At 44.6% G+C, this 60,948-nt stretch overlaps 1 protein-coding gene across 2 annotated transcripts; it reads right to left on the bottom strand.

The window, feature by feature from the left end:
* Positions 1 to 1,371: 1,371 nt before the first annotated feature.
* dhx33 (DEAH (Asp-Glu-Ala-His) box polypeptide 33) lies at positions 1,372 to 52,306 on the bottom strand. Of its 2 annotated transcripts, XM_072242797.1 has the most exons (12): positions 52,087 to 52,306; positions 43,749 to 43,909; positions 40,064 to 40,291; positions 39,155 to 39,325; positions 24,485 to 24,670; positions 17,631 to 17,742; positions 16,435 to 16,594; positions 16,182 to 16,270; positions 11,688 to 11,815; positions 10,244 to 10,447; positions 8,394 to 8,480; positions 1,372 to 2,149 (listed from the first exon to the last, which is right to left on the bottom strand). In XM_072242797.1, exons 1-12 carry the CDS (start codon positions 52,262 to 52,264, stop codon positions 1,841 to 1,843), a joined length of 2,013 nt encoding a protein of 670 aa, XP_072098898.1. In that variant the 5' UTR covers positions 52,265 to 52,306; the 3' UTR covers positions 1,372 to 1,840. The 2 variants fall into 2 exon arrangements, with proteins under 2 accessions (XP_072098898.1, XP_072098899.1); XM_072242798.1 differs by lacking the exon at positions 43,749 to 43,909 and having other exon boundaries at positions 52,087 to 52,176.
* Positions 52,307 to 60,948: the final 8,642 nt, after the last annotated feature.

The raw sequence follows: 60,948 nt of genomic DNA, 5'->3' as shown, positions 1-60,948 counted from the left end.
TGGACACTCAGATAAGGAATTAAAGCCCAGTTCACCAGCCAGTGCCGGAGCAGTTGGTCACTGTTGGACGTAGAGTGACAAGATACGAGAACCAGCTTCTCTGATTTATTACAAAATTGGATTCTGACAAAGGTTCTTTAACCTGAAACGTTAACTGTTTCTCTCTCCATAGACACTGCCTAAGCTGCTGAGTGTTTTCCGGTCTTTGTTTCAGTTATCGATGAATATCTCCCTGCACTGAACAACCCTGCCAATTAAATGTGTTTGTTGCATTTGGGAGTGAGGTGAATAACCCTGTTTACTGAGTAAAATGGGATCTTCTGAAGGCAGTAGGTGCAGTCAGTGTTATTACATCAACATGTTATGACCCAAACAAAATCTAAACTGCGTGTACAGACGTTCAAAGCCAAAGGTGTGAAAAATCTATGTGAACTAACTTGTATATAAATAATGAACCAACAGAAAAACAACTAAAAAAGCCCTAAGAAAGCAGAGTGGGAATAAAGGGAGCCGTGGCTAGTGGTGCTCCCCAGGGCCTACTGTTTTTAAGCTATATGCCAGTGATTTGGATAATGCTTCATGACCAAGTTTGGGGTGGAGTGGCAGATAGTGTCAAGGCCACAGACTCCATTTAGAACAGTAACGAGCAGGCAGTTTTTTAGCCAAAGGGTAGTGAATCTACAATTTTGTTTCCCCTCCCCTTGTACTCTCCCTACCTACATTTTTGCAACTTTATCATAGTATAATGAACAGCCTTTAAATGAACCCATGAAACATTTCTCTCTCCACAGATGCCACCTGGCCCTCGAATACTCAGTTCTTATTTAAGATATCCAGCACCGAACTGGACGGCAAGGTGGGTGGGAACCCATTCATCAGGGCAGAGTGTGGAGACCTTTTATGCATTATTTAATTGTTCACATTCTCAAACTATTTCATTAACAATTAATTGAAAGATTAATTTCTGAGTTGAAGAGAATCCCTTTGCCAGATACATAGGGTACTTCAAAGTGGACAATTCAGAATCTTGGGCCTTCAACCCAGAACCACAAATTCAAATCCCATTTCAAATCAAATGAGATTAGGGATTACGGAAAATCCAACAAAGCTACTACCATTAAGACCCACCAGGTTCACAAATGTCCTTTACAGAAAGAAACCTGCCAACCTGCCCAGTTCCGGTGTGTATCAACTTGCACACCTCCCAGCACCTCACTGGGACAGCCTGCACTCAGCCACACTCAATCCTCTTGCATCAAAACTCTGCTCCCTTTCCCTAATCCCATAGTAAAACTGCTCCAGTCTGACCTCAGAATTAAACAAGTAGATGAAAACATAATAATAATAAATGATAAAGAATCAAAGAGTAAGTTCATTCAAGAAGTGAGCATTTAATTTTCCTCCTCTAGGCCACTGAGTTCAGCATGAAAGTCTCAGACACACAGGAATGACGATGCAATACACACACACTTCCCTGAGACAAAACAATTCAAGGAAAAAGATGATGAAACGTTACAGCTGTTAACATTGCTTCCAGCTGTACTCAAAGTGGTTCTGGTGTGCAGGCTCCACTCCACATCTCCACGAACGAGCAAACAACTGCAGGCACCATAGATGGCAGGGAAAAACACACCTTCTTTCTGATATCATTTCAGTTCTGTTTTGCTGTCATTATGGAAAGCTGCATTAGAAAAGCCCAATGCAGCAAACTGTATTGGTTCACTCTGCAAAATGTATAAAATTGATTAAAAACAGGCTGGTTGTTCAGCTTAAACTGGTGGGTATCAGTCCTCCAGAAATCCACAATGCTCATTCCAACTGCATTCGGAACCAAGATCCATTAGGTTTTTGCTCCTTTCAGCTTTCTCCTGAAGTATTCTGGAGCTGCCTCATACAGCCAGTCGGGATCCACCACACACAGATCTCGCATGTAGCACTTGGAGGTGTGCAGCAGCTCATTGTACAGGACGTAGGAAGGTTTGAAGTGGAAGAGGACAGAGGAGGGATGGATAGCCACTTGATGCCGACAATCAAGGGTTAAGTAGGTCCCATCCAGCTGAAGCTCTGCTGCATTCAGAAATAGACTATGAGCCAAACACCGCCGGATATTGCTTGTGTCCGAACGGGAAGACTCCAAGCGAACTCCGAACTGAAAGAGAAAACAACCACAAATTAGGTCACAACAACTTTCTGCTCGTTTTTTGAAGCAAGCATCCTGACGAGGCAAAGCTTCCATAAAGCTCCTGGGTCACAACCAGATCGCCCAGGCTCAGCACTGCTCAGTCAGTACCGTCTGGAGACATCCAGCTCCAGCTGGGGATGATGCTCACTATTCCTGAACAGCCACACATCCCTCACTACACTTACGCATGAAAAATCGGTGCCTGAAGTGACTCCTAATACATGAACATCAGCAGGTTTGTTGACAATTTGACCACTTACACCTGTTGTTTATGCACTTCGAAAAAACTATCACAGGATAGAGTCAGGATAATCCAGCACAGAAAAAGCTGCTCAACACAACTGGTCCATACCCACCACAGCATCGCCTTGCTAGTCCCAGTTGCCTTCATTCGGCCTCTAACCCCTCCAAGAACTTATCCAATTGCATCTTATATCTCCTCTCTTACCTTACACTACAGGACACAGATACAAGAGTTCGATTTTGGGGAGAAGACTATGACCATCCATCATAGACTTTATCTATCATACCTTTCATGATTTTATGAGTCACCTCTGTCTCTTACGCTCCAACGAATAAGATCAAATGTGGCCAAGCACACCCTCTGGTCCAGCCAGCATTGTTGTAAATCTCTTCTGCACCCCCTCCGTCTGGACAATGTCTTTCCCATAACAAGGTGAACAAAACTGTACACAATTCTCCAAGATCAGTCTAAACAACTTGTATAACGTCCCTACTCCTAGACTTAAGGCAGGTAGACTTTGACATCCTGTTAACTTGCATTCCACAACACTCATCAATGCCGTCATTCACCGGACAGGTCTGTACCAGATAAATCCCATGGGACAGCCCAGCATGGCTATAAAATTGACCAAAGGACATCCCCTTCCAGCATTTCAAAGGAACCCTTCCCTTTCTACCCCAACGAGCAATCCACATCACATTTTCTTTTCACAACGTGGTTACCTCCGTGTTGCAGCAATTGAGCACTGTGATCTACCATCTTACTTCACCTCCCCACTCTGACCTGCATCCTACAACAGGAGTTGCGGTTGTACAGTAGAGAATGGACCCTTTAGTCCATCACCTACATGCCCATCTATATACACCAAGTCCATGCCTTCATCAGCACGGTTCCCTTCTACACAACGTCAGCAAAGTGTTTCTTACACTAGTACTTTCTCCAGTGCAATCACATTCTCTACAGATGCTGAGCAGATCTGTACGCATACTCACCCAGTGTGGACCACCAGTGTGTTGAAAAGCTCAAGAAACAATACCCTACCTTCTGTCTGGGCACAATGCAGCCTTCTAGGCTCATTTATCAAGTTCTGCAACTTCCAGTAACTCATCTCTGCTGCAGGTCATGCATTCACACCATTCATACGTCACACTTCATGACCCCAACACACACAACCTGTGCACGTCCCACAGCTCTGTACGTCACACTTCATGACCCCAACACACACAACCTGTGCACGTCCCACAGCTCTGTACGTCACACTTCATGACCCCAACACACACAACCTGTGCACGTCCCACAGCTCTGTGCGTCACACTTCATGACCCCAACACACACAACCTGTGCACGTCCCACAGCTCTGTACGTCACACTTCATGACCCCAACACACACAACCTGTGCACGTCCCACAGCTCTGTGCGTCACACTTCATGACCCCAACACACACAACCTGTGCACGTCCCACAGCTCTGTACGTCACACTTCATGACCCCAACACACACAACCTGTGCACGTCCCACAGCTCTGTACGTCACACTTCATGACCCCAACACACACAACCTGTGCACGTCCCACAGCTCTGTACGTCACACTTCATGACCCCAACACACACAACCTGTGCACGTCCCACAGCTCTGTACGTCACACTTCATGACCCCAACACACACAACCTGTGCACGTCCCACAGCTCTGTGCGTCACACTTCATGACCCCAACACACACAACCTGCTGTGCACGTCCCACAGCTCTGTACGTCACACTTCATGACCCCAACACACACAACCTGCTGTGCACGTCCCACAGCTCTGTGCGTCACACTTCATGACCCCAACACACACAACCTGCTGTGCACGTCCCACAGCTCTGTACGTCACACTTCACGACCCCAACACACACAACCTGCTGTGCACGTCCCACAGCTCTGTACGTCACACTTCATGACCCCAACACACACAACCTGTGCACGTCCCACAGCTCTGTGCGTCACACTTCATGACCCCAACACACACAACCTGCTGTGCACGTCCCACAGCTCTGTACGTCACACTTCATGACCCCAACACACACAACCTGCTGTGCACGTCCCACAGCTCTGTACGTCACACTTCATGACCCCAACACACACAACCTGTGCACGTCCCACAGCTCCGTGCGTCACACTTCATGACCCCAACACACACAACCTGTGCACGTCCCACAGCTCTGTACGTCACACTTCATGACCCCAACACACACAACCTGTGCACGTCCCACAGCTCTGTGCGTCACACTTCATGACCCCAACACACACAACCTGCTGTGCACGTCCCACAGCTCTGTACGTCACACTTCATGACCCCAACACACACAACCTGTGCACGTCCCACAGCTCTGTGCGTCACACTTCATGACCCCAACACACACAACCTGCTGTGCACGTCCCACAGCTCTGTACGTCACACTTCATGACCCCAACACACACAACCTGTGCACGTCCCACAGCTCTGTACGTCACGTTTGTCTATATCCTCACAACCTAACTGCCCTCATCTCATCGCTTTTGTTCCATTTATTTCTGCTCTAATTGCCCCATTAACTATTGACCAGGATTACTCTCACGGCAACTCTGGCCTCACCCTACCACAGACATTCCCTTTATCCATTCCTTCCCCATCTTCTCTCCATCTTAACCCAACTTTTCTCACTTTCCTGCTTGTTAACTCAGAATGTTAACCTTCTTTTTCTCCACGGATGCTTCCTGATCTGCTGTCTCCAGCATTTTCTGTTTTCCTCCTGCATGTATTTACAGCCATAGAGCCATACAAAAGTACAGCACAGAAACAGGCCCTTTGGCCCATCTAATCCATACTGAAACTGTTTAAACTGCCTACTCCCATTGACCTGCACCCAGACAATAATCCTCCATACCCCTACCATCCATGTATCTATCCAAACTTGGCTTAAGTGTTGAAACAGAGCTCCCATACACCACGTGCTGGCAGATATTCAACACTCCCACGACACTGAATGAAGTTTCCCATGTTTCCCTTAAACTTTCTACCTTTCACCCTTAACCATGACCTGTGGTTGGAATTTCACCCAGCCTCAGGGTAAATGCAAGCAGGCTTTTTCCACTATCTGTACCCCTCATAACTTTGTATACCTCTATCAAATCTCCTCTCAATTGCTACATTCCAAGGAATAAAATCTGAACCTATTCAATCTTTCCTTATAACTTGGGTCCTCCAGTCCTGGCAACATCCTTGCATTTTTTTTTCCGGAACTCTTTCAACCTTATTTACATCTTTCCTGTAGGTAGGTGACCAAAACTGCACACAATACTCCAAATTGGGCTCACTAATGTCTTATACAATTTCAACGTAACATCCCATCTCCTGTACTCAGTTCTTTGATTTACGAAGGCCAATGTGCCAAGAGCTTTCTTTATGACCCTATCTACCTGTGATGCCACATTCAATGAATTATGGACCTGTATTCCCGGATCCCTTTCGTCTACCACACTCCTCAGTGCTTTACTGTTCACTGTGCAAGACCTACTGTGGTTGGTCCTACCAAAGTGCAACACCTTGTACACTCTGCATCCAATTCCATCTGCCATTTTTCAGCCCATTTTTCCAGCTGATCCAGATCCCTCTGCATGCCATGAGACTTCCTTCACTGTCCACTATAGCCCCAAATCTTGGTGTCATCCATAAATTCGATCCAATCAACCACATTTTGATCTAGATCATTGATATAGATGACAAACAACAACGGACCCAGTACCGATCCCTGTGGCACACCACTAGTCACAGTCCTCCAGTCAGAGGGACAACTATCTACTACCACTCTCTGGCTTCTCCCACAAAGCTAATGCCTAATCCAATTTACTACCTCAACTTGAATGCCAAGCAACTGAACCTTCTTGACCAGCCTCCCATGTGCGACCTTGTCAAATGCCTTTCTAAAATCCATGTAAACAACATCTACTTTCCTGGTAACCTCCTCAAAAAACTCTAAGATTGGTTAGACATGACCTACAATGCACGAAGCCATGTTAACTATCATCAACCAGTCCATTTCTAACCAAATACTCACATATACCTTTTATTCTGACAGGCACATACAAGCTTTGTACCCTCAAAATTTCACTTTTGAAGGACTCACACTCCTTTGCCAGAAAACAGCCTGACCCAATTCCACATTTGCCAAATCCTTTCTGATACCATCAAAGTTGGCCTTTCTCCAATTTAGAATCACAACCCGTGGACCAGGCTGATCTTTTTACTTATTTACTTTGAAACTAATGGCATTGTGAACAGTAGATGCAAAGTGTGTTCCCCTACACAAACCTCTGTCACCTGTCCTGGTTCATTCCCTAATATCAGATCAAGTATCACACACTCTCTCATTGGGACTTCTACTTACTGAGTAAGGAAACTTTCCTGAACACATTTGACAAATTCCATCCCATCTAGTCCTTTTACAGTATGGAAGTCCTAGTCAATATGTGGAAAATTGAAATAACCTACAACAACCTTGTTTCTTGCAAAAGTCTGTGATTTTTCTACAAATTTGTTCCTCTAAATCTCTCAGACCGTTGGGTGGTCTGTAATGTAGCCCCATTAATGTGATCATACCTTTCTTATTTCTCAGTTCCAACCTAACGCCTCACCAGACAAGTTCTCCAGTCTGTCCTGACTAAGCACTGCTGTGATATTTTCCCTAATAATGCCACCCATCCCTCCTTTAATCCCTTCCACTCTGTCACGTCTTAAACAACAGAACCCTGGAATATTTGGCTCCAGGTCCTGTCCTCCTGCAACCAAATCTCACTAATGGCTACAATATCATAATTCCAGGTGCTGTTCCGTGCCCTGAGCTTATTTACCTTTCCTACAATACTTCTTGCATTGAGATATACTCAGTTCAGGACACTAGTCGCCCCATGGTCAACCTTTTGATTCCTGACTTTTTCCTGAGGTCTTACAAACATCTGCCTCCACAATCTCTCCACTAACTGTTCTGGCACTCTGGTTTGCATCCCCTGCAACTCTAGTTTAAACCCCACTGTGCAGCATTAACAAACCTTCCCGCTTGGATGTTAGACCCCTTCCAGTTCAGGTGCAACACGTCTCCAGTACAGGTGCAACCTTCTCCTTTAGAGAGCCCAATGATCCAAAGATCTCATACCCTCCCTCCCACACCAATTCTTTAGCCATATGTTAAACTGTGTAACCTTCCTAGTTCTGACCTCACTAGCATGCGGCATGGGTAGCAATCCTGAGATCAGGACCCTTCCATTGGTATCTACATGGATCACGACCTCTGGCTGTTCACCCTCCCACTTCAGAATGCTGAGGACCCGATCAGACATGTATTTAATTCTTAAGCAAGTACAGCCAGTGGGGCTCAGTTTGATGTACTTTACTTACTCAGGACTTTGATTAGTGACAAAACCCAGAAATGTAAAAAACAGTGAAGAGGATGGTTACAGACTTCAGCCACATAGCATGGAGAAGTGGGCAACGACATGGCAGATGAAATTAAACAATTGTGAAATGTTAAATTTGGTTAATTTTGAAGTGAAGCCCATTCCTCAAAAGTCAAGAGAAATTGATTCATTCACCTGCCCGCTTCAGTTCTCTGTCAGGGGCTGTCAAAGGCTCAACCATGGACACCAATGCAACCACTGTGTGCAAGGGAGAAGAGGAGAACGTTTTCCTGACAGACAGTGTGACAGCCAGGTGGGCTGCTCTGTTTTGTCTAGTCACAAATCTCCAAAACCTACCACCTCACTATTTTGAAATCAGTTAGCTATTTAACAAACAAGATGGTTACAGACTCAAACTGACTGACAGTCCAACAGACCAGGCACATCCTAACGGACAGCCATATCTTGTTTCTTCATGCCAGAAGGAAACAGGCATGGACATTGCCTTAATCAGCAGCGACAGGGAGTAGGGAAGTGGGTGGGAAATGTGCTTTACCTTCACACAGATGTCCCGCAGTTGGTGTCTAACCTCTGCCACCATCATCATGTTCCGGCTATTCACAAAGTTCTCTCTGCACCATTCCTGAACACCAGATGTTGCACAAAATAGAAATGTAACATTAGAAATACACGGTGGACACAGGTCAGATATTCAGTAATGTACACCTACCGGCTATTCCACTTCTCCCTCCTTCAGCTGAACACTTGCACTGAGCTACAATTCCCAGAAGCAGCAAGTGACTGTTCTCTCCAAACCTTCTCTAGAGAGGCTTTTCTACTGTTGGCAAACTCGCTTCAGGCAGTTCCTCTGATCAAGTGATAGACCCAATTAGCAGAGCATGAACTCACAGACCCAACTGACACTGTCACACTTGCTCAATAACTTTTTTGTATTAGATCTCAACAAATAGTAAATCTGAAGTGTGTCTGAAGGGTTTCACTGAGTTAAGTCACACGAGCACACACATCACTTTCAGCACATTTACAACAGCTCTGGAAACTGTCAGATTCAAGATGTGGTACCTGAAGAAGCTTGAAAAGGAGAAAACTCAAGCACAAACCTTACAGAAATCTCTATATTTTCATGGGAGCCTCAACCAGGCAATGGTTGATGTTGATCTATTTCTAAAAGCAAGCACTTAAAGCATCTAGGAAACTACAGCAGTTAGGAATGGGACAATGGGAAGCTTTATTTAAGTTTGGTATTAGGAAGTAATTGAGTTGAAAGAGAAGAACGAAACAATTTGGTGTACAATCATGGGAGGATGTTTTACCAATCTAATTTGTTCATAATGGAAGTGTAACTTTTGAGTAGAATTTCACAATAGATCTCGAATGGGGCCAGATGATTACATATTGATTCTATAGGAAATGCCTGTATTATTCGTAGAAATGTGGGTCAGGCATTAAATGGCCATCCCTGATCTCCTTGAAAATGAGACCTTGTTAGTGCATTTCAGAAAATGGCTGAGTCAAACTTATTTCTGTTGTGTACATCACAGATCTCTCTTCATAAAGGACTTGGTGAAACAGTAAGTTTTTCTTTCAATCTGGTTTTCTATACAGAGTTCTGAGAATTACCACTGGGACACTGAGGGGGAGCCCTGACACGTTTTGCATTTGGGTCACTGTGCCTCTCCTTGGCTCCTGCAAATGTCTACAGAACTAACGGAAAGGTCCCCACTCATTGTACCCCAGCTCAACCACTCCATGGCCAGAAGAAGCTCTTCCTGGACACACTGATCACTCTCCAAGAGGAACGGGTGTGGCATCACAAGCTGGAAAACCCTCTGAAATGGTTCCTGCAGCTGTCACCTCACCATTCAACAGGAAACAAAGAAACAGGGGCACTAACGACTGGTTAATAGATAGAAAAGTGAGCAAGTCAATGGATGGGAACTTGGGAGAAAAGATGACAGATGATGCCATTCTTGACTTTGAAGGGACAAATGAAGGTCATCCTTGGAAATAATACTTCAGAGAGCAATCAATCTTTGAAACAGGTTTCCTGTAATATAAAATACTCAGGCAAAAATCACATACTTTACTGGAAGACAATAATACCTTAGATAGTGTACAAGTAACCCAAGATATCATAGTGGATCTGGTGTGTTTGGTAGGAACAGATAGCTCAGGATGTATGCTTACAGAGTTTTTCACTGCTGGAATTTTCCTTGTGACTATGACGTGATGTAGACTGATTGACATTGTTGTGATGAGATAATATCCCTATTGCTGTTTCGCTCAATTACAGAACAGCAGAGGGTGAATTAGGTGGACCTTAATCTTACTTCAACTAAAGTTTATGTTTCTAGCCCTTAAAGGGTAAAGAAGAATTGTCCTTGCCTTCTGCCCTTGCACATTTTTAAAGGCACGATATATATTCAGCAAGGTCATGTGATCACCCTCACTGGAGATGAACTTCCGCCTGGCAGAAAGTACTTCATCCTGCTGTGCTCGGGGGTTGTACAAGACACTTTCCACAGACAGCAACGAAACAATAGTCAGGATTTCTTCAGTACAGTGAAATTCTGGGGACACCAAGAGAGTCTGTTAAAGAGAAAGATGATAATTATAATGGCTTTTCAGGTTTCGCTGGCACAATACAGCATAATACATGGGCATCTGGCTATCTGTGCTGGTGCTCACGTTCTTTAAGCCTCACTTCCATCCCATGCCTGGCCCTATCCACATATCCTAACTTTCTCCCTTGCACAGATCTCTTCCTTGCTTCCAGCAGTCTCAATGAAAGCAAGTTCCACATTTCCACCATTCCCAAGTTTAAAAAATTCATAAGTTCCCCAACAGAGTGACTGTGGGCTAGCTTGGATTTATGATCCTAATTCCCAAGGACTCACGTCTGTTCCCATTAGTTCTTAAAATCTCAGAATCAGATTTAATATTACTTGCATTTGTCATGAAATTTATTTTTTCCTTTGGTTCCAGTATCCTGTCAACCCTGCTGAATCGTTTCCATTACTTGTGATGCTCATTGGTTCCTACTGGAAATCAGTAATTTACCAGGGCAAAAACAGCTACCTTGTGTACAAATATAAATGGAATAAATACAACTTGTTTGAATTTCTGTTAAGAGTTAGTTAATGAAGGAACACTGGCCATAAAACACAACCTTTCTTCAAACAATGTCACAGGACTTCAAACGGTTTAGTAAGAGGCAGCCAAGGGAAGAGTTGGTACCCCTAGAGATCAATGTTTGATCTATGTATGGAAATGCACAATGTGGGTGAGGTCCTAAATGAATATTCCTCATCTGTACCCACCAATCAGAAGGATGTGGAAGATGGTGTGTTCAGGGAGGAACGTGTACTGTAGATGATCTGGTGCAGATCAGTGGGATGTTAGACATCATGGAAACACAAAGATGGATAAATCCCCAGAGCCTGGTGAAATCTATCTCAGAACACTACAAAAAAAAAGGGAGGAGACAGCTGGAGCCCCAGCTGGGATTTTGCATCTTTACTGGTACCAGAAGGGAGAGGACTTACGTAATTTGGAAAGACAGGGACTAAATAGGGATGCACAGTATGGCCTTGAGGAGAAATCCTGTCTCACTAATTTGACTGAGTTCTGAGGAGGTAACCAAAACTGATGAAGGCAGGGTAGTGGAACTCTTTTAGGATGATGTCTCTCGTCTGCCTGTAGGTACTGGGGTTAAGAACTTTCCCCAAGTCTTGCCAGGTTTTGACAACTTTCTGAAACTGGCCACCTCCTTGTGTCCACTTGTAACCCTAGGGTCTGGATTGCACTGTGAATTACAGCTTTTTGTTACCTTGGAAAATCTGGGTTCCAAAGGAAATGCTGCCATTTTCTTCCCCAAAGGTGTCAAGCTGATCTGGTTGTCTTTGTGTTCTACAGCTCCCAGCTGTTCCAGTTGCTCAATGGCTGCCTGCACAGCATCTGCAGATACACAACATCTGGCTCAAATCCCATTAAGACACAAATCCATAGGATCTGCAGACCATGCCTGCAATAAGACAGGCAGTAGCACAAACAAAAATACAAAAACTATATGCAGAAATATAAAGGCACCTGTAAGTTTTATTACTTTTATTTATTTTTCAAAATCCTCTTCAATTTAATTTATGCTAATTAAAATTACTTGAATAGAGAGCATGGGGATAAAATCCTGAGCTGCAACTATATGCATTCAATAAATCTTATTGATAGTACTTATCTTACTTATGGTAAAACTATATGCAATCAGTAAGCTGATAAAGTGAATGTGAAAATGCCTGAATGGAACACAAACACAAGCCCTAGCAGACTGGATTCTGTTCTGTGCTTTAAAAAGAAATCTTTATTAACAGGTGAAGAAAAGCCAAGGTTTCAAGCTTTTTTCAAGGGAAACATTATCTTAACTCAATGCTTTCTACATTATTTTGGACTGTTCCACACACCCCTTTTGTATCACTTCCTCCCATCAAGACATTGCCTGATTGCAGTTTCACGGCTGCTCATTTCAAAAGGAATAGCTCACAGCCCACGCTGTTTCTTGCCTTTCTTCACCAGCACAGACAATTAAACCACTAGCAATTAAATCTCAATAGAAAGTCCTGGAGTTCATCCATCACCAGAAACTTTTAAGTATATTCTATAATGGAAAATATACCAAAAATTTTCTACATGACTGAAGCTAGGAAGAAAAGCCACAGAGCTCTTAAGTGTATTTGCCTGTGCTGAGTCATTTAGGCTTGTAACATGAAATCACTCCATACCAGTACCTGGCTAGCTTCTGCTCTTCAACATCAACATTTCGAATATAACCCAGTTACAACAACGATGTAAAGGCACTTGGTGATGTGGTTTACTAACCATCAAGACTATCTGCTGTTTTTCTGGGGGACAAATTTCTTTTTGGTCAGAACATCATTTCCAGCCATGGAAAAAGCAGAAGCTAATGACCATCCCAGACAATGCTGCTCATACACAACTACAGAAACATCTGTCAGTCTGGGTTTCATTATCCATAGCGAAAAATGCTGGAAATCTTCAAATTAGATGGGATCGTTTTATTAGCTCTCAAAGTATGTGGCAATCTCATGAAGCAGTTAAGAGTCAATCATGCTGGTTGGTCTTAAATCTGTTACCAGACCGGACAGGGTGTACTCCCAGTGCAGGGTTTCCAACCTGGGGTCCGTGGCATAAAAAATGGTCAGGACCCTCTCCCCTAGTGGTTGATCATGAGGAATACCTCTTCTGCACCTTCTCCCTCAGATCTTCAAATCCTTCCTAAAGCATAGTGACCAGAATTGGAAGCAACAGTGTAATTGTGCCTACCAGCATTTTAGAATGATTCAACATGACCTTCCCAAGTTCATGCTGTGTCTCATTAATGAAGTGCATGCTCATATCACTTCACTTACCAACTCTTCTCAGCATGGTCTACCACTATAAAGATCTGTATACCTACGACCCTTGGTCCCAGCACTCCCCTTATAACTGGGTCTCAACAGATTCAAAACAGTTACTTTCCCCAAGCTGTGAGGCTGACCAACACCACCATTAACCCACCCACCAACACTACACCCACATTAGTCACCACTCTCCTTGGCGTCACTTCACATACATAAGATCACTTTATGTACGGTAAACTTATGTATACAAGGCCACACTCCACAGCTACCTATACAATGTGTTTCATAGGATTGTTTTTATATTTATATCTATTGTTTTTCATGCTTATTGTTTTTTAGGCTGTATCAGATCCAGAGTAACAATCGGTTACACTCGTACTGAAGAATGACAATAATCTTCAATTCTTTCTGCAGAATTCATCACTACATACTTCTCACATCAAATTTCAGGATTCTAGTTAGTATTGACTGACTGTAGAATGATGAGCCCGATGAAATTTCCCAGCCTTTTGTTCAATTTGTCGGGCTGCCAGCACCTTTGGACATCAAACAAGTTGATAAGTACTGGAGCATAATTTTAGAACTAGAGTCAACCCACAGCCAATTACTCAACCATTTCTTTTACAATGCAGCAGTGAACTGGATCAAGTGTGAGGAATGGATAAGCTAGGGTTACTTTCACCGGAGCAGAGCAGGCCAAGGAGAGAACTGGGTGTATAAAAATATGAAGGGCCCTGGTAAAGTAAATAGGAAAAACCTTCTTTCCACAGCAGTGTTGTCAAAGACGCAGAGACAAAGATTTGTTACTGGCCAAAGGATTAGAGGGGGTGGTTGAGGTAGCACATTTTCACTCAAAGCAATGAAATTGCCACCTGAAAGGACAGAGACCCTAACTACATTTATGTAGTACCTAAACGTGTACATGAAGAGCCATGACCTGCAGGGGCACGGAGGGTGGATTTAGAATGGACAAGTACAGCTCAGCACAGGAAAAGGCCCTGCAATCCAAGATGCTGTATCAAACTAATTAAACTAACCTCTTCTGTCTACACAATCCCTTCTGCCTTTCCCTCCTCATTTTAAATCTATGCCATCTAGTATTAGACATTTTATCTCCGGGAAAAAAGATACGAGCTGTCAATCTATCTATGGCTCTCAATTTTATAAGCTTCTATTAGGGCTCTCCTCAGCCTTTACTGCTCCAAGAAAAACAACCCTAGTTTGAGCAATCTCCTTAAGTGACAGGCCATCTGAATTTAGGCAGCACCATGGTAAACCTCTTCGACACACTCTCCAAGGCCTCCATATCCTTCCTATAATGGAATGACCAAAGATGAGCACATACTCCAGATGTGGCCTAAGAGTTTTATAAAAGCTGCAACATAACTTCCTGACTAGAATTCAATGCCTTCACTAATAAAGGCCTTATGCCCATGTTAACAACCCTATCAAACTGAGTCAGCACTTACAGGGAATTATATACTTGGACCCCAAAATCCCTCTGTTCATTAATGCTGTTAAGGGGTCTGCCATTAACTATGTACTTTCCCTTTACTTTTGATCTCCAAAAAATCCACACCTCACATTTGGCCATTTTCCTACCCATATCTGTAACTGACCTGTATCCCACTGCATCCTTCGGCAATCTTCTTTACCATCTACAACATGGGTTTCCTTCTGCAGTCTGCTTGTGATTGTTCCTCCTTGCATCTCCTCCAGACTGCCTCACATTATTCAATCTGAAACAATCTTCTTACTTAAAATACCATACTTAATTAACTGATTTGAATTCTGCAGGTTCCACAGTGGGTTTTCTTCCCACCTTTCTGGATTACCTGTCCAGTAACAGTACGAATTCTACTGGCACACTTTACAGATTCTACTCGCTTTACATTTATAACTGTGAGGCCAAGTACAGTTCCGTGCCATATTCAAGTCTGCAGATTACATCACTGTTGCTGGCTGCACAAAGGTGGTGACAAATTGGCATATAGGAGGGAGTCCGAATGGAGTCACAACAACCCCCTCTCAATGTCTGCAAGACCAAGGAGCTGATTACTGACGTCAGGAGGAGGAAACCAGAGGTCCATGAGCCAGTCCTCATCAGAGGGTCAGAGGTGGAGAGGGTCAGTAACTTTAAATTCCTTGGAGTTATCAATTCACAGCAGTTCCTCTACTTTCTTAGAAGCTTGTGCAGATTCAGCATGTTGTCTAAAAATACAATAAACTTCTATAGGTGCCTGACTGGTTGCATCACAGGCTGCTATGGAAACACCAAAGCCCAAGAACGGAAAACCTGACTAAAAGTAACAGATTCAGGCCAGTCCACAACAGGAAAAGCCCTCTCCACCACTGAGCACATTTGCAAGGAGCAATGCCACAAGAAAGAGGAGTCCAGCACCAAGGACCCTCACCATCTGGGCCATGCTCTCTTTTCACTGCTGCCATTAGGAAGGAGGTACTTGGGTCCTACACCACCAGGTTCAGAAACAGTCATTACCCTTCAACCATCAAGCTCCTGAACCAGAGTGGACCACTTCACTCACCTCAACACAATTATTATTTATTTATTATTACTATTACTTGTTTTTTTTGTATTTGCAGTCTTTTTCACATTGGATATTTGCCCATCTTTGTAATCTTTCATTCATTCTATTATGTTTCTTTGAATCCACTGTGAATGCCCACAAGAAAATGTCAGAAGTATATACATACTTCGATAACAATTTTCTTCAAACTTTGAAGTACACCCGGTATTTTCTGTATATTTCTGATGTCCACTATTTTGTGTCAAACAGCAGATTTCCAGCTATGTATTTTTGAGAGTTATCAATCAGGATGTGGAAACACTTAGAACCCATTGCAGAAACATTGCCTGTCAGAGGCTGGAAAACCAGCATTCCTCTTACCTGGAGATGGTTTGGAGATAAAATCAAATGTGAGAATGTTGGGAATGCCGAGTGCTAGGAGCTGTAGCATTACACTTGACAGGTTACATCTGTGCACAGGAACACAACAGGAATGGCAGTCAGGTCACAAGCAGCATTGGCCAAGACAGAAATAAATCAGTCTAGGACAATTTAGCAAATAAAGGCAAACTGGATCCCAATAACACACAGCAATAAAACAACAAATTCGGAGAGATTCAACACAAGAGATCACCTTTGTATCTCGGGGATGGTCATGTTGATGAATTTTTCAAACTCTTCCTCTGTGTAAAGGCGGTAGCAGATTCCCGCGTGTTGCCTTCCAGCACGCCCTGCTCGTTGCCATGCCTGGGCTTTTGATACTTGCTGCACAGCAAGAACCTCCAATCCACTCTCTAGAAAACAACATTTACTGAATTTCTCTGGTTCTATTTTACCTGCTTCCATTAGGTAGACTTATAATCACTACTCAGTCTTCACAAAGAAATCTATTATCACAGATAATGAAGATCTCAGTTATATCTCTTTGCACACTGATCTGCAAAGAAAATTGTGGAATTCTCCCCCTCTTGAAATGTTTTAACCCCTCCTTCCACAATGATCCTGAGCCTGAAACAGCAAGCACCAGACAAAATTAAGAGCATTATCATTAGCTTTGAGTACTAGGATGCAAGATAAAACTAAAGCATGCTAATGATTCTGATTACCCGATGCACTGAAGTTCTTAGCAACAGTATAAAGTGAACTTGATAAAGCCAGTGAATTAAATTGAATACAAGGACACAATGGAATGAAGGAAAGGGAACATGGGTAGATGGGTGAGTTGGAGAACAGGTTTACTGCTCCACATTAGGGATCAAGATTAGCCATGTTGCACCCTTAATGGGAGTGGGGTTTGGAGTTACTGTCTCGTGTTGTACGTTGAGCCACAAAGTGATCAGGATCAGGCCCATTAACTCAAAGGTTGTCAATTGGTAATAAAAAGAGTTTTACTGCCAAACAAAGTTATTGTTTCACATTGCATCATTGAACATACATTGTAGATGAGTGAAGGGAGCAACAATTTCTCTCTGCCAATGTGCAGGAAGAGAAATTTCCAGAGTTTCACATTAGACATGCAGGGGATTCCATGCTCCATAAGCAGGGGGCTCAGGCTTGTCATCTCATGCTGCTGCTGGGCAGAGGGTTTGAGATCTTTAATTTGCAGAGTCTATGGTCAGAGGTACTAAGGTTCACGTTATATCACAGTCTGTCCAGGGGCAGGGGGATCCAGGCTTCTCTTTCACACTGTGATATGGCACAAAGATTGATGGTTCTTCCTCCACCCTGTAAAATAGCTACAGAGCAAAGTGGAGCAGAGTGAAGGAGGAGAGTAAGCAGAGGGTGAGAATGTGGAGGCAGAGGAAATGCAGAAAATCCTGTATTACCCACCTGGAGTGTAATGCTTAGCTTTAACCATTCCTGTATCCACAACATACTTGATGCCTGGAATTGTGACAGACGTTTCTGCAATGTTTGTTGAAAGAATCACTTTGCGACAGTCCTAAAGAATAAAACATAAGAAGTCAGTTTTTGCACAAACTCCTTGCTGTCACTGTGCAACTGGTACACTGAATTATCTGGCTTTGATTCCAGTTTGGTGAAGTCATTATATTCTGAGTATTAGAACTGCCCTCATCCAGAATTTAAAGGAACATACTTAACGATATGTCTGCAAAATGACCAGAAGCAGAAATCCAAGCTAATGTTAAAACAAAGGAAATAAAATCCTTCTTGCTCCACCATTCAATAAGATCACGGCATCATTTCCCTTCATTGACTCCATACTTCTATGTGCCCAAAAATCAATGTACCTCTTCCTTAAATGTACAAAGGCTGTTGAAAATTTAGTCAAGAAGAAAAGAAGAGCTTAGAAAAGGTTCTAGATAGAGATCTAGATAATTATAAGGCTAGCAGAGAGGAGCTTAAGAATGCAATTAAGAGAGCCAGACAGGGCCATGAGAAGGCCTTGGCAAGCAGGATTAAGGAAAACCCCAAGTCATTCTACAGGTATGTGAAGAGCAAGAGGATCGGAAGTGAGAGAAGGCAAAGAGTGATTGTAGACAGGTCATATTCTGCATGGAAGTCGCTGACCAGTGGTGTGTCTCAGGGACCCCTTCTCTTCCTGATTTTTATAAATGACCTGGATGAGGAAGTGGAGGAATGGGTCAGTAAATTTGCTGATGACACAAAGGTTGGGGGTGTCGTGGATAGGGTAGAGGGCTGTCAGAGGTTACAGTGGGACAGCAATAGGATGCATAACTGCGCTGAGAAGTGACAGATGGAGTTCAACCCAGATAAATGTGAGGTGGTTCATCTTGGTAGGTCAAATATGATGGCAGAATATAATATTAATGGTAAGACTCTTGGCAGTGTGGAGGATCAGAGGGATCTTGGGGTCTGAGATCATAGGACACTCAAATCTGCTGCGCAAGTTGACTCTGTGGTTAAGAAGGCATATGGTGCATTGGGCTTCATAAATCGTAGGATTGAATTCAAGAGCTGAGGGGTAATGTTACAGCTGTATAAAACCCTGGTCAGACCCCACTTGGAGTACTGTGCTCAGTTCTGGTCACCTCACTACAGGAAGGATGTGGAAACCATAGAAAGGGTGCAGAGGAGATTTACAAGGATGTTGCCTGGATTGGGGAGCATGCCTTATGAGAATAGGTTGAGTAAACTTGGCCTTTTCTCCTTGCAGCGACGAAGGATGAGAGGTGACCTGATAGAGGTGTATAAGATGATGAGAGGCATTGATCGTGTGGATAGTCAGAAGCTTTTTCCCAGGGTTGGAATGGCTAACACGAGAGGACACAGTTCTAAGGTGCGTGGAAGTAAGCACAGAGGAATTGTCAGGGGTAAGCAGTTGTTTTTTTACACAGAGAGTGGTGAGTGCATGGAATGGGCTGCCGGCGACGGTACGGAAGGTGGATAGATCAGGGTCTTTTAAGAGACTCCTGGATAGGTACATGGAGCTTAGAAAAATAGAGGGCTATAGATAACCATCGGTAATTTCTAAGGTAAGGACATGTTCGGCACAGCTTTGTGGGCCGAAGGGCCTGTATTGTGCTGTAGGTTTTCTACGTTTCTAAATATTTTTGATGACTGAGTCCCTACTGCCCACGAGGGCAGAGAATGCTTGGACTTGTATACCAAGTCCCTCTGTTATTCAATACTTCCCAAGGCCCTACCAACAATGGTGTATATTGTGGCTTGGTTTATCCGTCTCTCACTTTTTGCCATCATTTAGTCCCCTGGCACCAGTCCTACAGCTTTAATAAAACAAAGACTTGATAGAAATGGTTGAAAACTCAATGTGTTATTGGAACATGTGGAAGTTTCTGAATACAAGTGACCATTCAGGGCAAGGAGAGGAGTGAAACGAACTTCGTTACAGCAGGGGATAATATATGTGGCTTGGGACAAGGTGAAGGACATTATCTCAAAGGAACTTGGAATGGGAATGAAGACTGTATCCATTTGATACAGTCCATGTAAGAACTTACAAGATGTTAAGCGTACATTTACAGGTCTAAGTTAATAAGCAGAATGTAAGAATCTCCTAATTGTTACCCAAGACAAGCAATTTGGCATGTGTCAAAAAAAGATCAAAGGGTGGTGTGGGAGAGGGCCACTTGCCACAGACTTGGAAAGAGCGGCCCCATTAAGACAGACTTAATTTTAATCAAGCTGGAATGAGTATCCCAGCAAATATTTCCCAAATATTGATTGTCAGCTCCCTAGAGTGAGGGGTTTAGATGGGGTAGAGTTTGTTAGATGCGTTCAGGAAGGTTTCTTGACACACTATGCAAATAAGCCTACGAGAGGAGAGGCTGTACTTGATCTGGTATTGGGAAATGACCCTGGTCAGGTGTCAGGTCTCTCAGTGGGAGAGCATTTTGGAGATAGTGATCACAATTCTATCTCCTTTACCACAGCATTGGAGAGGGATAGGAACAGAGAAGTTAGGGAAACATTTAATTGGAGTTATATGAGGCTACCAGGCAAGAAAATGGAAGCATAAATTGGAAACAGATGTTCTCAGGAAAACGTACGGAAGAAATGTGGCAAATGTTCAGGGGATATTTGCGTGGGGTTCTGAGTAGGTACGTTCCAATGAGACAGGGAAAGGATGGTAGGGTACAAGATCCGTGGTGCACAAAGGCTGTTGTAAATCTAGTCAAGGAGAAAAGAAGAGCTTACAAAACATTCAAAAAACTAGGTAATGATATGAATCTAGAAGATTATAAGGCTTCAGGAAGGAGTTTAAGAAGGAAATTTAGAGAGCCAGAAGGGGCCATGAGAAGGACTTGGCGGACAGGATTAAGGAAAACCCCAAGGCATTCTACAAGTACGTGAAGAGCAAGAGATTAAGACGTGAGAGAATAGGACCAATCAAGTGTGACAGTAGAAAAGTGTGTATGAAACCGGAGGAGATGGCATTGGTACTTAATGAATACATTGCTTCAGTATTCACTACAGAAAAGGACCTTGGCGATTGTAGGGATGACTTGCAGTGGACTGAAAAGCTTGAGAATGTAGATATTAAGAAAGAGAATGTGCTGGAGCTTTTGGAAAGCATCAAGTTGGCTAAGTCACCGGGACCAGACAGAATGTACCCCAGGCTACTGTGGGAGGCAAGGGAGGAGATTGCTGAGCCTCTGGCAATGATCTTTGCATCATCAATGGGGACGGGAGAGGTTCCGGAGGATTGGAGGGTTGCGGATGTTGTTCCTTTATTCAAGAAAGGGAGTTGAGATATCTCAGGAAGTTATAGGCCAGTGAGTCTTACTTCAGTGGTTGGTAAGTTGATAGAGAAGATCCTGAGAGGCAGGATTTATGAACATTTGGAGAGGCATAATATGATTAGGAATAGTCAGCATGGCTTTGTCAAAGGCAGGTCGTGCCTTACAAGCCTGATTGAATTTTTTGAGGATGTGACTAAGCACATTGAAGGAAGAGAAGTGGATGTAGTGTATATGGATTTTAGCAAGGCATTTGATAAGGTACCCCATGCAAGGCTTATTGAGAAAGTAAGGAGGCATGGGATCAAAGGGGACATTGCTTTGTGGATCCAGAACTGGCTTGCCCACAGAAGGCAAAGAGTGGTTGTAGACGGGTCATATTCTGCATGGAGGCCGGTGACCAGTGGCCAGGGATCTGTTCTGGGACCCCTACTCTTTGTGATTTTTATAAATGACCTGGATGAGGAAGTGGAGGGATGGGTTAGTAAATTTGCTGATGACTGTGACGATATCCTGAGTTATTCATTATGGACTGTGCCTTTAAGGAGAGAGGGAGAGAGAGCGCAGCTGTACAGCACAAACAACTTATTAGAGAGAGAGGGGGGGGGAGGGAGGGAGAGGGAGGGGGGGGGCGAAGAATGCTCATAGTTTGTTTGGAATTTCTGCAAGGACACTACCAGCTTCTAAGTTCCTACAGAGAGAAGGGAGGAGCTACTTGATGGACAGCTGATGTTCAGCACAACAGTATTTAAACCAGCGTAGTTGCTTGTTTCACAGGACACGCAGACACACTAAGATGTGGTGAAGTTACCACTATCCTGTTCAGGTGCCCACGTGTGTGGGACTGAGGATCGATCGTGAGGGATCGTTCTGTGATTATTAGTGCGTGAAAAAGCGACCCTGTGGATTCTACCAGTGTGTCTAACCTTTGTTTGGGTTGGTAGACTATCACTTGAAGACGGTGCTCTCAGGTTGGTCAAGTCTGGCTAACTTGGAAGTTTCGGAGGACAACGGGAAGAATCAATGGCATTGGCTTACTCGGACAACCACAACATCTCTCTCTCTCCATCACTACTCAACTCAATACCATGAACTGAACTGATTTCATTTACCAATTATCATAAGACTGTATCCATTTACTCCCTAGGCTTGAAGAAGCTTGGTTTTTATATTTCCACACTTATATATGCATGAACTTTGCTAACCTGTTTGATTTAGCTGTTTTGTTTGATTTATCTGATTTTATATTACTGTATGGCATAGTTACTAATAAAACAAGCATTAGTTATCAGCAATACCAGACTCCAAGGTGGCTTCCATTTCTGCTGGTTCTTTAACCCATCACGGGGTACGTAACATGACACAAAAGTTGGGTGTGTTGAGGATAACGTGGAGGGTTGTCAGAGGTTACAACGGGACATCGATAGGATGCAAAACTGGGCTGAGAAATGGCAGATGCAGTTTAACCCAGGTAAGTGTGAAGTGGTTCATTTTGGTAGGTTGAATATGATGGCAGAATATAGTATTAATGGTAAGACTCTTGGCAGTGTGGAGGATCAGAGGGATCTTGGGGTCTGAGTCCACAGGACACTCCAAGCTGCTACGCAGGTTGACTGTGTGGTTAAGAGGGCAAGCAGTGCATTGGCCTTCATCAATCGTGGGATTGAGTTTAAGAGCCAAGTGGTAATGTTGCAGCTATATAGGACCCTGGTCAGACCCCACTTGGAGAAATGTGCTCAATTCTGGTCGCCTCATTATAGGAAGGATGCAGAAACCATAGAAAGGGTGCAGAGGAGATTTACAAGGATGTTGCCTGGATTGGGGAGCATGCCTTATGAGAATAGGTTGAGTGAACTCAGCCTTTTCTCCTTGGAGCAATGGAGGATGAGAGGTGACCTGATACAGGTGTATAAGATAATGAGAGGCATCAATCATGTGGATAGTCAGAGGCTTTTCCCCAGGGCTGAATTGGACAGCATGAGAGGGCATAGTTTTAAGGTGCTTGAAAGTAGGTATAGAGGAGATGTCAGGGGAGTATTTTTACGCAGAGAGTGGTGAGTGCGTGGAATGGGCTGCCAGCGGTGGTGGTGGAGGTGGAAGCGATAGGGTCTTTTAAGAGACTCCTGGATGGCTACATGGAGCTTAGAAAAATAGAGAGTTATGGGTAAGGCCTAGGTAGTTCTAAGGTAGGGACATGTTTGGCACAGCTTTGTGGGCCTAAAGGCCTGTATTGTGCTGTAGGTTTTCTATGTTTCTGAAGCGGATATCTTGTAGATAACTCAAAACTGTGGAAAAGACCGGAAGGTGAGGTGTAGCGTGTTGAAGAAGTTCAGCAGGTTAAACCGCAGCAATTTAAAGGTAAAGAACCAGGTAACAGTGCATGACAGCAACATCTACAGGGATTAGTAGTGTGGCAGGACATGGGAACAAATTAAAGTTGCAAATACACATTCATTTTCAAGGAACGGAGATGGAAAGCAAGAGACTGTGGCGACCCATTTTCTAGCACACACGAACCGGCTCACGAAACAGCGTGCACAGGCAGAGGGCCGGCCCCAAAGAGGGCGCCAGGCCATCTTCACCAGCGGGGGAAAATCCCGCACGCGGGAAGGGTCTGGGAATATGCATTCCCCACAGCAGTCCCGCCCAGGGAGGGCGGGAACGGGAAGGCTTTAAAGCAGGCCGCGAAGTTTGAATAAATCTCTTTATCCCAACTCCAACTCACTGACTCCGTGTGGTTATTCTAGTGCTGTGTGTAGCACACCGCTACAAGACTACAGATCAGTTATGGAAAATATATGTAGTAAGTGATGCTGAGCCTAAACCTACAGTGATACACTCTCTTAAAAACACTTGAACAAGAAAGCTGGCATCCAAGTTGAAATCTGAACATGCATGTTTTTGACTGAAAATTCCTACTATTTATAACAATACTTAATGCATAAACAGGAAAATGCAAACACAAGGACTACAAGAACATTTCACCTGAACAAACAGAACACAAAAAGTAGCTGCAGTACCAACAAGAAAATCACAAGTTTCTCTCGAAACTAGCATCTTCTTGTATCCGAAATCCAAGAATCTACAACCTTCTTTTAATCAATAAGATTGCAAGTTTAAAGAACTAGAGGCATGCTGATGTTTATTTATTTATTAGAGATGTAGCGTGGAAAAGGCCCTTTGAGCCAGGACATTCCTGCAACCCTAACAATTTACCGTGACCAATTAACCGACCTGGTTTGTCTTTGGAGTGTGGAAGGAAACAGGAGAATTGAATTCCAAACTCTGGAATGCCCCGAGCTGTAAGAGCATCGTACTAACCACTACGCTACTGTGGTGCCCACTGAAATCACCCTACATACCAATGCCAAAGGAAAATGGCTAAATTACATTCGGCCATGCGTCAAATGCCAATAAACACAGACTAATATACCCAACATGTATTCTTTGACAAAATGTTAATTTAAAACACACAATTATCAGATTTTTTAAAAAAATTACCTTCTTTCCTGGTTGGAAAACTCGAAGCTGCTGCAAGTGAGGGAGTGATGCGTAGAGGGGAAATACTGACATCTGGCAGGAACCCTGTGGAAGGTTCTTCGCAATTTGCTTGCACGTCTTGCTCATTGCCTCAATCTCCTCCTGCCCAGTCAGAAATACTAGAACATTGGCAGAGGGTTGTGCTTCCTGTTGGTAGAACAACAATTCAGAGGAAAATATCTCAGATGCCTGCCTTGGGGGTCCATTCCTTCTCCATACTACATTTCATTCAATTTTCTGTGAAAAGGACAAGCTATTTGGATACCTGCATTATAAAACCTGAAAAGGTGCTCATGTAACTTTCTTGACAGAGAAAATTCAGTGAGTAATGGTTCAACAGCTGGAAAATAAACAGGAGCAGACACTTTGATTCCTACATGATTTAAAAGATGGTGGCTGAACTTGTACAGTGAATCCCCTTCTGCTCTCAATGCCTTTCTTTCCTCCTGCCCAAAAATTTATCAATTTCAAACTTGATAAATTTAACAAATGAGCATCTACATTCCTTCGGGACATAGAATTCCAAAGACAAACATTCCTTCTGAGTGAAGACATTTCTCCCCAAGTCATAAACTGCCAAACCTCTGAGGTAGCCTGAGGTAATGAGATATTCTCATATTAATCAGAGAATGTTGTACATGTCATTGGAATCTGAGCTGTGTATATTTCAATGTAAGAGATATTGTAGGAAAGGCGAATGAGCTCAGGGCATGGATCAACATCTGGAATATTGTGATATTGTGGTCATTAGTGAGACTTGGTTGCAGGAGGGGCAGGACTGGCAGTTCAATATTCCAGGGTTCCGTTGTTTTAGAAGCGACAGAGTGGGAGGGATTAGAGGAGGAGTCTACAACTCCCCAGTCCATTCCTGGCGCTTATCTTTGCAAGCGGAACAAGCGCTATATCTGCCCCTACATCTCCTCCTCCTCTACCATTCAGGGATGCAAATAGTCCTTCCAGGTAAGGGAGCACTTCACCTGTGAGTCTGTTCGGGTCATTTGCTGTGTCCGGTGCTCCTGTTGGTGAGACCCAACGTAGTTTGGGAGACCACTTTGCTGAGTACCGATGCTCCATCCACCAGAAGCAGGATCTCCCAGTGGCCACCCATTTTAATTCCACTTCCCATTTCCGTTCTGATATGTCAATTCATGGCCTCCTCTAATGCTACGATAAGGCCACACTCAGTTTGGAGGAACAACACCTTACATTCCATCTGGGTAGCCTCCAATCTGATGGCATGAAGATCGATTTCCTCAAGCTTCTGGTAATACACCCCCCCCCCAACCTCCTTCACCATTCCCCATCCCCTTTTCCCTCTCTCACCTTATCGCCTTGCCTGCCCATCACATCCCTCTGCTGCTCCTCCCCCTTTTCCTTCTTCCTTGGCCTTCTGTCCTCTCCTATCAGATTCCCCCTTCTCCAGCCCTGTCCCTCTTTCACCAATCAACTTCCCAGCTCTTTACTTCATCTCTCCCCCTCCTGGTTTCGCCTATCACCCTTGTGTTTCTCTCTCCCCTCCCCCCAACTTTTAAATCTACTTCCCATCTTTATTTCCACCTGCCCTGCTGAAGATGCTGCCTGGCCTGTTGAGTTCCTCAGCACTTTGGGTGTTGCTTTGATTTCTAGCATCTGCAGATTTTCTCTTGTTTGGAAGGGTCAAAATTGGTCCTCGGAAGGTCAGAATGGTAACCTATGCGTGGAGCCATAAGGAAAGGAAGGTATCTTAAATGTACTTCTCTTTTTGCACTCGCATTTACTCAGGAGACAGATACAGAGTCTATAGGAGGCAAAATGGCATCAACTTCATGGACTCAATACAGAATACAGAGGATCAACTAGGGTTGATCATTCCCCAGGGCCTGACAAGGTGTTCCCTCAGACCCTGTGGCAAGAGCTGAAGAGCTGGAGGATTGGAGGAACGCCCGAAGCTGTTCCGCTGTTTAAGAAAGGCTCTTAAAAACAGGACAGTATAAGCCGGAGAGCCTGACATCAGCAGTGGGAAAGTTATTGGAAGGTATTCTAAGGGACCGGATATATGAATATTTGGATAGACACGGACTGATTAGGGATAGTCAGTATGGCTTTGCATGTGGTAGGTCATGTCTAACCAATCTTATAGACCTTTTCGAGGAGGTTACGAGACAAATTGATGAAGACAAGGCAGTGGAAGTTCTTTACATGAACTTTTGAAAGGTAAGGTCCTCATCTGGGACATTGGTCAAGAAGGTTCGGTCGCTCTGCATTCAAAATGAGGTAGAAAACTGGATTAGATATTGGCTTTGTGGCAGATGCCAAAGAGTGGTAGTAGATGGCTATCTATCTGACCGGAGGCCAGTGACTAGTGGAGTGCAGGGATCGGTGCTGGATCCGCCATTTTCATCTACACGCAGAGGGATCCGGACCTGCTGGAAAAACGGCAGATGGAATTTAATGCAGACAAGTGTGACGTGTTGCACTTTGGGACCACCAACCAGGGTAGGTCTTACACAGTGAAGGCACCACAGGTTGATAGGGTTGTAAAGAGAGCTTTTGACACAGTGGCCTTCATAAATCAAAGTATTGAGTACAGGGAAATGGGATGCATGTTGGAGTTGTACAAGACATTGGTGAGATCTAATTTGGAGTATTGTGTGCAGTTTTTAGTCAGCTACTAGCGGGTTGAAAGAGGACAGGGAAAACTTATAAGGATATTACCAGGTTTGGAGGACCTGAGTTATAAGGAAAGACTGAATGGGTTAGGACTTTATTCTTTGGAACGAGGAAGATTGGGAGAGATTTGATAGAGGTATACAAAATTGAGGGTTACAGATAGGGTAAATGCAAGCAGGATTTTTTGCATTGAGGATGGGTGGGACTACAACTAAAAGCCATGGGTTAAGGGTGAAAGATGAAAAGTTTAAGGAGAACACGAGGGGAAACTTCTTCACTCAGAGTCATGAGAGTGTGGAATGAGCTGCCAGCACAAATGGTGGATGCAAGCTCGATCTCAATGTTTAAGAGAAGTCTGGATAGGTATATGAATGGTAGGGGTATGGAGGGTTATGGTCCCAATGCAGGTCGTTGGGTGGCGGCAGTTTAAACTTCAGCATTGACTAGACAGGCCAAAGGGCCTTGTTTCTGTGCTGTACTTTTCTGTGGTTGTAATCAAAAACAACTCTGCTTCCCTCAACTTGTTTCAAACTCTCAGAAATTTAACGAACTTTCTTTGCAACATTTTTATCCAAATTGATTGTTCCGTATAGAAGTATGTCAAAACTACTTCAGATGGAACAGGTAACTGCAGCAGGGGATCCTTCAATAAAGTAACAGAGATTGATGAAAAAAATAAGTGTATGGGTATTGGGTAAAACACTTGTGAATTGAAGATTGATTAATGAAAAGAAAGCAGAGCAAGATGGGTGACAATGATCTGTGGGTGCAGCAGCAATCAGTGGTGGTCCCTGAGATGTTAACAATCTTCATCAATGAGAGGATTGGTTAATTTCTCCAGGTTAGCTGATACAAAGTTGGTTAGCACCGTTGGTCAGGCTAAGTAAATGTAAATGAAAAATATTGTTATATGTCAAATTTCATACTTCAATGCTTGCTGAGCTTACTAAACCAAGACCACAAGACATAGGAGCAGAATTAGGCCATTCACCCCATCGAGTTTGCTCCACCATTCCATCATGGCTGATTTATTATCCCCCTCAATCCCATTCTCCTGCCATTTCCCCGTAATCTTTGACAACCTGACTAATCAAGAACATATCAACTTCCGCTTTAAATACAACCAATAACTTGGTCTCCACGTTTGTTTGTGGCAATGAATTGCATAGATTCACTACCTTCAGGCTAAATAAGTTCCTCCTCATCTCTGTTCTAAATGGATGTAGCAGTATTTTCAGCTGTGCCATATGGACCTAGAGTCACTCAAGTATCCTCTCACGTCCATTCTATCTAGGCCTGTCAGTATTCGATTGGTTTCAATGAGATTCTCCACCCCCCCCCCCGCCCCACCGAGTCCAGGAAGTACAGGCCCAGAGCCATCAAATGCACCTCATACAATAACTCTTTTTCCCTAGAATTATTCTTGTGGACCTCCTTTAGACTTTCTTCAATATCAGCACATCCTTTCTTAGACAGGCACCTAAAACTGCTCACAATACTCCAAGTGCAGTCTGACCAATGTCTAATAAAGCCTCAGCATTACATCCTTGCTCACATTGTAGTCCTCTCAAAATCAATGCCTTACATGTGCCTTTCTGACCAGCATTTCATCTTGCAAATTAACTTTTTGAAAACCCTACATAAGGACTCCCAAGTCCCTTTGCAGCTCTGCTTTTTGAATGTTCTTCCCTTTTAGAAAATAGTCTACGCCTTTAATCCTTCTACCAAAGTGCATGACCATACACTTCCCTACACTATATTCCATCAGCCACTTCTGTGCTCGTTCTCCCAATGTGTCTGCCCTTTTGCAAACTCCCTGCTCCCTCAACACTACCTGACTCTCCATCTATCTTTGTATCATCGATAAACCTTGCCCAAAAGCCATCAATTCCATCATGCAAATCACTGATATATAACGTTAAAAAAAAGCTGTCCCAGCACTGACCCATTGGAACACTACTAGTCACTGGCAGCTACTCTTTGCCTCTTGCTGATCAGCCACTGCTTTATCCATGCTATGGGGTGTCAGGGAGGGGCAGCACCTCTGGTGGGGGAACATGTCGCGTCCTTTTCAGGGCGGTTAGTCCACCTTTGGTCCCCACCTGGCACTCAGCTCTCACCTGTGGCTCCCCGTAGCTGTTTGCATGCGACAGCGGCCACACCCCAGGCAACGGCTTCGACAAGCCGGCTAAACCAGGTGAGGGTAGTCAACGGGTCTCAGACCCTCGGTGAGATAGGGAGTTGTCTATCCCAGAATGTGAAGACAGACTCCGGCGGATTGAGCGGACGAGACCAATGGAAGGTCCAACGGTCAAGAAGGCGGTCTCTGCAAGCGTCATGGAACGTGTAGAGCAGGACAAGACACAAAAGATGTCCTGGTCATCCACTGCGCCTAGTCCCATCTCCAGCCGTCCAGACTCTGTCTTGCCACTGGACCCAGATGGGAATTGGGAAGAGAGAGTGAGGCTGACGCTGCGCAACTCTCCCTCACTTAAATCCAAATCACTCGCTAGTCTCGACACCATCAATAATGGTGTCGAGGTCCTCATCAACGCCAACGATGGATGAACAACATATCCATGCTAGAATCTTTCCCGAACCTACCTTTTCTTATCTTATTAAGCCACCTCATGTGTGTCACCTTGACAAAAGCTTTCTGAAAATGCAAGTAAACAACATCCACTGACGCAAACACGAGGAATTCTGCAGATGCTGGAAATTCAAACAACACACATCAAAGTTGCTGGTGAACGCAGCAGGCCAGGCAACATCTCTAGGAAGTGGTACAGTCGACGTTTCCGGCCGAGACCCTTCGTCAGGACTAACTGAAAGAAGAGCTAGAAAGAGTTTGAAAGTGGGAGGGGGAGGGGGAGATCCAAAATGATAGGAGAAGACAGGAGGGGGAGGGATGGAGCCAAGAGCTGGACAGTTGATTGGCAAAAGGGATATGAGAGGATCATGAGACAGGAGGCCCAGGGACCTCCTTTATCCACTGACTCTCCTTTATCTATCCTCCCTGTTATTTTCTCAAAGAATTCCAACAGATTTGTAAGCCAAGATTTCTCCTTAAAGAAACCATGCTGAACCATTTGTAAATTGGTGTAGCATCAGGGGATGTGGACAAATTAGGTGTCGGGCAGATGGAACATAATTGGAGATTATCTTTTCAGATAAACACAAGAGAAAAGCAAAGACTTTGTTAAATGGTGAGAGATTAGATAATGTTAATGCTCAAAAGGATCTGAACATACATTAGTCACAAACAGCAAAAATACAGGTGGCAGTAAGCAATTAACAGGGAAGTGTTTGTCAGCTTTTATTTCAAAAGGGTTTGATTACATAGAAACATAGAAAATAGGTGGAGTAGGCCATTCGGCCCTTCGAGCCTGCACCACCATTTATTATGATCATGGCTGATCATCCAACTCAGAACCCCGCCCCAGCCTTCCCTCCATACCCCCTGATCCCCGTAGCCACAAGGGCCATATCTAACTCCCTCTTAAATATAGCCAATGAACTGGCCTCAACTGTTTCCTGTGGCAGAGAATTCCACAGATTCACCACTCTCTGTGTGAAGAAGTTTTTCCTAATCTCGGTCCTAAAAGGCTTCCCCTTTATCCTCAAACTGTGGCCCCTTGTTCTGGACTTCCCCAACATCGGGAACAATCTTCCTGCATCTAGCCTGTCCAATCCCTTTAGGATTTTATACGTTTCAATCAGATCCCCCCTCAATCTTCTAAATTCCAATGAGTACAAGCCCAGTTCATCCAGTCTTTCTTCATATGAAAGTCCTGCCATCCCAGGAATCAATCTGGTGAACCTTCTTTGTACTCCCTCTATGGCAAGGATGTCTTTCCTCAGATTAGGGGACCAAAACTGCACACAATACTCCAGGTGTGGTCTCACCAAGGCCTTGTACAACTGCAGTAGTACCTCCCCGCTCCTGTAATCAAATCCTCTCGCTATAAATGCCAGCATACCATTCGCCTTTTTCACCACCTGCTGTACCTGCATGCCCACTTTCAATGACTGGTGTATAATGACACCCAGGTCTTGTTGCACCTCCCCTTTTCCTAATCGGCCACCATTCAGATAATATTCTGTTTTCCTATTTTTGCCACCAAAGTGGATAACTTCACATTTATCCACATTAAATTGCATCTGCCATGAATTTGCCTACTCACCCAACCTATCCAAGTCACTCTGCATCCCCTCAGCATCCTCCTCACAGCTAACACTGCCACCCAGCTTCATGCCATCCGCAAACTTGGAGATGCTGCATTTAATTCCCTCATCCAAGTCACTAATATATATTGTAAACAACTGGGGTCCCAGCACTGAGCCTTGCGGTACCCCACTAGTCACCGCCTGCCATTCTGAAAAGGTCCCGTTTATTCCAACTCTTTGCTTCCTGTCTGCTAACCAATTCTCCATCCACATCAATACCTTACCCCCAATACCGTGTGCTTTAAGTTTGCACACTAATCTCCTGTGTGGGACCTTGTCAAAAGCCTTTTGAAAATCCAAATATACCACATCCACTGGTTCTCCCCTATCCACTCTACTAGTTACATCCTCAAAAAATTCTATGAGATTCGTCAGACATGATTTTCCTTTCACAAATCCATGCTGACTTTGTCCAATGATTTCACTGCTTTCCAAATGTGCTGTTATCACATCTTTGATAACTGACTCCAGCAGTTTCCCCACCACCGACGTTAGGCTAACCGGTCTATAATTCCCCGGTTTCTCTCTCCCTCCTTTTTTAAAAAGTGGGGTTACATTAGCCACCCTCCAATCCTCAGGAACTAGTCCAGAATCTAACGAGTTTTGAAAAATTATCACTAATGCATCCACTATTTCTTGGGCTACTTCCTTAAGCACTCTAGGATGCAGACCATCTGGCCCTGGGGATTTATCTGCCTTCAATCCCTTCAATTTACCTAACACCACTTCCCTACTAACATGTATTTCGCTCAGTTCCTCCATCTCACTGGACCCTCTGTCCCCTACTATTTCTGGAAGATTATTTATGTCCTCCCTAGTGAAGACAGAACCAAAGTAATTATTCAATTGGTCTGCCATGTCCTTGCTCCCCATAATCAATTCACCTGTTTCTGTCTGTAGGGGACCTACATTTGTCTTTACCAGTCTTTTCCTTTTTACATATCTATAAAAGCTTTTACAGTCAGTTTTTATGTTCCCTGCCAGTTTTCTCTCATAATCTTTTTTCCCCTTCCTAATTAAGTCCTTTGTCCTCCTCTGCTGAACTCTGAATTTCTCCCAGTCCTCAGGTGAGCCACTTTCTCTGGCTAATTTGTATGCTTTTTCTTTGGAATTGATACTATCCCTAATTTCTCTTGTCAGCCACAGGTGCACTACCTTTCTTGATTTATTCTTTTGCCAAACTGGGATGAACAATTGTTGTAGTTCATCCATGCAACCTTTAAATGCTTGCCATTGCATATCCACCGTCAATCCTTTAAGTGTCATTTGCCAGTCTATCTTAGCTAATTCAAGTCTCATACCTTCAAAGTTACCCCTCTTTAAGTTCAGAACCTTTGTTTCTGAATTAACTATGTCACTCTCCATCTTAATGAAGAATTCCACCATATTATGGTCACTCTTACCCAAGGAGCCTCTCACGACAAGATTGCTAATTAACCCTTCCTCATTGCTCAAAACCCAGTCCAGAATAGCCTGCTCTCTAGTTGGTTCCTCGACATGTTGGTTCAAAAAACCATCCCGCATACATTCCAAGAAATCCTCTTCCTCAGCACCTTTACCAATTTGGTTCACCCAATCTACATGTAGATTGAAGTCACCCATTATAACCGCTGTTCCTTTATTGCACACATTTCTAATTTCCTGTTTAATACCATCTCCGACCTCACTACTACTGTTAGGTGGCCTGTACACAACTCCCACCAACGTCTTCTGCCCCTTAGTGTTACGCAGCTCTACCCAGATCGATTCCACATCTTCCCAGCTTATGTCCTTCCTTTCTATTGCGTTAATCTCTTCTTTAACCAGCAACGCCACCTCATCTCCCCTTCCTTCATGTCTATCCCTCCTGAATATTGAATATCCCTGAACGTTGAGCTCCCATCCTTGGTCACCCTGGAGCCATGTCTCTGTGATCCCAACTATATCATAATCATTAATAACAATCTGCACTTTCAATTCATCCACCTTATTACGAATGCTCTTTGCATTGACACACAAAGCCTTCAGGCGCTCTTTTACAACTCTCTTAGCCCTTATACAATTATGTTGAAAAGTGGCCCTTTTTAATGCTTGCCCTGGATTTGTCGGCCTGCCACTTTCACTTTCTCCTTAGTACTTTTTGCTTCTACCCTCACTTTACACCCCTCTGTCTCTCTGCACTGGTTCCCATCCCCCTGTTGTGAACTAACCTCCTCACGCCTAGCCTCTTTAATTTGATTCCCACCCCCCAACCATTCTAGTTTAAAGTCACCTCAGTAGCCCGCGCTAATCTCCCTGCCAGGATATTGGTCCCCCTAGGATTCAGGTGCAACCCGTCCTTTTTCTACAGGTCTCGCCTGCGCCAAAAGAGGTCCCAATGATCCAAAAACTTGAATCCCTGCCCCCTGCTCCAATCCCTCAGCCACGCATTTATCCTCCACCTCATCGCATTCCTACTCTCACTGTCGCGTGGCACAGGCAGTAATCCCGAGATTACTACCTTTGGGGTCCTTTTTCTCAACTCCCTTCCTAGCTCCCTATATTCTCCTTTCAGGACCTCATCCCTTTTCCTACCTATGTCATTGGTACCTATATGTACCACGACCTCTGGCTCCTCACCCTCCCACTTCAGGATATCTTGGACACGATCAGAAATATCCCAGACCCTGGCACCAGGGAGGCAAACTACCATCCGGGTCTCTGGACTGCGTCCACAGAATCGCCTATCTGACCCCCTTACTATTGAGTCCGCTATCACAACTGCCCTCCTCTTCCTTGCCCTACCCTTCTGAGCTACAGGGCCGGACTCTGTGCCGGAGGCACGGCCACTGTCGCTTCCACCGGGTAAGCTGTCCCCCCCCAACAGTACTCAAACAGTACAGGTGGATGAATGGGACTTTAATAAAAATATAGCGTACTATTATTCAAGAAGGGCAATAGGGAGCCTGTGAGTCCAACTTCAGAGACAGGGAAGTTATTGGAAAAGGATTCAGGGGAGGTCAGCCTGGATTGAGCCATTTTGGTTACAAGGAGGGACTGTTTAGGCTGGGTTTGAAGGGAGAGGCCGAGGGGTGACCTAATGGGGGTATTTCCTGTGACTGTGTGGGATTCCTCCGGGTGCTTCAGTTTCTCCTACGTCCTAAAAACATGCAGGTTAATAAGTTAATTAGTCACATGGGTGATTTGGGTGGTGCCGGAAGGACCCGTTACTGTGCTGTACCCCAAAATAAATAAGTATTTTGAGGAGCAGTATTCATCAACAATAGTATGGCCCTCTTAGGGAAAGATCTGCGTTAACAGATTTGATTTAATGTTTGGATGAGGTACCAAAAAGAACTGATGTGGGCATTGCAGTCTGCATGGATTTCAGTAAAACCTTTGATTTGATTAATAAAGGAAGCATGATTAGTAAGTGCAGTTGACATGAAAATTGATGGCATTGATAGTGCAGACATTCTTAACCTAGGGAATGATAATGATCAGGTGTTAAAATAGGTAGAGTGATGATAGATAAAGTGTACTCCTGACAACAAGGCAATACACTTTGGAAGGACTAATGGTTGGATATACACATGAATGGTAGGATTGCAGGGTTTATCGAGGTACAGTTGGACCTCAGTGCACATGTCCAAGTATTCCTGTGATAGAGTAAAGGGATAGGTAAATATGGGTATAGACTAAGAACAATGATTAGCTAATGATCAATTACCTTATGAGTACCTTATGATACTGTCCCTGGGCAAGTCAGAAAAGAAACCCTACCCAGCAACAGGTGACGTACAAGACATTGTTCTCTGAAAGTGCTAGACAAAGGTTCAAATAAGGAATTATCAGGTCTGTACATGTCCAAGTATTCCTGAAGGTAGCATCTCGGGTAGATAAGATAGTAAAGGCAGCATAGAGGATACTTAACCTTCGTCAGCCAAGGTCCAGAAATACAAGAGCAGGGACATGATGGTACAGCTTTATATAACATTATGTATATACTCTAGTTGCAATACTTTATGAAGGATGTTGGATGCATCAAAGAGTCTCCAGCATATTGTTGGAGAGGATTTCAATCATGAGAACAGACTAGATAGGTGTGATTTCTTTGGAATGGTGGAAGCTGAGGTGGACCTTTTAGAGGGGACAGATAATTTAATTTATTCATAGAAACCTTGCCCCATGGTAGGGGTACCTAAAACTAGAGAGAGGTTTATGGTAATGGGTAAGAAATTTGAAACAGATTTGAGAAAGATTTTTAAAAATTACCCAGGGCGTAAACCACACTCCCTGAATGGGTGATGGAGGCAGGAACTCCACAAAAGTTTCGAAGTATCCAAGGTCAACACTTGGCTATGGATCAAGTGGTGGTAAACGGGAATATAGATGGGTAGTTGGTGGTCAGTATGTACATGGTCTGCCAATGATTCTGTGCTGGAAGTCTCCATGAAATAACAAGTTACCTGGCTGTCCTTGCCTGCACCGTCATTCATCAAATCATGGCCAAAATCTAAAACAATCTTTTTATGAAGCTTCTATTTCTTCAATTCTTAAGAAAGATAAAGACCCAACTGACTGCACTTCATGTAGACCTATTTCACTATTAAATGTGGAAGCTAAAATTCTTTCAAAAATAATGGCTAATCGACTGGAGAATATTCTAGCTAAAATTATTTCTCAGGACCTAACAGGTTTTATAAAAGGTTGTTATTCCTTCTCTAATACTCGGAGACTGTTAAATGTTATATACTCATCCCTTTCTAAGACTCCCCAATATGTTGTTTCTCTTGATGCTGAAAAGGCATTTGATAGAGTTGGATGGAAATACTTACTTAACGTTTTAGAGAAATTCAACATTGGAACTAATTTTAGTAAATGGATTAGAATGATATATAAAAGCCCTATTACCACTGTTATTACTAATAATTGCAGATCTCCTTTTTTGCGACTTTCGTGGGGTACGAGACAAGGATGTCTGTTAAGTCCCCGTTATTTAATTTGATGTTGGAACCTTTGGCTATTGCACTTCGGGAAGCTAAAGATTTCAAGGAATTTCCATAAATGGGACTATTCATAAGATCTCCCTTTATGCTGATGATCTCTTAGTTTATGTTTTGAATCCTGAAGAATCCATTCCTAGTTTATTGAAATTATTAAATGAATTTGGAAAGTTTTCGGGATATAAATTAAATCTCAATAAAAATGAATTATTTCCTCTAAATGATTCTGCTTCTATATATGATGACATTCCTTATAAAGTTACGGACTCTTTCAAATATTTAGGTATTATCATCACTAAAAATTACGGAGACCTTTATAGAGCTAATTTGGTTCCCTTAGTGGATTTTATGAAGCAAATATTTTGTAGATGGAATCCACTTACACTTTCATTAGCTGGCCGAATTCATGTAGTTAAAATGATGATTTTACTAAAATTTTTATATGTATTTCAAAGTATTCCTTTTTTTTTTAACTAAGAAGTTTTTTGATCAGGTTGATTCTATTATTTCATCTCTTGTTTGGAATAATAAAAGACCAAGAATTGGAAAATATCATTTACAAAAATCAAAAAAGGATGGAGGTCTTGCTCTGCCTAATTTAAGAATGTATTATTGGGTGGTTAATATACATTATGTGTGTTTGTGGTTATATTGGACTGATAAAAATGAATGACCACCTTGGGTTGATTTGGAATTGAAAGCCGTGAAACAATCTTAGTTAACTTTGTTATTAGGAGCCTCTTTACCTGTGTAACTAGCCAAAATTTCTACGCTAAATTTATATCCTATGATTAAGCAGTCATTACGAATTTGGTAACAGTTTCGTAATTTTTTTAATCTTAAAAAAAATTAACCTTCTTAGTTTAATTTAACGAAACTATTTGTTTAAACCTTCACTTAGTGATCCTACCTTTTTTCTTTGGAGGAATAAAGGAGTTTATTCCTTCATGGATCTGTTTCAAGAAGGTCGATCGATCTCTTTTGAGAAATTATTAACTAAATATTCTCTCTCGCACTCACATTTCTTGCAATATTTTCAGGTCAGACATTTCTTACAAGAATATTTAAGTAATTTTCCATATATACAAGATTCTGACCTGTTAGATATTATTTTAAAAATGAATCCTTAAGTGAAAGGTTTTATTGGGAAAATTTATAATTTACTATTACAACAGTATAATTATCCTTTAATTAAGATTAAGCAAGATTGGGAAAGAGCTTAACATGACCTTGATAACAGAAGATTGGTTGCGAATTTTGAAGTTGGTTAACTCTTCTTCGACTTGTGCCAGTCACTCTCTAATCCAGGGAGCAGGAAGCGCAGAATCAAATATCGCTGTGATGATTGTACGTTCTAGTATCAATTGTTTGGCGACAATAAAGTATAAAGTATAATTCAATTTAAAATTGTACATCGTTACTATTTGACAAAGGAGAGACTGTCTAAAATATTTCCTAATGTTGATAGTCAGTGTGATAGATGTAAAACTGAGATAGCTATATTGACATGTATGTTTTGGTCGTGTTCTGTATTGGAACAGTTTTGGAAATTATTTTCTCTATAATTTCTAAAGCTTTAAAAATTAATTTACAACCTAATAAATTGACAGTTTTGTTCGGTATAATTCCTCAATATATTCACGGTATTTCTATATCAGACCAACATGTAATTGCATTTGTCACATTATTGGCCAGAAGGGCTATTTTATTAAAATGGAAAGATGCCTCTGCTCCCACACAATGGTACAATGGTTCTCCCAGGTGATGTTATGTCTTAGTTTGGAGAAAATTAGAAGTCAAACTTCTGATCCTTGATTTGACTTTGAGAAACGGTGGGGTTCTTTTGCCCGCTACTATCATTTGATTTGAGTTAATTAAGATGGTCCCCTTCTGATTCTTGTGTAATTGGATTTGATTGGCGGATTGATGTTTTTCCTTTTATGGAAGCTTGTATGGCGTATAGCTCCGGGGTTATGCTCCCAATGGGTTTTTTTTCTCCTTTTTTTTCCGGTTAGTAGGGGTTCTTTTTTTTTGTTTTAGTTAGTAGGGGTTCTTTTTTCCTTCTTTCTTTTTTCCAAAAAAAAAGTAGTTTTAACATTTTGTTTTTTCTTATTATTACTGGTATATTGTTTAGCTTGGTTAATCAGTTATTTGATAGTTTAACTCTTATTGTACATATTGATATGTTGATTTGACTTTAATGTATTTTTGATTTTCAATAATAATAAAATGATTTAAAAATGAAATCAAAATCTGTATCACAGTCAATTACCAGCATTAACACCTGTTTCCCTCAATATTCAGAAATCAATCAATCTGCTTTGAATGAAGGCAACAATTCGGTCTTCACAACCTTCCTGGGTGAAGAATTCTGAAGTTCCAATACTCCGCAAGTGTGGGGAAAAAAACCTCATCTATTCTAAACAGTCTACGTTTTATTTTAAAACCTGGCCTCACCTGCAAACTTTAAATACTCAGTTATTGGTCTACAAGTGACCTGACTCCAGTTTCCATTATTCCATTAGAAACAACTTTGATCAAAACTTCTACCTAATGGATTCCATGGGCTTTTACTTTTCTAATCAATGGGGGACTAAAATCCAGGTACACAACATCACCCTCACACACTACCCTAGTTATCTCTATCAAATATTCTATTTAACACAGTCAACACACCTGCAGAAATGAATACCAGAAGAACTATTTCGACCCAAAATTCAGTTGAATTAGAAATAATAACAAATCACATGGTCATTATGAAATAAAGAGCAAATACCGCATATCCACTCACCTGGTGGATCTGAAAAATTGACACCAGCGAGGCATGGAGGTAGTCGGTCTGAGTTTCCTTTGTGTAAAAGATCTGAATGGAATGTTGTCTCCCTTCGAGATACAAAACTGGAGCTTGGTTGAAGTACTGTGAAAACAGATCTACATCCATGGTGGCAGACATGATAATTACCTTGTAATAAAGAAAGACTCACTTACAGACTTCTTAGTGGCAGAAAGGGCGAATAAAACTACATAGCACCCCAAGGTTTAGGAAAAGAGACGTGAAATACAAAAACACAAATAAAGCTGTATTGAACACATAAAAGCTTATTGTGGCCCAAGAAGTGTACCCAGTTCAGCATAACACACTTTAGGAATGCAATAATATTTCCAGAAGCTACAGAAAGACTGCAGGGATAATTCAAGAGATGAAGGTTTCTAATTACACTCACAGACTGGAATTGTTCTCCTTCCAGCAAAGGAGGTGATGCGAGATACAACAAATTAAATCATTTAAATAAAAAAGTTTATTTCCAAATGGCAGAAGCATCAATCCCCACAGGCTATGCATGTTAGGTGATTTGGATCTGGAATGTAGATAGTTGATGCAGATTAGACAATAGCTTTCAAAATGGGACTTAAATAACTAGTTGCAGGAAAATATGTGTAGTAATATGGGTAAAGTACAGGGACTAGGATTAATTTACGTATGCTTCAAAAGTATGGCAGACTTTAAAAGAAAATGGACCCATTACGTTCAGTACTACCCTAGTATTCCATGATACCTCAACAGTGGGGTGGGGGGGGAAGAGAAAGGAGGGAGGGAGGGAGAGAGGGTGAGAGAGGAGGAGGATTAGGACAGTGGAAAATGAGGACATGCTTCAGTTTTTTCCAGAGGCTTTCTGTGGTTAGACTATAATTTTTGTACCTTCAATGGCATTTTACTGAGTTCCTTCCTCTTCCTCTGGGCACTTTTTACAATGCCAAAAAGAACATCTGTTTGTATCGTCCTCTCATGGGCCTCATCGAGAATCACAATACTGTAACGGCGCAACAGAGGGTCCAGCATGGCCTCTCGGAGCAACATCCCATCCGTTAAAAACTTGATTTTACTCTTGTGTGATGTCAGATCTTCAAAACGCACAGTGTATCCAATCTGTCAATTTACAATAAATACAATATAATTCATGGAAATCAGAAGGCAAGGTTTAAGTATTGGGAATACAAAGCAGGTCAGTCAGTATCTATAAAAACAAAATGAAGTCCCTGCTTTAGAAATTCATTCCTCATTACAACTGAATGACGATGAGATTGGGAAACTAGCAGTAAGGAGTGAAGGGCTGGTCAACAGATGAACATCTTTGTTTTCAAATCACTCACATCGATAACCTCCTTTATTTCATCTATCATTCCTGAGAACTCTGCACTCCCCTAGTTTCAACCTTTATCCATCTTCGAATACATTTTCATTAAATCACTAGAAATAACTTTTCTGAGGTAAATTGTGCCAAATTATCATTGCAAACACTGAAGAGGGTGAGTGATGGCGAGGTGGGTTTGGGGATGAGTGAGATGGTGTGTTGTAGAATCGTTGCAGATAGAGTTCCAATGCCAATACAGCTGGCCCGGGAGTGAGGCTGGATCGCTATGGGCACTGAAAGAAGTCAAGGCACGGACAGGGCAGATTCGATGCCCATACAACCGGCCCGGGCGTGAGAATGGATCACTCTGGGTGCCGAGCTGATAGAAGAGCGAGAGACCGGCTTTGCCTGAGTGGTGAAATCTAGATCTGGAGCGAGTTGCTGGGCAGCCTGGTCTGGGCCTTTCACAGCAGTGGCGTCCAGTCATGGTGCAAGGTACAAAACGCTGTTTGGACAATTTAAATGCCAGCCTAGATCGGAGGCCAGAGCAGATTTCGCTCGCTCTCCACGGTGTTCACTCTCCTCTCCAGGGCAAGAGCCTTTCACTGTTCCAATGTTTGGTCAACTTAAACGCCAGCCCAGACAGACTGAAAAAACAGGGTGTCAATTGGGGCAAGAGCCTATTTCACTCTCCGTGCTGAGGAACAGAGCCTGCCCCAGCTGCTGTGCTCTGTGCTTGCTATTAAAATGAGCTGATAAAGCGAGGCTTTGGGCTTACTCCAGGTTGCTCCAGGGTTCAGATCTGAGGACTCAATCTTGGTTCAGAATGCTGTTGTTTGCATAATTAGTATTTTTTTCTCTTTCTCTTGTGCATCGAGTGTTGGTCTTTTATTTTTATTTTTTAATATTTCTTTAATTGGGTCCTTTTGGGTTTTTTGCTTTGCAGTTACCTGTGAGCAAGCAAATCTAAAGGTTGTGTAATTTATACAGTCTTTGATAATAAATGTACTTGAACCTTGAATCTCTCTCATCTTCCCAAGACTACTCTAACTTTCCTCAAAACTACAATTGGCTTATTACTTTCACATATTTTGGGATACAGTACACATTGTTCTGAATGCCATCTATACAGATCATTCCAAATAAATACATTGAGGTACCACAAGGGTAAAACAAAAGCAGAATGCAGAATATAGTGCAGGTAAACAAATTAAGAGGCTGCTTTGATTCCAGATCTCCTATACAAGCTTTTGTGAAGATGCCTGCATCTCCACTAAAACAATCACCAGCTTCAGCAGTGATAAACCCTGGTTCAATACAGAGCTTAGACAGTTGTGTCTGCAGAAAGAAAATACCTATAAGAGTGGAGATAGAGGGGGGTTCAAACAGGCCAGGTACAAGCTGGGGATGGCAATCATAGCTGTCAAGTACCAATATTCAGTCAAACGGGAAAACCAGCTTTCTACATAACTTGGAGATGGTGAATTGTGAATTGTGCAGGAACTTTTGGGAACAGATGTACTCAAGGAAATGTGATCTGAAGGGCCTGTGCTGTGCTAAATTATGTTCTTAACCACCCGTACCATATGTTTTTGTTGACAGAGGAACATTCACAGGCACTAGCACAACATTCAGTTCCATTCACGATTCCTCCACCAAAGAATTCCAGGCCTGATGCGTGGCAGGAAACATTTGAGTCACAAGGGAGCCTGGCAATAACCTTGTCCAACGAGACAGTCTAGCCACTTGTCCTTCGCATTGAATGTTAACTCCCAAGCCATCAGAAATTAGAGGGTCACCATAGACCAGAATCTCAATCGGACCACAAACATAAATACTGTAACTATAAGAGCAGGCCATAGGCTGGGTTGTTCTGCTGTGAGCGACTCAGTTCTGACATCCCAAAGGCACCACCTACAAGGCACAGATGATGGATGGGGTAGAAAGCTCACCACTTGCCTCCATGAATGAATTTCAGTGATACAGAACTAGCTTGACTCCACAACAGAATGCCTGATTTGCCACTGCATCCACAAGTGCACTGTGACTGCAGTGTGGGATTCTACAAAACACACTGTAGTTACTTACCAAGTTTACTCCAACAGTTCCCAGCCCAGCTTAAACATTTATGCAACAATAAGAGCGAGAAGAATGGGCTCGTAAGAACACCATCACCTGGAGGTTCTCCTCCAAACCACACACAATGAGCACCAGCAAGTCTTTTGCTAGCCCTTTATCGTTGCTGTCTGCAAATTCAGGACCTTCCTCCATTGAAGCAGCTTGAGGTAGCAGCTCACCATCATTTTCTTGATTAGAGATTGGTAATGAACACTGCCTTTGCCAGCAATGACCGCTTCATGAAAGATGACTCCTAAAAGTGCTTCACTCTTTGCTGCATTTTCTTTGGCTCACGTCCCCTCCAGTAATACATTCCGTCACAGTTCTAATCTGCTCAGTTCACTCCGGTCATCATTCAGCATGATACAACTTCATGATCAGCTGCATATTTCTTAAAGAGCTACTTACATGTAAATAATTAAAACACCAGAAAATAGGAGGACTAGTGCCGGACCATGAAGAACCGACAGGAAATAGCTTTTCAGTCACAAAGCCTGACAGATTGTTTCCTACTCCTGATTCTGGATCTTGTGAGTTTTTAACTCTCCTAACCAGTCTGAAATATTATCAAAGCCTTATCAAAGATCCAGGGAGGGAACATCACTGTTAGAAAAAGGCTAAATTGGTTGCACGTACACCCTATGTTGAATGTACATGATAAATTGATGCCCTTTAAATGAAAATGATCACTGTGCTCCTGAATGTTTTGAACAGTTCGCTCACCAACAAAGGAGGCCGATTACTCTGAACTACTGTGCATTCTCTTTTTTTAAAAAATAATGTCAGAAGAACTTCATTACCTTCTGTAATTATCAAGAATTAGAAAATGATATGTAGATGTGTACTTGCAGAGCTGAAACACAAACTATGAGCATATGGCCTTCTGAGTTGCAAATGTTATGATTTTAAACTGAAACAAAGACAAGCAGAGCCCAAGAACAACATAACTTTAACACTACAATCCTCACTGGCTTGGACAAGCTCACTTTCGGTTTATAGTTGCTGCAAACTCTCACTATAAAACATCACGCTCCAGGACTCTTTACCACTACCTGTCAGCCGTTAGGAATGGGCAATAAATGCTGTCTTGTTACTGCACACACAGTCAAAGTGAAGAAATAAATTAATCCTTACCAATGTGCCCAATTCTGTTTTCTTTTCCTCTGAGACTCTTGCTGCAAGTGATATTGCTGCCACGCGCCTAGGCTGCGTAATGGCAATGACACCATGCCCTCCGATGCTAGCTTCATAAAGATACTGAGGTACCTGTGTCGTCTTCCCAGAACCTGTTTCCCCTGAAATTTGTAAAGTCAATTAAATGTAAAATTATAATTCAATTTGTATTAAAATAATACAAATTCACTGACTCTGATGAAGCATTATCATAAATATTCTTTCACAAATGACCCCTGGAAACAGAGGCGAAAATCTATTCAAATTGAAATAGCAAATTCCAATTCTACAGGTCAAGACCACAGCAGCATTTTCAGCCAATCTGTAGAGCTCATCCTCATCAAAAGGATCAGTACAGTACCTGACATATCAGAAATGCAGAGTACAATATCTAAGGCCACATACTTCACCATCTGCTCAGTTTGACTTATTTGTTGCTGTGTGCAAAATGGATATTTTGGTTGCAAATGGCTGTTTCTCAGAGAATGAAAACTGATATAGAACACAATATTGTGCCTTTGGCCCACGATGTGTCAACCAATATAAATCTACACCACAATCTTCCCTCCTACACAGTCCATAACCTTCCATTTCTTTTCTTATATCCATGTGACCAAGAGTCCTTTAAATGTCCCTAATGTATCTACTCTATCGCCACCCCCAGTTGTGCATGTCAGGGCCCAACACTACCTCCAACATCTTCCCTAAACTGTCCTCCATTCATATGAAATGGATGCCATTTGGTATTGTCTACTGGGCCTGGGATAAAGTTGCTGGCTGTCTATTCTATCCCTGCCCTTCAATTTTGTACACTTTTACTAATCATCTTCATCATCCTTCACTGCAAAGAGAAAAGCCCTAGCTCACCCAACCTTAAGACATACTCTCTAATCATGTCAGCGTTCCAGTAAATCTCTTCACCCTCTCTAAAACTTCCACATCCTTCCTATATTGAGGGGACCAAACTGAACTCCGAGTGTATTCTAACCAGTTTTATAGAGCTGTAACAACACCTCACGGCTCTTGAACTCAATGCTCTGACCGATGAAGGCCAACACTCCACAGGCCTTTTTAATCGTCCTATCAACTAACACAACAACTTTGAGGGATCTACGGACTGACCCCAAGATCACTCTGTTCCTCAACACTGCTAAGAACTCTGCCATTAACCTTGTACTCTGCCTTCAAATTTGATCTTCCATAGTGTATCACTTCATACTCTCTAGATTCACCTCCATCTGACACTTCCCCGATCAGTGCTGCATCCTATTAATATCTTAATGTATTTGACAACTTTCTACATATCGATACTTGCAACCTTAGTGTCACCTGTAATTTTACAAAACTACACCTCCACTTCCTCATCCAAGTTATTTATAAAGTATTACAAAGAGCAGGAATCCTGGAATGGATCACTGCAGGATACCACTAGTCACTGATCTCCAGGGAGAATACACTTCCCCTACTTTTTGTGGGCAAGTCAATTTTGAATCCAAAGTTCAAAGTACCTTCATTACTTAAGTATGTATACTATATACAACTTTGAGATTTGTCTCCTTACAGGCAGCCACAAAACAGAAACCCAACAGAACCCAATAAAATAAAGACGACGACCAAACATACAATGTACAGAAAAAAAACAAATAAAAGTATGGAAAGAGCATCCAGAACTGAAGTTCACAAAAGTGACTTCAGAGCCATGAAGCCAATCATCACTACAGCTGATCCAGAAGCCCATTAATTGCAGGCCACAGCCTCAGCTCAGCGCAAAGGTAAGTAAACCTCATGAAGCATTAAGCTAATTTACAGTTTAAGATGGCGCTGGTGAAGGACAGTGACGATTTGCCAATGGCAAACAAAACAAATTAAATGGCTACTACTTTATTAATCACACTTTTTTCCAAAAACGATCACTGCAAACAATGGCCTGTAATTTCTCTGTGGGAGTTGAGCTTTTGAACCACCTGTACAACCTGGCATGTTTGCGGTGTGAACTGAAGTCTAGAAGGTGGCGTCCATGGGCCAAATAGCGGTGGCAAGGCCCAGGCCTGAGAGTGGGAAATGAACCAATATTGGTCAATGCTGGAGTGGACTTGGAGGCGACTCGATGGGACGAGACAGAGTAGAGGTGACGGGGCCTGGGCCCAGGCATGAGAGTGAGGAAATACCTGAGGCTTGATCAGGTGGACCGGTGCTTAGCTCAGTGCTCTGCAAGGTTTACTCGCCGCTGCGCAGAACTGAGGCTGCGGCCTGCAACCAACGGGCTCCTGGATCGGCTGTTATTGACTTCGTGGGGAGAACTCACTTTCACGAACTTCAGCCCTGAATGTAATTCGCTTACTTTTACTGTTTGCACGATTTGTTTTGTTTTTTTGCACATTGGGCTCTCTTTTTTTATTGGGATCAATTGGGTTTCTTTGTTTTGGGCCCTGCCACTTTGACTCCGCTCGTACCCGACCATTCCAATCAGCCCAGCGCTTAAGTAAGTCAAACCTCGAGTCTTTCCTCACTCTCAGGCCCGAGCTCTGCCACTTTGAATCACCACTTCAGCAATGGCTAAACATTGGCTCATTTCCTGCTCTAGGCTTCGAGCTCAGGCCTCGCCACCTCGATTCAACACACACACGCCACGCTGCAACCATCCTGCACCATGCAGAAAGTTTACCTAGATCCCTTTCTTCCTGAATGAGCCTACCAAGAGGAACCTCATCAGATATCATACACTGCCCTGCATTCACCACTCTACTTCAATTTGTTGCTTTGCCTCATAAGAAACAAAAGAGATAGGAGCAGGAGTTGGTCATCTGGCCTGTTGAACCTGCTCTGCCATTCAATAAGATCATGGCTGATCTGGCCATGGACTCATCTCCACCCACCTGCCTTTTCCTCATAACACTTAATTCTCCTACTATGCAAAAACCTATCCAACCTTGTATTTACTGAAGTAGCCGCCACTGCTTCAGAAAACTCAATCAGACTCATTCGACATGATCTCCCCATCACAATGGCATGTTGACATCTCCAATAAGACGATACTTCTTCAAGTGTTTGTACATCCTATCCCTAACACACTGGTTTATCATTCGCAGGATTAACTGATTACCTTGCATGAATAACAAAAAAAGTATTTGCCATCCTTCAATCATCTGGAAGTACTGTGGCCAGGGAGCATAATGGTTTAACACCCCAGAATCTCCTCCCTCACTTCCCATATTAACGCTGGGTATATCTCATTCAAACCCAGGGACTTATCTATCCTAATGCTTTTCAGAATCGCTTTCTTAACCACTGTATTGTCCATCACATTAGCTTGTTCTATCATGATTTCACATACATTAAAGTGCCTCTCTCCAGTGAATACTGAAGCTAAATATTAATTAAGAACCTCCTTTTATCCCCGATTGGTCCTATCCTTACTCTGGTCATAACTGTGTTCCTCACATATGTGTGGAATGCCTTCGGATTTTCCTTAAACCTATTTGGCAAGGCCTTTCACATGACTCCCTTTAGCTTTCCCAAGCTCCTTCCTGGCTACCTTATAGCTCTCAAGAACCCTGTCTGTTCCTTATTTCCTAAACGCCAATTATGCTTCCTTCTTCCTTTTAACTAAATGTTCAACCTCTCTTGTCGACCATGATTCCTTCACCCTGGCATCTTTTCCGTCTCAGTGGGACAAATATCCAGAATCCCATGCAAGTGCTCCCTAAACAACCTCCACATTTCTGCCCTGCATTTCCCAGAGGACATGATTTACACTTTACGGTCCCAAGGTCCTGCTTAATACCATTGTAATTATCCATCCCCAATTAAACACTGAACCATATTGTCTGCCCCTATCCCTATCCATAGCTATGCTGAAGGTCTGAGAGCTATGGTCACTATTTCTAAAATGTTCGTCTATTGAGAGCTCAGTCATCTGACCAGGTTCATTACTTAGTACTAGATCCAGTATGGCCTGTCCACATACTATGTCAGGAATCCTTCTTGAACACACCTAACAAATTCTGCCCCATCTGAACTTTTTGCACTAAGGAGGTGCCAATCAATATTTGGGAAGTTGAAGCCACCTGTGGTAACAACCTCATTAAATTTTGCAACAAACAAGTCTCTATAATGGCCACTATATCGTAATTCCATGTACTGATCCATACTCTAAGTTCAAAGATAAATTTATTATTAAATCCATATATGTTACCATATACTACCTTGAGATACGTTTTCCTGCAAATATTTACTGGAAAAAAATACAATAGAATTTTATGAAAAACTATTCATGGAACTAAAGATGTTAAGAAAAACAATTTGCAAGACAAACTGTGCAAATAAAATTAACACTAAAACATAAGTTGTGAAGAGTCCTTGCAAGTTAGTCAGGTTGTAGAATTTGTTCAGAAGTGTTTTTTGAAGTTATCCACACCAGTTGGTTATAACTGCTGGGTTGGTTATAACTGTTCTTGAGCCTGATGGTGTGGTACCTCCTGTCCCATTGTAGAGAAGAGAGCATGGACTGGATGGTGAGGATCTTTGATGATGAATGCTGTTTTCTTGTGGCACTGTTCTACATAAAATCATTTTTAGTACCTCATACATCAAACACATTTGAACCCATCCAACTGAATGTATTTATCCTCTATTCGCTGCCTATCCTTCCTCAGGATCTCTGCACATTGCATCTACCTTTACACCAACTGGACTATCACACTGATTCCCATTCCCCTGACAACCTAGTTCAAACCCTCCCCAGTAACTCCCGCAAACCCGCCCAGAAGGATATTGATCCCTCCAGTTCAGGTACAACCTATCCTTTTGTATGGGTAATATCTGTTATAAATCTGAGATGCTGCTCCCACACCAACAGCCACGCAGTTACCTGTCATAACCTCCTACCTTCACGTGGTTCTGGGACTTAAACTACCTCGGGGGGGGGGGTAACGGGGAGGGAAGGGTGGAGGGGGTTGAAGGAGAGTGAGAGGGGAAGGGGAGATATGGGGAGGGGTGCAACGTCCGCCTGTCCGGCTCCTGGGGGGGCGGGGTTTGGGTAGGGTGGGAGGGTGTGTGGTGACACCAGGCCCCTGGGGCAGTGGGATGTGTGTGTGTGTGTGGTGGGGGGGTTGGGTAGTGTGGGGGGGGTGGTGACACCAGGCCCCTGGGGCAGTGGGGTGTGTGTGTGTGTGGGGGGGGGTTGGGTAGTGTGGGAGGATGTGTGGTGACACCAGGCCCCTGGGGCAGTGGGATGTGTGTGTGTGTGGGGGGGGTTGGGTAGTGTGGGGGGGGTGTGGTGACACCAGGCCCCTGGGGCAGTGGGGTGTGTGTGTGTGTGGGGGGGGTTGGGTAGTGTGTGGGGGGGGTGTGGTGACACCAGGCCCCTGGGGCAGTGGGATGTGTGTGTGTGTGTGTGTGGGGGGGTTGGGTAGTGGGGGGGGGGTGTGGTGACACCAGGCCCTTGGGGCAGTGGGATGTGTGTGTGTGTGTGTGTGGGGGGGGGGTTGGGTAGTGTGGGGGGGGGTGTGGGGACACCAGGCCCCTGGGGCAGTGGGATGTGTGTGGGGGGGGTTGGGTAGTGTGGGGGGGTGTGGTGACACCAGGCCCCTGGGGCAGTGGGATGTGTGTGTGTGTGTGTGTGTGTGTGGGGGGGGGGTTGGGTAGTGTGGGGGGGGTGTGGTGACACCAGGCCCCTGGGGCAGTGGGATGTGTGTGGGGGGGGGTTGGGTAGTGTGGGGGGGGGTGGTGACACCAGGCCCCTGGGGCAGCGGGATGTGTGTGTGTGTGGTGGGGGGGTTTGGGTAGTGTGGGGGGGGTGTGGTGACACCAGGCCCCTGGGGCAGTGGGATGTGTGTGGGGGGGGGTGGTGACACCAGGCCCTGGGGCAGTGGGATGTGTGTGGGGGGGTTTGGGTAGTGTGGGGGGGGTGTGGTGACACCAGGCCCCTGGGGCAGTGGGATGTGTGTGTGGGGGGGTTGGGTAGTGTGGGGGGGGGTGGTGACACCAGGCCCCTGGGGCAGTGGGATGTGTGTGTGGGGGGGTTGGGTAGTGTGGGGGGGATGTGGTGACACCAGGCCCCTGGGGCAGTGGGATGTGTGTGTGTGTGTGTGGGGGGGGGTTGGGTAGTGTGGGGGGGGGTGTGGTGACACCAGGCCCCTGGGGCAGTGGGATGTGTGTGGGGGGGGGGGTTGGGTAGTGTGTGGGGGGGGTGTGGTGACACCAGGCCCCTGGGGCAGTGGGATGTGTGTGGGGGGGGGTTGGGTAGTGTGGGGGGGGTGTGGTGACACCAGGCCCCTGGGGCAGTGGGATGTGTGTGTGGGGGGGGGGTAGTGTGGGGGGGTGTGGTGACACCAGGCCCCTGGGGCAGTGGGATGTGTGTGGGGGGGGGTTGGGTAGTGTGGGGGGGGGTGGTGACACCAGGCCCCTGGGGCAGTGGGATGTGTGTGGGGGGGGGTTGGGTAGTGTGGGGGGGTGTGGTGACACCAGGCCCCTGGGGCAGTGGGATGTGTGTGGGGGGGGGTTGGGTAGTGTGGGGGGGGGTGTGGTGACACCAGGCCCCTGGGGCAGTGGGATGTGTGTGTGTGTGGGGGGGGGGGGGTTGGGTAGTGTGGGGGGGGGTGGTGACACCAGGCCCCTGGGGCAGTGGGATGTGTGTGGGGGGGGGTTGGGTAGTGTGGGGGGGGGGTGTGGTGACACCAGGCCCCTGGGGCAGTGGGATGTGTGTGGGGGGGGTTGGGTAGTGTGGGGGGGGGGTGTGGTGACACCAGGCCCCTGGGGCAGTGGGATGTGTGTGGGGGGGGTTGGGTAGTGTGGGGGGGGGTGTGGTGACACCAGGCCCCTGGGGCAGTGGGATGTGTGTGGGGGGGGTTGGGTAGTGTGGGGGGGGGTGTGGTGACACCAGGCCCCTGGGGCAGTGGGATGTGTGTGGGGGGGGGTTGGGTAGTGTGGGGGGGGTGTGGTGACACCAGGCCCCTGGGGCAGTGGGATGTGTGTGTGTGTGTGGGGGGGGGTTGGGTAGTGTGGGGGGGGGTGGTGACACCAGGCCCCTGGGGCAGTGGGATGTGTGTGGGGGGGGGGGTTGGGTAGTGTGGGGGGGGGGTGTGGTGACACCAGGCCCCTGGGGCAGTGGGATGTGTGTGTGTGTGTGGGGGGGGGGGGTTGGGTAGTGTGGGGGGGGGTGGTGACACCAGGCCCCTGGGGCAGTGGGATGTGTGTGTGGGGGGGGGTTGGGTAGTGTGGGGGGGGTGTGGTGACACCAGGCCCCTGGGGCAGTGGGATGTGTGTGGGGGGGGGGTTGGGTAGTGTGGGGGGGGGTGTGGTGACACCAGGCCCCTGGGGCAGTGGGATGTGTGTGTGTGTGTGGGGGGGGGGGTTGGGTAGTGTGGGGGGGGGGTGGTGACACCAGGCCCCTGGGGCAGTGGGATGTGTGTGTGTGGGGGGGTTGGGTAGTGTGGGGGGGGGTGACACCAGGCCCCTGGGGCAGTGGGATGTGTGTGTGGGGGGGTTGGGTAGTGTGGGGGGGGGTGACACCAGGCCCCTGGGGCAGTGGGATGTGTGTGGGGGGGGGTTGGGTAGTGTGGGGGGGGGTGTGGTGACACCAGGCCCCTGGGGCAGTGGGATGTGTGTGGGGGGGGGTTGGGTAGTGTGGGGGGGGGTGACACCAGGCCCCTGGGGCAGTGGGATGTGTGTGTGGGGGGGTTGGGTAGTGTGGGGGGGGGGTGACACCAGGCCCCTGGGGCAGTGGGATGTGTGTGGGGGGGGGTTGGGTAGTGTGGGGGGGGGTGTGGTGACACCAGGCCCCTGGGGCAGTGGGATGTGTGTGTGTGGGGGGGTTGGGTAGTGTGGGGGGGGGTGACACCAGGCCCCTGGGGCAGTGGGATGTGTGTGGGGGGGTTGGGTAGTGTGGGGGGGGGTGTGGTGACACCAGGCCCCTGGGGCAGTGGGATGTGTGTGGGGGGGGGTTGGGTAGTGTGGGGGGGGGTGTGGTGACACCAGGCCCCTGGGGCAGTGGGATGTGTGTGTGTGTGTGTGGGGGGGGTTGGGTAGTGTGGGGGGGGGGTGGTGACACCAGGCCCCTGGGGCAGTGGGATGTGTGTGTGTGGGGGGGTTGGGTAGTGTGGGGGGGGGTGACACCAGGCCCCTGGGGCAGTGGGATGTGTGTGTGGGGGGGTTGGGTAGTGTGGGGGGGGGTGACACCAGGCCCCTGGGGCAGTGGGATGTGTGTGTGGGGGGGTTGGGTAGTGTGGGGGGGGGTGACACCAGGCCCCTGGGGCAGTGGGATGTGTGTGGGGAAGGGGGGGTTGATGCGCTCACCCACCTATAATGATGGCGGTGTCCAAATGACGGAGCTGGCCGATAAGCTTGGCCCGGGCCCGATAAATAGGCAGATCCATACGCTGCTGCTCCATATTGTGAGCGAACACATAGTTCCTCCTGTAGCCGCCCCCCACCGACGACGTCCTCAACCGTTTTGCCGGCGGGGGCCGGGGCTCCATCGGACCGCCGGAGATACCGGAAACACGTCAGAGACCGCGCCGAAACAGTATGTCCACATGTGCTCCCTGCTGCTGATTGCGTCATTATCCTGCGATCACATTCAATGGTCCGGAAAGTGCTGTTGTTACCACTGACTCGCCGGGTACCATCGGTAAACTAGTACTGTATACACTTGCAGTGCTCAGTTAGTCAGGCATTAATAGTGGGATCTTAGTCTGGTCAAATGTAAAGGTTAATGCCAGGACGAGGAACTGCAGTGTCTTAGTCCATAGCTCTCTGAAAGTAGCTGCCTAGATTGACAGGGTTGGCAAAGGTATGGCATGCTTGCCTTTATTGGTCGAGGCATTGAGCTAAAACTCGGGAGGTCATGTTGCAGCTTCTGGTTTGGCCGCAGCAGAAGTCTTGCATTCAATTCTGGTTGCCTCATTATAGGAAGGATGTGGAGGCATTTGAGAGAGCGTGGAAGAGATTTACTACCATGCTGCCTGAATTAGAGGGTACATATCATAAGGAGAGTTTGAACAAATCTTTCTCCTTCTGGGACAATGGAGGTTGAGGAGGTTATTAAGATTAAGAGAGCTAGAGTATGTTTTCAAAATTTTTCTAGAGAGCATTTGGGTGAGAGGGCAAGTTCAAAGGCATTTTTTTAACATGGACAGTGGGTGCTTGGAATTTGCTATTGGGTGGTAGAGGAAGCATTTAAGAAGATATTAAATGAACAAATTAGCAGAGAATGGAGGGATATGAGTCTTTGTTGGCAGAAAGCATTAAGTATCATTATCTTAATTAGTTTAGCACATTGTAGACCAAAGGACCTGTTCCTGTGTTATACTGTCCTAATATTCACAGGGAGAGTCAAAGGTATTAAAGAAACAGAAACATTGGAACTTGTTCAAGAGAACTGTTTTACTAGGCAACGGAAATGCTGAAATCTGGAGCAAAGAAAACGGAGGAACAGCAGGTCAGGTTGCATCTGGAGAGAAATGGTCAGTAATTGAGGTCAAAGCTCTTCACCTGGAGTGAAAGAGTAGAAGAGAGATTTCCAGTACAAAAATGGGAGGGGAGGAATGGGGAAGGGCTGGAAAGCAATAGATGGATCCAGGATTGGTTGGTGTGCAGATGGGGGTGGAATGCATAGAGATAATGACAGAGGCTGGGAGGTGGTAGGCAGAACACACCCAACCTCCCTCCCCCACCAGCACCCTTTCAAACAGTTTCATTTCCCTGCCCCCCCCCACTTTCCCATCTGCCCACTATACCTCTGTTCTAATACGGCGTCTTGTCCTGAAACGTCGACAGATCTTACCTCCCACTCCCCATAAATGCCACTCAACAACTGAGATCATTCAGCAACTTGTTACTCCAGGTTCCAGCATTTGAAGTCACTTGCACCTCAACCTCTCCTATTTGGTTTCCATGCTCCACCATCCTTTCCTGTCAAATTCCATCATCTGCAGTCCTTTACTGAATTGACCCAGTCACTATGTACACCCTTCCCAACCAGGAAGGTCTTAGGACCCTTCACACTTGTATCTGGAACACAGATTCAACAAGTTCCCTCCATTAACATACCCATTGATCTGTCATAATTTCTTTCCCAGAGTAACTCAGGCTCTTAAGATCATAAGATATATGAGCAATTGGGCCATTCAGCACCTCAAGTCTACTCCATCATTGAATCATGCCTCCAAATTTTCCTCCCATTTTGGGGATGGCTTGGTTTCCATCTTAGGAGAGTAAATCCCACAGCTACCTTCTCCCACCTTGTGAGGATGCCATTACTTTCGGGACCACTGTCTCCGCTGCATTAAGATAATGCTGTCTGTTCCAGGATATCTGAAATGTGGCTTCCTTCCCACTGTGTGATGGAGCTCTTACTTTCATTTCCTCTGTTTCCTGGGCTCCTGCTCTCTCACCAAACAGAACAAAGGCAGGAGTCACCCCACTTAGTAAACATCCAGCACATCTGTAATGAAAATATTTTAAAATATTCTTTGTTCTGATTCAGCAGCAGACATTATCTATAACCAGTGGAGACATTGTACACATTAAAGGTTATAAGAACTTATTTTATTAAGAGTTCCATAAAGAATAAAATACAGAAAGAAAAATAGTTAATAACATAGTGAGACAAAGTAATACATGAACCACTCCACACAATATACTTTTCCAGTCTCTCTCTCACCCTTCGCACTAGTCATCATCACCCAGTCTAAAAGATTACCCCTTGCACAAAGAAAATGGCCCTTTTTATTACTCCTCAAAAATACAAAGTCCATATCCCTTGATTCTCTGTCTATATAAGCCTTTTAAATGCTTCTATTATATTCTCCCCTACCACCATCCCTGGTGCCCCATACTCGCTGTGTGAAAAAAACTTGCCTCACAGATCTCCTTTGAATTTCTTCCCTCTCACCTTAAATGCACACCACCTGGTATTTGGACTCTAGAAACTAAAGACCACTGTGAACTTCTCCCCTCAGTTTCCACCAATCCAGAAAAAAACAATCAACCTCACCTATAACCCAAGCTCCCCACTCCAGGCTGCATCTGGCGAACCTCTTCCACACCCTTCCTAAAGCCTCAACATCCTTCCTATAATGGGTGACCTGAATTTTTATGCAATACTTCAGCTCGAGCATAAGAGCAGTTTTATAAAACTGCAGCATAAACTCCTGAGTCTTGAACTCTGCCTCAAGTAATAAAGTTAAGCCTTCTTTACCACCCTATCAACTTGTGCAGACACCCTCAGGGACTGCCACCTTCTGCTCCCCTCTGAATTGAAGAACCCTCAAGGAACGACCCAAGGTTTGGTCGATTTAAGTGCCGGGCCAGACCGAAAAGGTCAGGGTGTTGGGGCCACAAGCGAGGGACAGGCTATGTTCAATTCACTGCTCTGTGAGGTTTACTTGTCCATGCACTGAAGCTGAGCCAGTGGCTTGCAACTAATTGGCTCCTGGATTGGCTATGACTGGCTTCGTGGCTGTGGACTCACTTTCATGAACTTCAATTCTGAATGTTATTTGTTTTCTTTCCCTGCACATGGGGTGCTTGAAGGACAATTTTAATAGGTTCTATTGGGTTTTACGGTTCTTTGTTTCACGACTGCTTGTGAGGAGACAAATCTCAAGGTTGTACAGAATATACAGTTGAAGTCAGAATTTACATACACTTACGCTGAAGTCATTAAAACTTATTGTTTAACCACTCCACAGGTTTCATATTAGCAAACTATAGTTTTGGCAAGAAGTTGAGGACATCTACTTTGTGCATGACACGAGTAATTTTTTCCAACAATTATTTACAGACAGATTATTTCACTTTTAATTGACTATATCACAATTCCAGTGGGTCAGAAGTTTACAAACAAAATCAAAAGAAATCAGCCAAGACCTCAGAAAAAAAAATTGTGGACCTCCACAAGTCTGGTTCATCCTTGGGAGCAATTTCCAAACGCCTGAAGGTCCCACGTTCATCTGTACAAACAATAGTGCGCAAGTATAAACACCACGGGGCCACGCAGCTGTCATACCGCTCAGGAAGGAGACACATTCTGTCTCCTAGAGATAAACGTACTTTGGCGCGAAAAGTGCAAATCAATCCCAGAACAACAGCAAAGGACCTTGTGAAGATGCTGGAGGAAACAGGTAGACGAGTATCTATATCCACAGTAAAATGAGTCCTATATCGACATAACCTGAAAGGCTGCTCAGCAAGGAAGAAGCTACTGCTCTAAAACCACCATAAAAAAGCCAGACTACAGTTTGCAAGTGCACATGGAACAAAGATCTTACTTTTTTGAGAAATGTCCTCTGGTCTGATGAAACAAAAATTGAACTGTTTGGCCATAATGACCATCATTATGTTTGGAGGAAAAAGGGCAAGGCTTGCAAGCCGAAGAACACCATCCCAACCGTGAAGCACGGGGGTGGCAGCATCATGTTGTGGGGGTGCTTTGCTGCAGGAGGGACTGGTGCACTTCACAAAATAGATGGCATCATGAGGAAGGAAAATTATGAAATTATGTGGATATATTGAAGCAACATCTCAAGACATCAGTCAGGAAGTTAAAGCTCGGTCGCAAATGGGTCTTCCAAATGGACAATGACCCCAAGCATACCTCCAAAGTTGTGGCAAAATTGCTTAAGGATAACAAAGTCAAGGTATTGGAGTGGCCATCACAAAGCCCTGACCTCAGTCCGATAGAAAATTTGTGGGCAGAACTGAAAAAGTGTGTGTGAGCAAAGAGGCCTACAAACCTGACTCAGTTACACCAATTCTGTCTGGAGGAATGGAACAAAATTCCAGCAACTTACTGTGAGAAGCTTGTGGAAGGCTATCCAAAATGTTTGACCCAAATTAAACAATTTAAAGGCAATGCTACCAAATACTAACAAAGTGTATGTAAATGTCTAACCCAGTGGTCCCCAACCTCCAGGCCGCGGACCAATACCGATCCGTGAAGCATGCAGGGGTGCAGCGGTAGCCGGACACACCCAGCACATCTTTAAGAAAAAAGCCGAAATGAGCAAGCTAATTAATTAGGACCATGGACACCTTCAAAGCGATTGCGCAACCGCCAACTGCGACTCCAGGCTGGGTCTTTACGTGCTGCTATTGTGACTCCCGTCTCCCCTTTCCCCCACCACCACTCTGCAACCCCGTCTCCCTCAGATCCCACCGCCAGCTCCTGGGCCCTCAGAGGCTCCATCTTCCTCTCACCCCAACCCTCCCCTCTCCACTGACACCACCAGCCTCCCTCCCCCTCCCCCCCGATCCCACTTCTCATCTGTGTCGGGTCTTTACTATCCCCTCCGACCTTCAACTGTCTGGGGCAGAGTGCTCTGTCCTCAGTAAGGGCCTCACCTTTGTCCCCCTTCGCCCACACCTCAGCAAGTTCTGCGTTTGCGTTTGCCATGTCGCGGAACTCTTCTTCCGCCGGCTCCATCTTCAAGCCTACTTCGGCAAGGACTCTCCCATCCCCCACCGATGACCCCTTCTCTTGTCTTCAACCCTCCTCCCTCCTCTTCTTCGTGGACGCCCCGCTCTGGTCTTCTGCCTGCTCTGGATCTCTTTATTGCTAACTGCCGACGGGACATCAACCGTCTCCGTAACTTCCGCCACCTCCAACGGGATCCCACCACTAGGCACATCTTTCCCTCCCCCCCCCCCCACTTTCCGCAGGGATCACTCCCTACATGACTCCCTTGTCCATTCATCCCCCCCATTCCTCTCCACTGATCTCCCTCCTGGCACTTATCCTTGTAAGCCGAACAAGTGCTACACATGCCCTTACACTTCCTCCCTTACCACCATTCAGGGCCCCAGACAGTCCTTCCAGGTGAGACAACACTTCACCTGTGAGTCGGCTGGGGTGATATACTGCGTCTGGTGCTCCCGATGTGGCCTTCTATATATTGGCGAGACCCGACGCAGACTGGGAGACCGCTTTGCTGAACATCTACGCTCTGTCCGCCAGAGAAAGCAGGATCTCCCAGTGGCCACACATTTTAATTCCACGTCCCATTCCCATCTGACATGTCTATCCACGGCCTCCTCTACTGTAAAGATGAAGCCACACTCAGGTTGGAGGAACAACACCTTATATTCCGTCTGGGTAGCCTCCAACCTGATCGCATGAACATTGACTTCTCAAACTTCCGCTAATGCCCCACCTCCCCCTCGTACCCCATCCATTATTTATTTATATACACACATTCTTTTTCTCTCTCTCCTTTTTGTCCCTCTGTCCCTCTCACTGTACCCCTTGCCCATCCTCTGGGCTTTTTCCCCCCCTCCCCCTTTTCTTTCTCCCTGGGCCTCCTGTCCCATGATCCACTCATATCCTTTTTGCCAATCACCTGTCCAGCTCTTGGCTCCATCCCTCCTCCTCCTGTCTTTTCCTATCATTTTGGATCTCCCCTCCCCCTCCCACTTCCAAATCTCTTACTAGCTCTTCTTTCAGTTAGTCCTGACAAAGGGTCTCGGCCCGAAACGTCGACTGTACCTCTTCCTAGAGATGCTGCCTGGCCTGCTGCATTCACCAGCAACTTTTATGTGTGTTCATTAATTAGGTGCTGCCTGGCATGTAAATGTCAGACCCAGATCAGAGGTGACACATTGGCAATCGCCTGTGATCTGGGCTGACATTTACGTGCCAGGCGGCACCTAATTAATTAGCTTGTTTATTTCAGCTTTTTTCTTAAAGATGTGCTGGGTGCGTCCGGCCACCGCTGCACCGCTGCATGCTTCGCGGCCCGGTATCGGTCCACGGTCCGGAGGTTGGGGACCACTGGGAATGTGATGAAAGAAATAAAAGCTGAAATAAATCATTCTCTCTAATATTATTCTGACATTTCACATTCTTAAAATAAAGTAGTGATCCTAACTGACCTAAGACAGGGAATGTTTTCTAGGATCAAATGTCAGGAATTGTGAAAAACTGAGTTTAAATGTATTTGGCTAAGGTGTATGTAAACTTCTGACTTCAACTGTACATATTTTGATAATAAATGTACTTTGAATTTTGAATCCAAATGGCCAAGTCACTGTGGATCCTGTCTTCTGGATGAGTTACCTAGATGGATCCTGTTGAATGCCTTAGTAAAATCCACAGCTCTATCTTCATCAACCACCTTGGCCATTTTCTCAAAAACTCTTATCAAGTTGGTAAGACATGACCTTGTCCACATAGAGCCATAATGACTATCCCTAATTAGACTATGATTTTCCAAATGTTCATATATCCTATTCCTAATGATCCTCTTTACTAGCTTCCTTATGTTTATATGAAACTTGCCAGTCTATGATTTCCCTTTTTGAATACTTCAGCTATACACCAGTCCTCCAAGACCTCCATTGTGGCTAGAGAGGACTTGTAGATATTGGTCAAGGCCCCAGCAATCTCATCTCTTGCCTGTCTCAATTATCTGGAGTATATACCACTAGGCCTTTTAAATACCCTCTGCAAATGAAATGTGGACTTGTCTGCAAAGAGCAATTAATTCTCCCTAGTTCCTTCCTAGTACTTTCATAATTTGCCCTGCTCTAATTTAATACTCTCTCACAAGCTATAACTATCTTAAAACTGAAAGAGTTGTGGTCACTGTTCTCGATCGCCTGGCCAGATTCATTTCCCAATATTTAAGACAAGGCTGGATAGACTTTTGCATAGTAGGGGATTTAAGGGTTACGGGGAAAAGGAAAGTAGGTGGAGATGAGTCCATGGTCAGATCAGCCATGATCTTATTGAATGGCGGAGCAGGCTCGATGGGCCAGATGGCATACTCTTGCTCCTATTTCTTATGTTCTTATGTAGCACCAGTCCCAGTGAGACCCCTCCTCTTGCTCAACTGTCTACATATCGATTTAAGGAACCCTCCTGAATGTACCTAGCAAATTCTGCCTCACTCAGACCTACTGCATTAGGGAAGAAACAGTCTATATTACAGAACTTGAAGTCACCCACACAACCCTGGTGTTTTTAATTTTTCCCTGATCTGTTTCTCTCGCTTCTGAATTCTGCTCCAATAGGCATCCATTATATAGGTCCCCAAGAAGAGTGTGGTGACCTGCCTCAATTATTACCATATCTAATGTTTACATCAACTAGTGAAGTGCTTCAAGAGATTGGTTATGGCACAATTTTTTTCACTTGCTGTTCTTGTCTGGCGCATGGTGTCAGGATTGGTCTCCTTCCGGATTAACCGAGTCATGATATGAACGTTCCTGACTTGACCCTTTTTTTTTACGAGGCCGAGTGACTAGCTCGACGCTCAACCTGGCATGGATGGAAAGCGTGCTCAGGGGAATGGCCCGACTTGGATTCGAACTTGAGAGCCTTCACTCAGGACTCCAGCACTGATGCCATTGAGCCACCAGCCAGCCTATGGCATAAATCAACTCCTACCTCAGAGATAACCTGGATCTGCTTCAAAATGCCTACCACAACAGATCAAAATCAGGTTGATTGTCACTGACTTAAGTCATGAAATGTGTTGTTTTGTGGCAGCAGTACGATGCAGGCAGAAAAAATTACTAAAATTTACCATAAAAACAAAGAAATACTGTAAAAGAGGGATAGTGGACCAGTCAGAAATCTGATAGCTGAGGCCCTCTGTTGGTCAGGTCTAACAATGGACGCTGCCTACATGATATACAAGCCAGGGGAGTATGACATGGAAAGCAAGCCGTTACCATGCAGCAGGCTCCCCATCTCCATGCAGCTGATGAATCCAGAGGAATGGCAGAGACTGACACAGAGGTGAAGAAGCTGTTTCTAAAACACTGAATATGGGTCTTCCCTGATTGTTGTAACGAGAACAGGATGCATCCTGGATGGCGAGGATCTTTAATGATGGATGTGCCTCCTGAGGCACCACCTTTGAGAGAACACAGGAAATGTCTGAAAGAGTGAAAAAGGAAGACCAAGATTGTCCAAGTGATACAAAGCTATTTGTGCCAATTCAGAGAGGGAGATGAACATGGTTTTAATACTGCCTGCGGTGTTTAAATGTAATGATATGAAAGAAAAGTAGAGGGAGAAAAGGATCATTGGAATTGTAAAATGCACAACAGAGCAGATGCTCTATTTAACTGATTAGATAGTAAATGTGCAGATAGAGAAAATGAGTTAATTTTACAAGTGGATGATCTTGTGTAGAACAGCCAACTTTCACAGAAA

This window comes from Mobula birostris, chromosome 25 (assembly GCF_030028105.1).
Source record: "Mobula birostris isolate sMobBir1 chromosome 25, sMobBir1.hap1, whole genome shotgun sequence".
Classification (NCBI taxonomy): domain Eukaryota; kingdom Metazoa; phylum Chordata; class Chondrichthyes; order Myliobatiformes; family Myliobatidae; genus Mobula; species Mobula birostris.
Note: the sequence above shows the minus strand (reverse complement) of the source record. Positions and strands in the feature narration are given on the sequence as shown.

Bases quoted from the DNA above. Each gene is read 5' to 3' on its own strand.
- dhx33 (XM_072242797.1), bottom strand. From the start codon at position 52,264: ATGGAGCCCCGGCCCCCGCCGGCAAAACGGTTGAGGACGTCGTCGGTG. The intron at 8,481-10,243 runs GCAAGGACAATT...TCTGGTGTTCAG, and splicing joins AAAATGTGCAAGGGCAGAAG to GAATGGTGCAGAGAGAACTT. The intron at 2,150-8,393 runs GTAAAGCACATT...TTTCTCTTTCAG, and splicing joins TGCGGGACATCTGTGTGAAG to TTCGGAGTTCGCTTGGAGTC.